Source organism: Neltuma alba, unplaced genomic scaffold, assembly GCF_004799145.2.
Source record: "Neltuma alba isolate B1F8T4 unplaced genomic scaffold, ASM479914v2 tig00010377_pilon, whole genome shotgun sequence".
Classification (NCBI taxonomy): Eukaryota; Viridiplantae; Streptophyta; class Magnoliopsida; order Fabales; family Fabaceae; genus Neltuma; species Neltuma alba.
In genome coordinates, this window is record NW_021635281.1 from 301651 (window position 1) to 373739 (window position 72089).

General features: G+C 31.4%; 4 protein-coding genes and 3 pseudogenes across 5 annotated transcripts; 1 reads left to right on the top strand and 6 right to left on the bottom strand.

The window, feature by feature from the left end:
• LOC114756226 (WAT1-related protein At1g25270-like) overlaps positions 1 to 1676 on the bottom strand; it is a 4098-nt pseudogene extending 2422 nt beyond the window's left edge.
• A 7035-nt stretch (positions 1677 to 8711) lies between these two features.
• On the top strand, positions 8712 to 10761 carry LOC114756227 (3,9-dihydroxypterocarpan 6A-monooxygenase-like; annotated as a pseudogene).
• A 1662-nt stretch (positions 10762 to 12423) lies between these two features.
• Positions 12424 to 16106, bottom strand: LOC114756216 (WAT1-related protein At1g25270-like). Its single transcript, XM_028945151.1, has 7 exons — positions 15910 to 16106; positions 15524 to 15586; positions 15236 to 15352; positions 14182 to 14443; positions 13921 to 14079; positions 13353 to 13504; positions 12424 to 12948 (listed from the first exon to the last, which is right to left on the bottom strand). The coding sequence occupies exons 1-7, from the start codon at positions 16101 to 16103 to the stop codon at positions 12756 to 12758; spliced, it is 1140 nt and encodes a 379-aa protein (XP_028800984.1). The 5' UTR covers positions 16104 to 16106; the 3' UTR covers positions 12424 to 12755.
• An 8916-nt stretch (positions 16107 to 25022) lies between these two features.
• On the bottom strand, positions 25023 to 28610 carry LOC114756228 (WAT1-related protein At1g25270-like). The gene is made up of 7 exons (XM_028945164.1): positions 28417 to 28610; positions 27730 to 27792; positions 27475 to 27591; positions 26960 to 27200; positions 26686 to 26844; positions 25922 to 26073; positions 25023 to 25239 (listed from the first exon to the last, which is right to left on the bottom strand). Exons 1-7 carry the CDS (start codon positions 28608 to 28610, stop codon positions 25023 to 25025), a joined length of 1143 nt encoding a protein of 380 aa, XP_028800997.1.
• A 2466-nt stretch (positions 28611 to 31076) lies between these two features.
• Positions 31077 to 46245, bottom strand: LOC114756238 (WAT1-related protein At1g25270-like). 2 transcript variants are annotated; one of them, XM_028945171.1, is made up of 8 exons: positions 46236 to 46245; positions 34782 to 34975; positions 33988 to 34050; positions 33726 to 33842; positions 33015 to 33255; positions 32756 to 32914; positions 31577 to 31728; positions 31077 to 31426 (listed from the first exon to the last, which is right to left on the bottom strand). In XM_028945171.1, the coding sequence occupies exons 2-8, from the start codon at positions 34973 to 34975 to the stop codon at positions 31201 to 31203; spliced, it is 1152 nt and encodes a 383-aa protein (XP_028801004.1). In that variant the 5' UTR covers positions 46236 to 46245; the 3' UTR covers positions 31077 to 31200. The 2 variants fall into 2 exon arrangements, with proteins under 2 accessions (XP_028801004.1, XP_028801005.1); XM_028945172.1 differs by lacking the exon at positions 46236 to 46245 and having other exon boundaries at positions 32783 to 32914; positions 34782 to 35142.
• On the bottom strand, positions 40211 to 45926 carry LOC114756236 (WAT1-related protein At1g68170-like). The gene is made up of 7 exons (XM_028945169.1): positions 45601 to 45926; positions 44662 to 44724; positions 42923 to 43039; positions 41899 to 42163; positions 41591 to 41749; positions 41317 to 41468; positions 40211 to 40837 (listed from the first exon to the last, which is right to left on the bottom strand). The coding sequence occupies exons 1-7, from the start codon at positions 45807 to 45809 to the stop codon at positions 40588 to 40590; spliced, it is 1215 nt and encodes a 404-aa protein (XP_028801002.1). The 5' UTR covers positions 45810 to 45926; the 3' UTR covers positions 40211 to 40587.
• Positions 46246 to 54449: 8204 nt separating the features above from the next.
• On the bottom strand, positions 54450 to 58443 carry LOC114756229 (WAT1-related protein At1g68170-like; annotated as a pseudogene).
• Positions 58444 to 72089: the final 13646 nt, after the last annotated feature.

The window sequence follows — 72089 nt, forward strand, 5'->3', positions numbered from 1 at the left end:
ATAATGAAATACTATATGATCCGTAAACTCAGCAATACTCCAATTTAACTAAATAATATCATATATGCTACATAGTTGCATAAAAAAGAGATTTTTTTTAAAATTATTTGATATTTTGTATCATTGAGTGATATGTAATTATTTGCACAATAAAAATAGATTTTAGTGGACTAATTAAAATGAGATCGATGTTAAGCATTTTCAAATGAAGATAAATACAATGTATACAGTCGTTTATTTGATTAATTGATGAATGAAAATGAAATATTATTGAAAATAAAGTATACCCGAATAGGACAGCCATGATGAAAGTGAAGGGTGAATTAAGGTTATAAATAGCAGAAACTAATGTTGCTGATGTCAAAGCCACAGCCTCGAAGTAAAGGTTTTGCAATAAACTTCCCCTGAAACATAATTATAAATACATATATTTATAAAATTACTTTTGCACAATATTATGAAAATTGGATATAATTAGTTCGAGTGATGAACTAGCAAACCAAACCCTAATTCAGTTCAGGGGCAATATATAAACACAGCAAATTAAAAAAATTGATATAATCGGTAACGAAAACTAATAAGAAAAGATCTAGGATTAATGAAAAAATAATTGATCAAATAGTGTTTTTATATATAAAAATAAGAAATATATGTTAATTCAATCAAAATCCATTTATGATTGAAAATGACCCAACAATTTGATTTTAAAAATATCAAATTTGTATATTGTAATCATTTATGTCATCAATTGCTATAAGTTATCCCTATTATTCCAGCGAACCAAAAGCCATTTCTAATTAATATATATATTTATATATATCTTTATTTGCTGGATGTATATAAGCGAAAGGGTAAGAAGTATATACCCAAACAGGCCACAAAGGGATGCCATGTAAATCAGCCTCCAAGTCAGCTTTGGTCTCTTTTTTCTGTATGAAAGAGAAAAATAAAACCACTATGGCTGGCTGGCTATTTCATAAAGTTCCTACTGCAAGTAAAATATATTATTTATAAGTCACGAATAATGCCACTCTTCCATTACTTTTTCATATAATTTACCAGTAAGGACGCAGCCTAGACTTAAACACAACGGGGCCCAGATACAATATTAATTTTGTATAAATTTTAAAAGAGGTTCATGAAGATGTATAACGCCTATATAATACAAAAAGGGGAAAAATTAAAGCTTGAGGGATGATGCACCTGCCAGCCCCCAGCCAATGCGGGTATGTTATTAACAGTTAGATAACTAATTTATAAAAATTTAAAAAAATTAATAAATATGTATTAGTTTTCCTAAAATACTCATTTTAATCAGTTTATTAGAAACCACCTATCCTTTAGTACATATGTGCAATTAATAGGATTGTTTGTGAGAAGACTTATAAGTTTATGAGACAGTAATTAAGGTCTTATATATAATAAGATGAAAGCAAATTCCTCAGCTAGTTCTTAGATTTAGGACAGAAGAAGCAAGGAAACCTTTCAAGGAGGAGAGCAAGCGGAAGAGTGAAGGCGGAAGCGAAGAGAAGGCGGTAGGCGGTGGCGATCCTCATGCTCATGCCGTCGTTAATGGCGAGCTTGAACACCACATTCACTCCTGCATATGCTGTCTGCACCATCACCATTAACACCACTGGTTTTAACCCTCTCAACATATTCCTTAAACTCCCCATCTTCACTCACTTTTGATTTTCAAGGAATTATTGAAGATGATGATATATTTATATTTTATATATATGTATAATATACATATATCTCTAGAGAGAGAGAGAGAGAGACGGTGAAGCGCAGCAAAAGTGGAAACTTGATGCATATTGAGTATATAGAGAGAATCGTAGGAATTAATTGAAGTGATTGTTGTGTTGTCCACTTGTTTGGACCAAGAGCCAAATGTGTCTTTTGCCTGTAATTTGGAGTGATTAGTGAAAAAAAGATTAAAAAATGAGATAGCTTCTGCTTGTATAGAATCCATGTGGGCAGAAAAATGGACTTAATTATTCATTATTATCTCTGTTTCTCTCATAAATCATTGAACGAATTATTTTCTTTTCTGGGGATAATGGAAAATAGAATCTATTTTCCAATTTGGTTCATGATTTTTTTTATTTAATCTCATCCGACCCAATAATTTTTTCTTTAAAGTCATAAAGAGGTCGTTATCATTCTTAAATAATAGTTAGACCACATGTTATGTAGAATTATATGTCATAAGGATTAATTGAGTATGATTACATAGAGATATCGCAGTATATATATGTAAATTTGGTCCGTGATTACTGTAGAACTACAGTAATTTTTATTACATATTTTCCAAATTTCGTTTAAGAAAATTTTTTTAGTTGCCTTGAGCATTCAGTCAGTCATGGATGGTCAGGTGACAAAAAAGAGTTTTTTTAATTTATAAAAAATAAATTTTTTAATTTTTCAAATTATATTTTACTAATATTTAGCTTTTAATTTTAAATTTATGATATTATATTAATATGTTATAAAATAAAATTTTAATTATTTAAATAATTTATAATATACAAGGTACATTGGTAATAAATTTTGAAGCAACAATTTTTTATATTTATGTTTAATATGTAGGGGGTAACACATTTTAAAATAGTTTGCGTGAAAATAAAACAGTTTGTTATTTATATTTTTATTATGCCCGTCGTAACAAATTATAAAGTAAAATAATTTATTTATACATTTTGAAAAAAAATAGAATATAAAACAAGGCAAATATTTTATAGTCTTTATTTTCAATGGTAAAAAAATTTATAGACTAAAATAGATTATTGTCGTCTGTCTAAAGTACAACTTGGGTCACAAATTTTAAAACAAAAAATTATTGTTTATTTTATCTTATAATCACTAAAAACTTCACCATGGGTCACCCGTGCATAAAAATACATAGTTACTAATATTTCTATTATTATAGTTATTTATTTATAACTTCTTATGTAATTCAATTTCACATCTTCTAGATACTATTATATTATAAATAAAATACTACTATATTCGATTCTAAATGTAAGACATTGTTTAGTATAAATTATACTATAAATGAGATTTTATATTTAGGATCGGAAGTAGTATATATATGTTTTATTTTTTTTTCACCTATTTGCTTTATCTTTTTTTGAATTTATTAAATCAATAATGATAAAATTAAAAAAGGGCTCATTAATTACTTTACAAGTGACTTATATTTAGCAACAAACTTTTTCAACCATTGACTTGTATATAGAAAGAGATCAGAGTGGTACAACTACTAGAATTGTAGAAGATTTTCAGAGAAACTATATTGAAGGTACTTATACTTTCTTTCAATTTTTAATTTGACATCTACGTGTTTTTCTTCTTAATTAAATCATTTAATTTACTACAAAAAAATAGACTTTAGGTGACGACTTTTGGCGGCGATAAAAAAAGTCACCACTGAAAATCCACTTTCAGTGGTGACAATAAGAAGTCGCTGCTAAAAGTAAGACTCTCAGCGGCGACATTTTTGTCGTCGATGAAAGTCCACTTTCTACTTCAACTTTTTTTGTTGCCGCTGAAAGTTTACTTTTTTTTTTTAATTGCTGAAAGGTGTACTTTCAGTGGTGACTTTTTAGGGTCGCCACTGAAAGTATAATATGATAATATATATTTTTTATTTTACAATAATAATAAATAAATTCAATCCAACTTAGCGGCAAGACGATTGGATATGAAAGGAGGTGGTAACAAGTTAGAACCCTGAAGAAGACACATTTAATGTGAAAATATTTGGGCGGTGACGTGGCATGAGAGTGGTGATGTGGCAATGACGTGGAGTGAAACAACCTTCCTAAATAAACAGATAAACCTATTTTTTTTTATAGTAACTTTAAGAAATAACTTTTTATAACCAAACCATGCTAAATACAAACTCAAATTATATCACAATCATCTACACTAACTAATTATATAATATTGTTATCCGTGATAGAAAAGAACAGCACCCAATCATACATCCTATCACTGATAAAAGAACTTTTCTTAACTCATTTAAATACAAACTATATAAGAAAGGATCAATTTTAGCTAATATGGTTATAAAACAACATATAATATAGCTCATAAATCAAAATATTAAAAATTAAATCTTAACTCATACTTTATAATAAATTCATAAATAGATCACATGCGAATATGCGATCCTAGGCCTCTGGCCACCTATTAGCACACATACCACAATAGTACACTCAAAGGACATAAGAAATAATAATGCATGAATCAATTAAAACCAATTTGTCCTAAGGTGGCAATATACAGGATACAATATAGCTCATAAACCGAGGAGACGCTACAAGTTGCTAATGTAGCTTTACTCCTCCTGAGCCTTCCTTGACGTCCCTCCTTTAAAGCTCTCACCTGAGAAAAATGTTAAACAATAGGGATGAGACAACGTCTCAGTAACTAAATCCCTACCTATCACACACACTAGCATGGGCTAGCGAGGTGTTAGGTGGGATACACAGAGTTAATAATAATTGATAAACATTTATTTAACATTTAAACTCACAATAATCATATAAGACAAATATTTTCACCACTCTCATGCAATTGATACATTTCAAAAGAGATAACATACTTGTCATTTATTTAAAAGATATAAATATCAATGAATATCCATGTCATATGCAATTCCTGAACCCAAATCATCTTATATCCTCTTTATTTCCGCCGACTGGACCCATGGGCTAAGTTCTTTCCATTTGACTGGCAACTCTGACAAGCTCACCACACGAATGATGTGGACCGGCCAAAGACCACAAAGCACTCGATAGACTATGGGTCCCCCCTCGAAGAACTAGTGGGGTGTCGCAGTCCCTCGAAGAACTAGTGGGACAAAAATAGCAGCCAACCATAGAGCTCCGTATGGAGGCTAATACCACGTGGCAAGTATATGAATCTCAATAACTCCAATTACCTCCTTTCCCCACCCAAAATAGATGCACAGGGTTCAAAATAACACATTTATATGTATAATCAGCAGAATTTCATTATAGCACATCATAATCATGATCACCAATTTCTTGCAATACAAACTATGTCAATCCTTTTTAAAATAGCATCCCACAAGACAGTTCATATAAAACATAATATAATTTTATAGAATTAGTTATAAAGCCGCTCACCAACTTCATACTAGAGCATGCAACAGATAGAAATTTAGTTACCTGGTCTCTTAGCTAACAGTCAACTACAACCAGAGTCCAACCTCGAAAATGCCACAATAGAGTTTATATCTACAAACAAAATTAAAATATTATCTCTATATTATTAGAGTAGGCTACTCACAAAATTCTAGCCTCTAGCTCCTCCTCTAAAAGCTTTAATTTTACTCAAAACTCTAGCCTAAAAGACATTTCTCTAAGGTTTAGAATGAGAACATATATATATATATGTGATTTAGACTCGATTCCTGAATTTTCCCTTACTTAAATATCCTTTAATTATTAGATTATATTATTAGAATCATCAAATTCATAATGCAAATAGACAAACTATAAATTTATAACTTATATTCCATCTTCGAAGGATTTAGACAAATAGACTTAGTATGAACCAGGTTATTCTCACTACAGAAGTTAAACCCTTAATCTAACCGTTGAATTTAATCTGCTATCTATCATGATACTATCCTCCAAATTATAGCTCAATCTAACGGTGAATGAACTTTAAAATGCTAATTTACTATTCAGGATTCTATTTGCTAAATCCAAAAGATATAAGTTAAAAACATACCTAATAAATTGTAACTCGGCGATCAAAATGATGATCCAACCGTTGAAATTAACGATTTGGATGTCCCAAATGGGCTGACCAAATTTCAGTCCAATCCAACGGTTAATAAACTCAAAACTAGCACTTTTCTGAGACTACCTCAGATATGTGCGAAAATTATTTACTCACTTCAAGCTCCACTCACTATCTCCTATATATAGGCTCCTCAAACTCCTTCACTCTAAAGATTAGTCGATGTGAGACTTCTTAACATTGCTATTTTATCCACTTCCTATCATTTAGTCAATGTGGAACTTCTTAACATTGTTATGTTATTCATTTTCTCATACACATACACACACACACACACATAAAATCAGAATTATTTTAATTACATATATGTATATTTAACCTCTACCTATTCTATAAAAATTTGTTTAAATATGAGATATATGAAAATTAGGATGTTACATGGAGGCGGTCGACGATGACATGGAGGTGGCTAGTGGTGACAAGGCATCTCGTCGGTGATGATGTGTCGACCCGTAGTGATGAGGAGGAGGTAGCTGGTGATGACGTGGCGTCAGTAAAGCTAATTTTTCTTAAGCATCATCGCCACTGAAAACTTTCAGTAGCAACTTTTATACTTTCAGCAGTAACAAAAGTCAATTTTTCTGTAATGATTTCACTTTTTAGTAACATTAGCTCTTATAATTTTGTTTTATTATTAGCATTTTCTATTTTTATGCCAGGGTTAAAAGATTTTTTTTCTTTTGAAACAATAGTTTTCAACATAAAGAATCACCAAAATAATTATCGAGTTCGTAGCACCCGGACCATAATTTTATGACAAGACAGTGTTGACAATTCGAATGAAATTTTGTTATATTAAATGGGTAGCTAGGTGGCACATTCTGCCCTAAAGTATTAAACAACTACATTATATAAGAGAAACTCTATGACAATTAATTCAAGAGAGAATTACAAAGAGTTCCTAAAAAGAAAAAATCTAATTATTAAAAGCCTGAACCTATTATTATTCTCTGTTATGAAATTAATTATTGTTTACTCTTTATTTGTTAATAGACTTTAGGGTAACTAAATCTTTTTTTTGAGATCTCATTATAATTCTCCCTTAATTCAACCAATTAGAATTACAAACATTGCGTGAAAGGTGCAATAGTTAAAGCCTTATCATCCTTACATGAAACCATGAGCACATACTTAAAAAGGCTTCAAACAACACCATCGTCTTCCCAGTCATGCATGGCTTCGTTTCAGGGTTACATCCAACTTATGTTGCTAGGATTAGCGTCCATAGTTCTGGTTCCAACCCTATTCACCAGAAATCGGAGCAAGGCTCATCCTCTTCGTCCATTGGGCCCACTGTTGCTACCTCTCATCGCAAACTTCTGTTGGAAATTGTGCCCTAGGGGCCAATCATTTTGCTATGAACATTGTTGATTTATGAATTTATTAATTACGTTATCATATTATTTGCATGTTTACTGTGATGACTATCCTTGGATAACTCATGGTTTATCCTAAATGTCCCTAGTCGGTCATCTATGTGGGAGCAAAGATGAAATAAGACCAGTATGACTTTAAAGATATATAGAGATATAAATTAAAGTCATAGGCACATGTAAGAGTACAAGGTGTTGGACCGACCCGCTATGAGAGAGCTGCATGGGTTAAGTCATAAGCTTCTCTCATATACAAACCATGTCACTGTGCCCTTTGACCTGAGATCATCATGGATTCCTACATGAGAAACGCTTAGCTTTGACCTAGTCAAAAGTCATTTTTGACCGAGTGATCATAAAAACTATGTTCAGACTTAGTGGTTTTTCATGCGGAGGAATGTGAATGGTCAAGATGGAATTTGTCCCTCACATTTATAGAGAGACATTACTGGGCCCTTCGATGAGTGAGTCTGAGAAATGTATGGCCATACTATAATGGAAAGGTAGTTCCGTTTCTATACTCAGACTACTCAGGGATCGAGAAAGTAACGGTCATGAATAGGAAGATGACGTTCTCCATGCCTCATCCATGACCAAAATGTCGTGTGACAAAAGGGACGTGATATAGTTGTATGAAAGGTTGCATCGTTCAATGATCCTTATATGTTTTGGGTAGTCGTGATGTCTTGCTAGAGACCGCTTATGACTTGTGAGTCATTATAGTTAATGGCCCACTGCCAACTTCATATGGGCCTACAGGGTCGCACACAAAATAGCCCAACACGAGTTATGATGTCCAGATTCATTGAATCTAAGATATGTCTAGATTCAATGAATAATATAGGGTGGACGTGTATATATATATTCGTATATATATATTATATAAATATAAGAGATATTAATTGTTAGATTTAATTTATAAGGATAAATTAGATCTATGTAAATTAATTCCGTCATATCTTTATTTTTGAATTAAATAAATAGGTGAATTAAATCTGTGAGACGGATTTAATATAAACCGTATTTATTTAATTGTTCTCTTATCTAATTATGTAATATTTGATATTGTATTAATTTAGGATTAATTTTGAAATTAAATATCATTCATAATGCCTATAGCATCCTATATATTCGATATTAGGGAGCTAGGGTTTTGGTGAGTGAGAGTGAAAGCACTAAGCAGATAAGGGACGGCCAAAAGTGAGAAGAGAGGATGGATTTTTGAAAACCCTAGACGGACATAGATGCTAGCACGTCGTTCGAGATTGAGGGCTACTCGTGTGGATACCGGTAGAGGAAGCCGACCGGAGTTGTCGACTTCGAACGACAAAGGAGGCGAGCAGAGGCATCCTGAACGGCGGAATCACCGAGCCACCAGGAAATTGAACACCGAAGGTAATGCTTCTTACTACCTGACTTAAACGGGATCGGTAGATCCGGGCAAAAGATTGAAAATTTTAAAATTTTAAGTTGATTTCTGCTGCGCGTCGTCTTTCAATTCCCTTCAACTTCCACCTTCTTCTACCCTTACCACGCCGAGCTCTTCATCGTCTCTCCACTCTCTATGGACGAATGTTCCAACTTTTTCTCGGCTATGTCCCTTGTATTGTTGCTTCAACTCCTGAAATCAGCAAAGAATTCCTTAAAGTCCACGAATCTTGCTTCTTCCAAAGGTCCCCAAAAGCCGACGTTCGCTACCTATTGTATGGATCCAAAGGCTTTGCTTTTGCACCTTATGGACCCTACTGGAAGTTCATGAAGAGGCTATGCATTTCTCAACTTCTAGGTGGTCGAACCCTAGATGTCCTCATGCCGGTGAGGCGATCGGAGACAATGAGGTTTCTAAGAGTTATGCTTAAGAAAGGGTTGGTTGGTGAAAATGTTGATGTTGGTCACGAGCTCTTGACATTAAGCAATGGTATTATATCACGAATGATTATGGGTCGATCTTCTTCTGGGAATGATGATGAAGCTCGAGAGACTAGAAAGTTGGTGATAGACATGGTGGAGCTTATAGGGAAGTTCAATGTATCTGATTTTATTTGGTTTCTTAAGTACTTCAATTTTCAGGATTCGAAGAAAAACAGGCTGAGAAGGCTTCGAGAGAGGTTCGACGTTTTGATGGAGGAGGTGATAAAGGAGCATGAAGACGAAACGAGGAAAGTGAAGAAGATGGCTGGGGAAGAAAGAAAAATAAGGGATTAGCTTGATATTTTACCCGACATACATGATGATGAGACTTCTGAAATAAAAATTTCCCTAGATAACATCAAAGCTTTCATCTTGCTAATAAGTTAAACTTTAGTTACTTTCATGTTTACTATCTTTGTGTTTTACTCCCTCCGATCCTTGATTGATACACACACACTCACACTCTTTTAGTCCTATTTAAGGGATGTTTGGATGGAAACCAAATCATAATTTTAAAAGTACCTTTACGATATAAAAAATAAATATGTGGAGGAGTTTGTCTTGTTTTGCAAAAAAGTATTTTTAGAAAGCATTTTTGATATAATCCCAAACACCTCCTTAAAGGACTGTGAGCGAAGGCATTTTTTGATCCTATTGAGAGAATATTTTTGTATGGATATATAATTTTACTATTAATTTATTATTGTGTTGACTTTGTTTACATAGCATATAATATATATTAAATAGGGATAAAGTTAAAAAGCCATTGAATTTTAAATAAGAGTTAATAAAATTTATTTTTTTTGTCTGTATAAAACATGTTAGAAGTGACTTCTAAATAGGATCAAATGAGTATATATTAAAGAGCTAATTGAGTAATTTAGGTAGGTTAAAAAGTCAAATGAATTAGTTAGTTATAATAAATGTGATTTGATCTCTTTATAGAAGTTCTTGCACATAATTGGCAGCGTATGTATTTCAAAAGCAATACTATGCATATATGTTGTTAAATATTGCAGGACCTATTTTTGGCTGGAAGTGACGCATCAGCCTTAACCACAGAGTGGGCAATGGCAGGATTAATCAACCATCCCCATGTGATGAAGAAAGCAAGAAAAGAGATTGATTCAGTTGCAGGAGAGGCGTGGATAGTAGAGGAATCTGACCTAGTCAACCTAACATACCTACAAGCCATCTTTAGAGAAACACTAAGGCTTCACCCAACAGTGCCATTATTAGGGAGAAAATCATCTGAAAGCTGCAACGTTTGCGTTTTTGAGATTCCATCAAATACAATGTTGCTTGTAAACTTATGGTCAATTGGGAGGGTCCCACAGTTGTGGGAGGACCCACTTGAGTTCAGGCCAGAGAGGTTTATGATGAATGATCATCATGATTATGGGAATTTTGAGTTAATTCCATTGGAAGTGAAAGAAGAAGTTGTCCTGGTGCCTCATTGGCACAATAGATTGTGAAAACTAACCTAGCTGCTATGATTCAATGCTTTGATTAAGAGGTGATTGGAGGCAATCAAATGGTCAATATGGACCGGAAACCATCTTTAACCCTTCCAAGGACTCATCCCATGATTTATATTCCTGTGCCCCTGCTAGACCCTTTTCCTTCTATTGTGTAGGTGTAGTAAGTTTTTGTTCAGTGATTTTGTAATGCCTAGTAACTCCCTATTCTTTTATATTCAAGGTGTGTGTAATTATGTAAAATATTCTGATATAAATTCTAGTTTGTTTCTTCTAAGAAATTTTCTATTAGCATATTTAAAACATATCAATTATGTAGTGAAAATTAAGTGTGTGGGTATTGTGTGGGAGGAAAAAATTGAAAATTATATGAGTTAGGCAAAATACTCCTCTGGTCCTTAATATAGGACCCAATTCTTGAGTTGATTTTGGTCCTAAATATAAGACCCATTTCTCATATTTATCAATTTTCTCTAAATTACCCATATGGATACTTCCTCAACCATAATCAAGTAGAAGAGGGAGATGGGGTATTAAGAAAGATGATTATGGTGTTTTAGAAAAAATGTGTCATTTTTCTTATAATTAACTAACTTACCTAACTTCCTTAATCTAATCAAATTAGTTAAATGGGTCTTATATTAAGGACCAGAGGAGTATGTGGTGAACGGCATTGCTCATGATTACAGGTAAGTGTAATTTTGTAGGCTATGATAATATATCAAGTTTCTCTAGAATTAAATCCTTTTGCTTAATTCATAGAAATTAAAAAAAGGAGTTAAATTGATACATGTGGGCAAAAATGAACCCACTTTTATCTACCAAAATCTTAAGTTTACGGAATGAATTTCCAAATCCATTTAATTTATGATTAGCCACCCGGGGGCCCTCCCTCTTCCACTTCTATTTCCCGAGTTACAGAAGAGAACATATGTCTTAAGAGCAAGAAAAAGGTACGCGTGGAGCAATAAAATTTACTTTAATTTCTCGAGAGAAAAAAAGATTCGTCCGCCTTCAAAAGGCCTATGGCAATTCCTTGGGGCCAAACATAATGGGCCTAAAGTTTCAAACAAGGGGGACCAATTGGGTTAAATCTAATTGTTTTGGGCTTCTTCTGTATGTATCTAAGCCCACTCAAGCATACATGTTTAGAGAGAGTTTAAAGAAATTTGAAGCTGCCCTTGCTGCACTACTATTTCTTATGTAATTACCACTTTTTTTTTAGTTATTGACTGTATTTGTTTTTATTTATCCAATGATTATTTTTGTTTAACTGTTGATTACTTTATTTTTGTTATTGACTAATTTTGGTTCAAAAATTCAAAAGTTGTATTAAGTGTTGTTGGAGTTTAAGGAACTATTTTTATTTAGATATTTATTGTTCTTGTGCAATTAATAGCTATATAAAAGTAGTCATCAGAACTTTAAAAATAAAAATAGTCAATAGTAAAGCTAAAGTAGTCAATAGTTATACAAAAGTAGTTACTGAGAGTATAAGGACAATCTTGTCATTTAAAATTCCAAGATAATATTAGGAATTTGATTTTGGGGTTTTGAAATTCATCCAAAATAATTTGTCTTTTAATATTTTTGAGGATATTTTATTGTTTTTTTCCTACAACTTATTCTCTACTCTAAATCATATATAGAGTAGAAGATATCAATTTTTGTCAACTGCCTTGTATATTACATAAATTGGGCAATGATGCTGCATGTATACGTAAAGGGTATAAATCTCTACTTACATAAAGTTCATGAAAGTAAATATAGCAATTGAATTTATTAGTGAACCCTTAACACAACATAATCTTATGATTTGGGCTTAAAATACATAATTATAATTACTACTAATTAAAGTGAGGAGATATACACAGAAAATAGATGGCTTCCTTGTTCATGGAACACAGCACAAGTAGTGTAAAGCTCTCTCGTTCTCTCTATCTCTCTCTGGCTCTATCATATTACATTTCATATAAATCATCAAGTGGACGAAGGATCTCCAAATCGGAACACTTTGACGACGTCGTTCAAGTCTCTGAGACCACGACATTGCCTAGCTTCATCATGCACGCTCATCAGTTTTTGGCGGATCATCAAGTGCAGAAGAACAATGATGATGAACTTTACATATATAGCAGAAACTACACATATATTATTGCTCTGGCGAAATCTTGTGATGGTTAGGATCTGATACGTTGGTGACTACAACTTGAATGGGCTCATCAAGATGATGTTGTTGGCTCATTTCTGATGATGGCACCAACTGAGTCATCGTTCTCATTTCTTTGCCCTTTCCCCACAGCACAACGTACAACCCACACACTATCAACAATGCTCCAACCACACTGCACGTACAACGTTAACCAACAAACCCCCAATTAAATCCAATGTTTGATATATATATATATATATATATATATATTTATAGAGTATACTACCTTTTGTCCTTAGTATATATAAGAGTTGGTTTGACATCCAATTTGGTTCTAAATATAAAATCCTCTTATATTTATCTATTTTTTTCAAAGTAGTTCTTATAATAATTACACATATTAAAGGTTTTATCAAATGATAGTTCTAACTAATACACATATTTAGTAAGGGTACTTTGGGAAATATAACACATATTTATTACGAATAATTAACTCAATAAAATTTTTTAATCTATTTAAATTGGTTAACTAGCTTTTGTATTAAGAATTGGAGGTAGTAGTTTAGTTATAAGATTCAGCATCAACATTGTACATACCTTCCCAAGTAGAGCTTCTCATTCAAGGTCAAAGAAGCAGCAATGGCCACTATTACAAGCATTAAAGGGGTGAATGCAGAAGCAAACATTGGACCCCTCATCCTCACACACCACGCGATCACTATCACCACCATCCCAGATGCAGCAATCCCCTGCAAAATTCAACAAAATTCTTTTAATCATTTACTCAATCGGTCTTAAACATACGAGTTCAATAACTAATTTGTAGGCATTAAAAAAATTCGTTTATTTGGAGAGAAAACAGTATGTCGTTTTCTTTTTCCTAAGATATCTCTTTTAATCATTTATATTAAACTGCCTAATTGATGGAATAATCAATCTTTTAACATGGAAGACAGAAGGGACGAATGCCTTACATTATTTGATATCGGACGTTACATATGGATGGTCATTAGTGTCAAGTTTAAGGGGGACAAATTTCTCAACATGTTTTGTTTTATCATCTGTATTGTTCAAATTCTTAACTTTATTGAAGGAGGATTATGTAACTTCCACTAATATTAGTGATTTTATGCTATTATAAATAAAATAATTGATAGTAACATACCGCAAAAGAAACAGCCAGGAGCCTAACATTCCAACCCAACTTCCATTGATTAAAATCTCTTTCCATACAGAGGGCAAACACAGTGGCTTGTATTGATCCCATTGTAGACATCAAAGATGTGCTTGAGAGATAGCACGGATATTCCCCACTCATCTTAGCCTGTTCCATATATCAAAACGACAATTCAGATATCTCTGAATCACAAATTAAACGACATGATGAAGAAGATGAACAATTAAATAAATAAATAAATAAAGTGACCTGAATAATTAGCCAAAAGGCATAGGAGAAGCAGCTTGCAAGGGCACAGAGAACACCAAGCAATTCTGAGTGAGCATGTTGTGGGGTCAATACGACGCCGTTTTGGTCATGATGATGGGGATGCAAAAGGTTAACGTGGAAGGACCAAATGTGAATTTCGAAGCCTTTGAAGAAAGTAAGAAGCATTGCCCCACCAATGCCTATTATAGTTCCTAACACCTTCGCTTTTCCTCCTGGTGCTCCCAAACTTAATCTTTCAAACCTTTATACATTTAACACCAAAAAAAAAAAAAAAAAAGCAAATAGGTTGATTAAAATAAGTATATCTATTATGCATAGTTAATTATTACACTAATATAAAGTCCTATTTGGTAAAGTTTAATTTCCACTAAGTTGTATAATAATTAACAAACAAATTTCAATACAGCTAGTAATATATGCTAGTCCAACTTGTCAGACCAACCCAATATAACATAAAAACAGATTTAGTTTTGGTAAAGTGACTTTTTTTTTTTAGGCTAAAAAAGAGAGATAAAGCGTCCCACGGAGAAGAGACTCATCTCTCTCTACAAACACATATAATACACACAATATATATATTTATATATCTCACTAGGCCATAGAGAGAATTTCGATATTCATTTTGGAATGTACGATCAATGGGTGGCTTCAGCACTGCTTTATATAAAGCAAATTTATATCATTGATGAGCATGTCGACAGTTAAATATTTATAAAAACAAGATAAAGATTAATTTATTCAGCGAAGAAAAAAGGAAAGGAAAAGAGTGATTTGACTTTGGTCATGCAGATATGCTATTGTCAATATTATCTATCCCTTTAAGCCTCTTTAGCCACGTGGATAATTTTGATATAAATATAATATTGGATCACGATACGTAACTTTAATTTCCACTAAGATGTGACTTCAGCACAGCTTTGTTGAACATGTTAGTTAAATAAAAGTATAAAAAATATTTTTTGCTCAGAGGATAAAAAAGTTAGTTAATTTACTAAAAAGATAAAAAATGGAGACAAATATTATATATACATACCCACAAGAGATAGCCAAGATGAAAGTGATGGCCGGAATAAGGTTGTAAATAGCAGAAACAAACGTTGCCGATGTTAAAGCCAGAGCCTCAAAGTAGAGGTTTTGAAATAAACTTCCCCTGAAATATAATTAAAAAATAAACATAAACCATATGAATACATATACCAGTTATTTAACATAAGTGATTTGGTCATAAAAGACAAAGCATATATACTTGTTGTTTTGGTGGCGGTTAACCCTAGAATATCCAAACAAAAACAAGGACGTGCAAAAGGGAAGAAATATGTACCCAAATAAGCCACAAAGAAATGCCATGAAAAGTACTCTCCAAGTAAGCTTTGGTCTCTTGTTCCTGTCAAAACACAAACAACAAAAAGAACCATTTTTGGCCAAGTTAATATAATGAACACCGAATTAAGTAACCCTCCTACTCCTAAACGCAGGAACTACATAAATAACTAATTTACAAATAATTAACAAAATTAGTTAAGTTAACTATTATTTATTATATATAAAAAATCTGTTTGTTTTCCTCAGAGAACTTTTTTTATTCTTTGCAATGAAAACTATCCTTGTATGAAAACCCTTTTTTAATATGTTAAAACCAAATCAAATTTCTAATTAGCTCGTACGTTTAAGACCAGAGAGGAAGTAATGAAGGAGGAGGAATCAGACCTTTCAAAGACAAGAGCGAGAGGAACAGTAAAAGCAGATGCAAAGAGAAGACGATAGGCGGTAGCAATCCTCATGCTCATTCCATCATTAATGGCGAGCTTATATAACACATTCACTGCTGCAAAAGCAATCTGAACCATCACCATTAATATCACTGGCTTTAACCCATTCAACATCTTGCGTAAATCCTCCATCTCTTCACAATGCTCTCTTTCTTCTTTCTCAACTATAAGTTTCTGAGTTTTAGAGAGAGAGAGAGTGAGTTAGAGAGAGAGGGGTTTGTGAGGTTGTTGAGTGGATGGTGAAGAACCACGGAAGTGGTGAGTATTTATAGAGTTTCTTATTAGGTGTTCAAAGGAGGAAGAGTTTGAATGATGATATGGATTAATCGTTTTGATGCAATGAATGAATAGGAATTAATTAAAGTGATAGTGATTGGGCCCACGAAAGAATGTGCTATTTAGTTAATAATTAATATTTTATTGTTTCTTCCGTAGAAAACGGAATATCTTGTTGTCAACTAGTATTTACCGCATAAATGAAGTTTGAAATAGTATATTTACTGTCCCCATGTTTGGTAAAAACATAACGGATCGGATATAGATCATTTTTGCTCCCAAAAAAAATGGCAGTATTACGTTGATGTGTTGCTAATATAACCTGTAACATATAACATGGATAAATGCTTGAAATGTTTAAGTCAATTCTAGGACTTGTGTACAACAGTGGGCGAAGTTTTGATAAAATTTATCTAAACATCTTTTAGATTAATAATATTTACATATATAACTTCTCTGAAGGGGCCAACATGTAATTTAAAATATATATTAAATAAAAAATAAATTATGCAATTTATCATCATGCTTGGCATGACATAGAGAGGAATGAATTTTAATTTGTTTTAAAAAAATTGGACAGATGAAAATATTAGAACAATATGACAGAAAGATGTGTTCATGGCCATATAATCCTTAAACTACAAAATAATAAACTAATTATTCATAAAAATAATGATGTGATATGATTAAAAATTATTATTTTTTGTAACTAATCACCATATATAAAATTTATAAAATAAAAGATAATGAACATTTCTAGCAAAAAGAGGACAATCTTGGGTCATTTTCAATTTATTCCAGTTATGGCTGAACTCATTCCACTACTACCTAGCACTAGCAATCGAACTTGGAATCTCTAGACAAGAATAAAACATTAATGACTTACGGCAACAAATGGTGGAAATTTATCCCTAAAACCTAAAAGTAAAAGACATGTGCAAGGAATTTTAAATTTTCCTAAAATTAGAGGTTTTTTAATTTCAATATAAACATAAACATTCTTTAGTTTTCAAACATTAATCTTTTTTTTAAAAAAAATCCTACACAAACATACTCTTTAATATAATGACTAATTATACATACATTCATTGAATTTTCATAACGCTATACATACAAGCCTCTTTTCTATATTTAAAGTATACATGAAAGTCTTATTTAGAAAATAAGAGATGTACCTGTACTTTCAGATGTATGTATGTGTACTTTTACAAAAGCTCTCGGATAAAATCTGCAAAATTTATTACAACTTGTTTTTTTTTTAAAAGGAGATTTGTTTAAGTTCTAGAAATAATGATTGATGTTCATGTAATTCAATAAAACTCAAAGAAAAATCATATATTTTACCCTCTATTTCTTCTGGTTCTTTTTAACGCTATTCCTTCTAGTTCTGAACTAAGACTCTGTAAATTTGAAAAGGAAGACGATATATTCATGTGACTAATTATTCTAATTAATAAGCCGGGGCTTTATAACCCAATTGACACTAAGCACGTTTTTAAGCGCGAGCCTGTGAGCTCAAACATTTAGTAAAAGGTGGTATGTAATGGGTGCGTATACTATAGGTTTGTTTGAAATTGTTTATAATCAGATTTTTTTAATAGGAATTTATTGAATATGAGGTAAGTATGTGAAGTCATTACGTAAAAATGCTTATAAGTAATTTACAATTGCCAATCCGTATGAGCACTACTATTTTACTACAGGAAAGAAAAAAGTCACTCTACCTAATAATAATGCTCTGTTTTATGGACCAGACAAAGGAAAGACAAAAGAAGAATAATTGGAGCAAAAGGGGGGCTTCCCGTGTTCCACAAATAATCTTAGGTTGTAAAGCCAACGATCGAGAGTCACACTTTTGAGAAGAAGTTTGGTCAATGAGGACGTCTTTCCAAATGCCAACTTGCCAATAAGACCTCATGCTTTTTATTATGGTGCTTCAACTTTATTCAGATGGATACATTTATCCAATTAACAGAACCTGGTGGTGGCTGTGTACATGTGTGCGCGCGCTATTATATTTAATTTTTGAGCATGTTAGTTCAGATTCAATTCATCATTCAACACTTTCTATGAGTAATTTTAATAAAGATATTAAATGTCAAATAATTATAGTACACCCATGTGGAAATTATGAAACAGTAGTGTTTGCTTTAGCCTTTTCTGATTTCTCTTTGTCTGGTTTGTGTTTGTTAATTTGGTCATCCATCTTCTGCTGTGCGTGCGTGCCTTGTTTTATAGCTGCATCAAATGTATCAGCATCAGAAAATGTTTGCGTTAGATTCTGAAAAATTTAACAAAGTAAAAATTACTTTTTGGGGGAAAAAACAAAGTAAAGATTACTTACTTTTTTTGTTGATTTTTTAACAAACATAAAATTTTTTCCTAATTTATTTAATTTCTTTCTTCAAGGAGAATAATAGAAATTAATTTTTCTTGAGCATTGAGGGTAAGGGTAATTAAGGGTAAATCTATCTCTCCCAATTAGGTTTTCCATATAAAGGATTAAGAATTGAACACATAACCATTTGGCTAAATAATGAGAGACTGTACCACTCACGCTAATAATTGATCTGAGTTGGTAAGTTTTGCCTAATTCATGAATTAACTATTAACCTTCACTTATAATGCTTAAAAACCGTTACCTCAATTCTTGAAACCCTTCCTAGACAATAGGTAAAAACAGCATAGACTAAGAGAAACTCATGCCTATAATTATATGCAATAGTTCTTTTTTTTTTTTGTGTGGTTATATGGAGTTGTGGATATGGTTTTTATTAATGTTATAAGATGAAAATACTATAATACACCTACACATAAAATTCTTATATCGTGACAGCAAAAAGAAAAAAAAATTCTTACATTATATTTTTCTGATTCTATTTATAAGTTACTTCTAATATATTTTAACTGATTAGCTGAGTTAGCTTAAATGGTAAGGATGAAATATATATATATGGCTAGACATTAAAAGGTTCAAATTCTCCTGACGTAATAAATTAAAAACGAAAAAAAAAGAACTCAACCCAAATTTATTCTGACGTGCGAAAACTATCTTTTGACAAAAAAACTGATCTTTGTGGGCCGCATAGATAAGTACCTTTCCTTCTCTGCGAAAGCAGCCTCACAATTGTTCATATTTAAGCTGAGGAGCTCAATAATTTGGCTTTGTCTTGGCCGATAGGTGCATACACGTTTGGTGACCTTGACTTCTTTTTTGAGCGCCAAAAGATACCTCAAATAATACTATAGTACGCGTTTCCTCAAAAGCAGTTTTACCAATAGTTAATATTTCTCGTATCTTTGATATAAGATCTAATTAACTAATTTGAGTAGATAAAAATATTAATTAAATTAGTTAATATAATTTTTTAAAACATTCTAAATATTTTTCTTAATTCTCTCCATTATTCTCTTTTTTTATTACTGTTGAGAGAATATCAATATGTTCATTGAAATTTACGCTAGATTTTTTTTTAATAATTGTAGTGAGTGTCAATCATACCGCTATTATTAATATAAAATTTAAAATTTTTTTACTATTAACAGGTTATTAAATATTAATAGTATATGACTCATTTTTAAAATTAAATGTTGTGACGCATGAGAAGCCTCCCAGCTAACTGGTTATCTATAATGTAAGTTTATTCGCCAAAAATAATTTCAGCAATAATATTTATGTTACACACATCAACAATTTAGTTTTAGAATAAAAAGTTAATATCGTTGCGAAACTGGTGTATGATCCTTTTCAATTCATGAATGAACATTTCCTCCAATTTTAAATGAAGATATATAAAACAGTGTCAAATATTATGCATGCATGTGGAAGTTTGGTAGACAGTCATTTTGCCTTTTTTATATTTGGCTTTGTGATCTTGTTTACATATGTTTGGTTATGTTTTGTAATGTTTTAATTTGATTTGTTTAATCAATATATAGCTGCACCATGCATATCAAACTCTTCTTTTACTTTTGTAATAAAGTGGTGGAAAAAATCTGACAAAAAAAAAAGTGGTGGAAGAAAGAGGCATTCGTAATTCTGTGGGTGGGCGGAGTATCGTTAGCATGGTGACGATATCAATATATTAAAAATGTTTTTAAATTAATAAGCTGATCCATGAATTCTGAAGGCTTATAATGATTGTGAGATATAATATATAAATATATATATATATATATATATATAAAAGAGAAAGAAAGCTTATAATGATTAAAAAGTCTTGTCAAATATATACATTTATTAGGGTGGAAAGAGTATACCTTTGTTCTTTAACTTTTAATAATATTTTATTTTCATCTCTTAATTTTATAAAATATTCTTTTAGTTTTTTAACCCCGGTACCGTTACTAAAAATCCTGATACTGAAATTTTAAATGTTGAAAAAATATTTTTAAATTTTAATGAATTACATTTAATTTTTAAAATAAAAATGATTGTAAGAAAAAAAATCATTATTCCAAAATAATAATGTTAAAATTAATAAACATTAAAATTATCCTTTGAAATTAAAGGATCAAATTAAAACTATATAAACTTAGAGGATTAAAGTTGTACTTTTGCCTAAAAAATTTCTAGTATGTTATTCATTAAGTTGATTTTTGCATGGAGAATTCATATTTTCTCATGTTTGGATATTAAATATGAGTAAATTTGACTTGATTCATGGGGCAAAAAAAATTCATATGTGATGAAATTGAGGCTTAATAAGAAGTGAGATATATGTGTGTGTGTGTGGACTTACCTGTAAACTTACTGTAAAATTTTAGCTTGGTTAACATTCAATAAACTTACATCCTTATCCTTATGGGAAACGGGACCGATATGTCTGTGTGAATTCTCTTTTTCCCCAGTTATTCAGCTTTCATTTCAGGGCTTTTTTTTTGGACCGATATTTCAGGACTTAATTTTGGCTTTGTCTTGTTTTATTGGCGCAAATGTTTGGTGAGCCATTTTCTAATGTGATCTTTTATAGCTGCCTACATATTTGTGTGCGCCTTTACGTCTTTTCTGTACGTGATTTGATTCGTCAAATAGTGCTGATTCGTTCGGGCAAAAGTCGAATCACACAATAATATGCTATATACGACTTTTAGTGTTTGATATAAAAATTAATCAGCTAATTTGAATATATTAAAAAAATTAATTAAATCAGTTATTTATAATAAATATGTATTTGTTTTTCTAAATATCTTTACTAATCATATATATGTATTAACTAAAACTACCATGTAATGAAACATTTATTAACATGTACAATTACTATTAGAAATGCATTGAAAATAAATAAATAAATATAAAGGACAAAGTGGATTGGGATCTTATATTTAGACTCAAAATGAATATTAAACTAATTCTTATATTAAGAGGTAATATTAAATTTAAGAACTTTATCCTTGCGAAAAGATATTAATAACTTACTTTCCCGGAAATTTCTTGATATCTTCTTGTTTTGGCCAACTCTTGATATCTTATCTTATAAAACAACCATTGATTGTTACTTAACCTTTATGTCTGGATGAATAGCACATGCTATGACTATAGGGAAAGCTTGAATACAAAGTGGGCCCTGTTTTGATTAGCGTTTTAATGTAAGTGAAGATAAAACTACTATCTACTATTATATATTTACCTCATATTCTGTAAATCACATTTGAAAACCTACTTATAAGTCATTCCAAACAGGCCCGTGGTCAGCTCTTTATCATGAAGTTATTTTTTTTTGTTCTGTTTTAAAATAAATATATATAACGTCCGGTAGCATATATTGGCTTATATTTAAACATTGTCGAGTACTAATTTAACGAGCTAGGTAGCTCTCCTAGAAGTTACTTTATATTCATATAGACTCAAATTTGAGAATTTATATATAAGCAGTCATAACTACTTCTAAATTGAGTCTTATTAATATGTTTGAACACTCTTAAACAAATCAGTGTTTTTAAAAGCATGGTGTTTTTGTGTTGTTTTTTAACCAAAATTTTGTTACTAACTAATTTCATATATGTAATTGTTGTCAAATTAAAAATTAAATTTTATTTTCTACCATGCCATCATGCAAACTCTTAAAGAACTAGATTTATTTTCTATGCATCACACTAGGCGAAAGATATGCATCGTGTTCTTCTCGACTTCTAAGTCATCTATATTATATATATATATATATATATATATTTTATGTGATAAAATATTGACTTTATATTAAATAATTGATGGATCAACATATGCGTATCTCCTACTTTAGTTTGGAAAACGATGCTTCCAAATCTGCATATATAATCAAGGGTTATATTGAAGCCACACCATTATTATTATCTGATTCTACATATATATGTCATATGCTCATAGACAGAGAAGATATATCTTTTCCATTTTGTTTTATATATATATATATGCATATATATAATATTTATTCATATGTAGGAATCTTCTAAATAATTTGACGTTGTCTTGTTTTATGGGTGCATAGATATTTGGTTTGGTAACCTTTTATTTGTTACGCCCTCTTTTTATAGGCTTATATATATATATATATATATATATAGATGTATATGCATATATGTGTGTGTCCCATTACTTAGAAGAAAGTGGAGGCAAAGGAGGCAGTCCCCCCTTCTCATTTTGTCCATGGAAGGAAGAAGGCTAAAGTGTACGTGTTGTCCCCCACTTCACTCCGACAAAAATATATGGAAATAATATTTTTAAAATTAATATATATAGTTTTATTCATTTATTTATTTATTTCATTGATGAATAATATATTGAAGAAATTGTTTCTTAATTATTATTTACTTAGAACATGTTCCTTTTTTGCCCAAATATTGCTTGTTAATTATTTCATTGAAATGAATTCTTCTTTACAGTTTAAATGTACCTGTGTACATGAGGATTTCTCCAATTCTTAATTTATTGACAGTATGTTAAATTACAAGAAGATGGTTATGTTCAAATAATGTGATCCAAAATTCAGAGGGATTGATGGAGATAAGCTAGCCTTAATAAAAAATAAAGTGATATTAAATATTTATACCATAGATATGTTAGTCTTTTTTTTTTTTTTTTAACTGAGTTCTATCTATACTATAGATATATCTTCAATTTTTTTGGTATGATGCATTAAAGGGAGAACATAAGTAACTTAAAAGTTCTTTTTTTTTCCCCCAAAAAAATTGTACGCATTTCTTTAGCAATAAAGTTTCGTGGAGACCAATGAAATATACGGAGAAATTAATATTATCAAAGAATAAAAAAAGTTACATGGACCTAAATCATCTCTCTTCATGGTTGATAAGGTTTATAAAGTTTAACTTAAGTTTAAAAACAGAATAAATTAATTATTCGTATGCAATATTAATCAATAAGATTAACTTAAGTTTTTAAAGTTTATAACTTATATATATTATTTTTGGTAAAAATATATACTTTTATAGAAGTTATATTATATATGAACATATTTATTTGTTCTTTTTTGTAAAATTCGAAGTAGAACTTTTAAAGTGGTTATCTTTCCAATGGACTCAGGCCCAAAATATATTCTAGTAGACACATTTTACCACTATTTGTATGTATTGGATTGGATATAATCATACTGTTAATTACTTATCAATAATAATGACTTATGTTAACCGACATGTGTTTCCCGCGTTCTGCCCTCCCTGAACCCCCCCAGGCTTGGATTTGGGCCACCACGGTTGCTTAGCCTGGGCTGGACCACATTATTCTAAGGCCTCAATTTAATAATGACCAAATTATTTTTTGTTTAATGGCCTAATTAATCTTTTGAATATCATAATTCACTGGTTAATTTTGGTTACATGGTGCATAATTTAGTTTTCTTTAATTTGACATATCCTATAATTATTTTACATTTATTCTATAAATAATAAATATTTCCATAAAATTATCATTTTCCATATGATATTCATATACTCACCTTTTAATTTAATGAATTCCTCAAAAATTATATAATGATCACTATATATATATAACAGTCTCTTGTAATGTGATAACATATAATGATCACTTATAATGTGATAACATGTAAATGAAGCTTACACATGAGGAACGTAGCGTGCTTAATTTGTTATCTCTTATGACCAACTTATTTATTTGCTATTATTGAACTAATGTTATATAGATTTAACAAAAACACGTTTTACATAGACTTTGATCTAAGTTATGGATTATTCATAACTTAAGAATGTATAATGAGATTTGTTTTAAACTTTGTATTATGATTAGATATCACTGACCAAAAAAAGTACTCCTCTGGTCCTAAATATAAGACCCTTATATACACTAGTATAAGGGTCTTATATTTAGGATCAGAAGAGTATTATAATTAGATATCTCGTACATTCTCCGGTGCTATAAATTTTTTATATTTATATCAATTAATATCATTTTATAAACTAAGCTAGATTGTAAGCCTTGTGCGCCTCATACATATCTATGATGTGTTTTACTGAATAAATCATTAACCAAGATTAGTATGCTAAACATTACTCCATCTGTCCCTTATTCTTATATATTCTCTCTCACAACTACCCACTTCTAATGAGAGCATATTTGAAAAAAATACATATTTATCACGTAATATGGTTATTTGAATTTTATAATAAGAGATGGAAGGAGTATCTATGTCATGAACTTTTTTTGATAAATGATAAGTCCTAAAACCAACGTAGAAGAATGATTGATAACATTAAATAAAGTGAAATTACAAATCATTATTGAAGCTAAATTATATATTTATTCTTAATGCAAATTTGCTACAATCATGAGGAGAGTGTGTTTTGGTCATCTTTGGGCTTATTCTGGGAATCATCTTCAGTTTTGGATAATGAAGAAACTTGATGAACAGAAATCTCAACGGCTCCAGATTGTTGAGCGATATGATCGGACGGTAGTAATTGATTCATCTTCTTCGCCTCTTTGCTCTTTCCCCACAACACCAGGTATAACCCTGCCACTATCAGCACTGTTCCAATCACACTGCATGCACACACAAATTCCCCAAGTCAAATAATTATAATTTATATAAAACATATATAAATATAGATTTAATATAATTTTTAGCTCTTAGAGTTGGTTTTCATTTTAGTTTTGATACCCCCAATTTTAAATTTGTGGCTTTAGTCCTTGAAATTTAGTCTGTCTTAAAATATTAGTTTTTGAAAATGTAATGGTATTAAAATCTGTTGAAGTATTATAAATGATATTCAAGTGGTAATGTAAACTCATCAAATAGCACTTAGCTGAATTTTCTGTGAATAACAAATTATATATAGAGAGGGATGAGTTCACAAAAGACAGCATAGTGAATAGCTCTTCAAACGAACAATGAGGAAAAAGGGAGCTAAATAGCTACGATTTAAGGACATGTTCTTTATTTTTTTTTCCCTCTATCTTATTTACACATGGTCAAGCTATATGTCCTTTAACATTGTTTATGATACTAGACAGATTTTAACACTGTTATATCTCCAAGGACTTATATCCTAAGATGGACTAAATTTTGGAGATTAAAATCATGAGTTTCAAATTTAAGAGATCAAAACCAAAATATGCCTGGACCAAGAATTACATTAATGTTTATATACAAATAATTATCTATTTTTTAAATATCATTTTTTTAAGGGGGGGGGGAGAATCTACAGACACACACATCTATCACCTGCCCAAGTAGAGGCTTTCATCCAGCATGAGAGAGCCAGCGATGGCGACAATCACAAGCATGAGAGGATTGAACACTGAGACATAGAGTGGGCCTCTCATCCTCACACACCATGCTATCACTATCACCATTATTCCTGATGCCACTACTCCCTGCACAGTGCATACACACACACACACACACACAAGTCAGACTCAGTGCAATACATATAAGACCCGTCTTCATATTGGATTGACTAATTGGAGAATCAACTGAAAGTAGATATAGTGTTAAGGCAAGTTCTATCTCAAATTGGCTTAAGCTACTTTGAGAAAAAGACAAAATAATATGTACCTAATTCAATAAAAATTTAAGGGTAAATAAATGCGTACTTTTAACCTTGATATTATTCCTCGGATGCAATTTTATGATCACGGTTAAAATTGCATTGAAAAAAAAAACGTAATTTATATATAATTCGTTGAAAATCTAACAATCTTAGTCATATACTACCTCCGGTCCTTATTATAAGACCCCGTTTGACTTTTTGTTTGGTCCTAATTATAAGACCCCAATCCATTTTGTCTCTCATATTTATGCATTTTTTTCCAAGATAATCCTTCTAATAATGATAGTTCTAGCCAATATACTTAATTAGCAAGGATATTTTAGGAATGACAACACTTATTTATTACAAATAACTAACTTAACTTGCTTCTTTAATCTCCTCAAATAAGTCAACTGGGCCTTATAATTAGGACCGGAGGTAGTATGTATATATTTACCGAATAAACGGCGGTTAGGAGTCTAACATTCCAATGCAACCTCCATTGGCTCCAATCTCTATCAATACAAAGAGCAAACACAGTGGACTGTATTGCTCCCATTGTGGACATCAAAGCTGTGCTTGAATGATGCTTTGGGTATTCCTTACTCATCTTTGCCTACAATTTCATGCATTCGTCAACCAAACTTACACAATAAGTTACAATCCTAAACTGATGAACCAATTGATCGATCAAACTGATCAGTTCGGTCTGAGTTTCAAAACATTGGTACCTGAATGATGAGCCAAAGTGCGTAGGAGAAGCAGCTTGCAATGCCACAGAAAACACCAAGCAATTTGCTTCCATGTTTTGAGGTTGAAGTGTTATTGTGACGCAAAAGGTGAATGTGAAATGTCCAAATGTTGATTTCTATGCCTTTCATGAAAGTTAGCATCATTGCCCCTCCAACTCCTATTATTGTTCCTAACACTTTCGCCTTCCCTTCTGCCTTCCCCAGATTAAATTTTTCATATCTGTCACCATGATCCAAAAAAAAAACACAAATTTAGTTAAATTATGATGATCAGAACTATAATTTCTCATTAGTAGAACAATTGGAAATTTTCTAAGAAAGGAGAAATAATATTTTACGCATGACTTAACAATGTCAAAAAAATGTAAGCACAAAAGATATTACCCGAAATAAGGCAATGTAATCAAAAGTTGAAGAATATATGACCAAATAATACACTTTTTAAATATTAATTATTCATCTGTCGAAAGTGAGAGTGAAAAGTGAAAACCTACCCACAGCAGACTGCCAAGATAAAAGTGACAGCAGGAATGAGATTAAAGACAGCAGAAGCAAAAGTTGCGGATATTAAAGCCAACCCTTCAGAATAAAGGTTTTGAAACAAACTTCCCCTGCAACAGAATATTAACCCATTATAACATGATCCATGTAAATCAATATTTAATTTGAGCTACACACACACACACACACCCACACCCACACACACGTATATGTGATACTTAATGATTTATATATAATCAAACTCCTACCCGAATAAACCACAAAAAAATGACATGAACAACACCCTCCAAGTCAGCTTTGGCGTCTTTTTCCTGCAAATATAAATAAAAATAAAAAAAGAAGAAAAACATTTTTAGCCAAAATTGATTAATCTTGATCATATAGATGCAGTAACTAGCTTAGTCAAGATTAAGAGTCTTGAGGTTTCAAATTTTCAACACTTGTGTCATTAGCAGTTAAGGACATAAAGGTGACTTATTTGGTCATAAAAACACTTGCCCTCATGTTAAATCATTTAAACTGAAAAGTATATTAATCTTGATAGTAAAATATAAACTAACGACTAATTATAATGGTATCCATCTATATGATTATGAAGCATCGGCGCAACATGTATGCATGTTAATTAAATACAGTCAAATTTAAGGGGGATATATATGATAATGTATATATAAAGATTATTCTCTGTAATTACAATATTTCAAGAAAAATAAAAACAATGAATAAATTTTGGAGCGTATCATATATTTGCCTTATGATATGGAAATTCTAGCAAGCTGCAAGTAAAATATACGACTCATTTCTAAGAATTTGAATAGTACAAATATAATACATGAATGCATGTAAGATTGAGAAAATATAGAAGCAAGAAATGGAATAATTAAGATGTAGAATGAAGGATATATATATATATATATATATATTAATGTACGTACCTTTCAAGAAGAAGAGCAAGAGGAATAGTAAAAGCAGAGGCAAAAATGAGACGATAAGCATTGAGAACGCTAACGCTCATTCCACGGTCAATAGCAACCTTGTACATCACATTCAATGAAGCCAAAGCAATCTGTACACTTATCATCATCAAAGCTGGTTTCAATCCATCCACTGCTTCCCATATATTCCTCATCTCTCCCACAATATGACTTAACTGATGTAATAATAAGCTGCTATGAGTTTCAGCAAAATATGTGCGTGTGTGTGTGTGAAGCAACAATCCGTACGAGAAAGGAAGCAAAAGGGTACTTGAAGTTTGAGTCTTTGAGTTACTAATGGAGGAATCTATTTATATGGAAGCCAAAAGGTGGTAATGGTCATCAATGACGAAGCAGGAATAAAGAGGAATATAATTTAATAGGCTTTCAGAGATAGCCACGATGTTGGAAGTAAAACACTTTGTCGACAGTTGGTGAATGAATCTAGACAACCTTTGATATTGTTGTTCACAGTTTCACTTCAATTCATAGACCACCATCTATCTTCAACAAGTTTGATTTATTTATGTCTCATGATGCCTCCGCCATTTTTTCTCTACAAACGTAGCTTCGTAGATATTGCCATATGCCCACTGTAAGCGCAGCTTCAAAATTACAGAATCTAAATATGAACTTAATTTTTGTTATTTGATTAGAGATTTTTTTTAGTATGATGCACGAAATAGATAATATAAATAACTTAAAAAGCTTTTTTTTTTTTTTTTATAAAACAAGACGTACCCATTTCTTTATAAACAAAGTTGCATATATGAGACCAATGAAATATACGGAGAAATTAATATTATGAAAGAATATAAAAAAGTCACATGGAACTAAAGCATGTCTCTTCATGATTTTTTTTCCTGGGTTATGATATGTTCATATTAATGATTCATGTGCACTATGAGTCACTAAGCTTAATTTAATTTTCTAAATTATATATATTATTTTTTTGAGTGAAATTATATAAATTATTTTTGATAAAAAATTTTATTATTTTTGTAGAATTCGAGGTATCATGACTTTTTAAAGTTGTCTACATATAGCATTTTTTGTAACGCATAAGTATGTTTCTATTAGAAGCAATCGTATTTTGGACACCTTTTTAGAGGAAATTTGTTGCTTTTTATATGGACTCAGGCCCAAATTATATTCGAGTAGACACATTTCTCTCTCTGTTTTTGTTTTCCCCGTATAACCATCATCCTGTTCATTCTTCATGAATAACAACAACTCACCGTTGAACGACATACGTTTCACGCGTTCTGCCCACACTGAGCCCCGGACTTGGATTTGGGCCACCAAGTTTGCTTCGACTGGGCTGGACAACATTATTCTAAGGCCTCAATTTCATAATGACCATTTTTTCTTGTTTAATGGCCTAATTAATCATTTGAATATCATAATTCAATGGTTGATTTTGGTTACACGTTATATAATTTACTTTTCTTTAATTTGACATATCCTATAATTATTTTATACTGATTCCATTAATAATAAATATTTTCATAAAATTATCTCTTTCCATATGATATAGTCACTTTTTAATTTAATGAATTCGTCAAAAATAAAATAATGATCAATGTATAACATTCTGTCAATCCATTCTTCTAATGTGATAATAGGTATGTAAATGAAGCTTACACATGATGAAATTAACGCGGTTAATTTGTTATATTTTACGTCTAACTTATTTATTTGCTATTATTAAAACTAATGTTATATAAATTTAATGAAAGCACATTTTACATAGACTTCGATGTAAGTTATATATTATTCTTTTTCTTTATAATTAAAATGCAATTTATTAAAAGATAAAAAGATACAGATAAAAAGATTGACCCATTACGAAAAGATTATTTAAACAAAGTCCAAACAATCAGTAGACAGAAACAAACTCAATATAAAGTACTAAACAATAACAAAATAGGAAAAAGGTAAAAGCATGGTTGCCCGTACGTATTGAAGCTCAACTGCCAGCCCAATGTAGTTATATATTATTCATAAATTACGAATAATGAGAGTTGTTTTGAATTTTGTGTTATATGTATATCAATTAATATCATTTTATAAACTAAGCTAGATTTTAAGCCTTGTGTGCCTGATGCAAAGTTTGGGAGAAGTTGTGTTGTCTATAACTTTCAAATTAAATAATATAGCCTCCTAATATTATATATATTGATGGTGTGTTTTAATCATCAAATCATTAACCAAGATTAGTACACTAAATGGTAATCCTCCCTCCTTTATTATAAGATTCAATTTTTTGAATCAGTTGAATGACCTCTTTTTATAATACTTTTTTTGAGTTTGTCTGAATAATAAATACATTTTTACTCATTTCACTTTTAATTAATATATTATCTTTTATTATCTTTTTCTCATATACTAATATATATATATATATATATATTCTCTATCTCATCTTTTTTCTCAGTCACAATTAGTACGCCCACTTATAATAAATAAGGATATATTTGAAGAAAAAGTATTTTTTTTATGTGTTTATTACTTTTGACTAATTAATTTTATCATATTTCTTCAATAACGTGATGTGGTTATTTGGATTTTATAATAAGAAATAGAAGGAGTATCTAGGTTGCAAATGCATATCGATAAGTTCTAAAACCAGCATATATAGAAAAATGATTGATAACATTTTTGTAAATAAATTCAAACTTACTTTACAAATCATTATTGAAGCTTCATTATATATATTTATTATCAATTATCAATCTGCGACAATCATAAGGAGGGTGTGTTCTGGTCATCGTTGGGCTTATTCTGGGAATCTTCAACTGGTTGTTCAGCTTTGGATAATGAAGAAACTTGATGAACAACAATCTCAACGGCTGTAGATTGTTGAGAGATTTGATCGGAGGGTACTAACTGATTCATCTTCTTGGCCTCTTTGCCCTTTCCCCATAACACTAGGTATAACCCTACCACTATCAGCACTGCTCCAATTACACTACACGCGCACACAAATTACATCCCCAGAGTCAAAAAATAATAATTTATACATATGAAATATATATAAATATACATACATACATACCTCCATATATATATATATATATATATATATATTTTATAAGAAGATGAAGTGAATATAGATTACCTGCCCAAGTAGAGGTTTTCATCCAGCATGAGGGAGCCAGCGATGGCGACCAGCACAAGCATGAGAGGGTTGAACACTGAGGCATACAGTGGGCCCCTCATCCTCACACACCATGCTATCACTATCACCATTATTCCTGATGCCACTACTCCCTGCATATACAAGTCTATGAATATTGAGTCCAAAAAAAAAAAAAAGTCTATGAATAGTGTACTTATTTATAAGAGACCTAGTGTAATACATGAGACCCTATGGCATCGTTTGGTTTAAATCACTGAGAATGAGATGTATAGATTGAGACTACGATTGAAAAAATTCATTAAAAAAATACTCCTCCGGTCCTTAATATAGGATCCAATTGTTAAGTTCGTTTTGGTCCTAAATATAAGACCCATTTCTCATATTTATCAATTTTCTCTAAATTACCCCTATGGATACTCTCTCAATCATAATCAAGTAGAAGAGGGAGATGGGGTATTAAGAGAGATGATTATGGCATTTTAGGAAAAACGTGTCACATTTTTTAGAATTAACTAACTTACCTAACTTTCTTAATCTAATCAAATTAGTTAAATGGATTTTATATTAAGGATCGGAGGAGTATTTAGTATGAGGGATTATGATTGTTACTTGGAATTTGGCAAACTCATGTGGGTAGAACTGGGAAATACCGCCCTCAGGCTATTTTCTAATTCCACCTATATGAGTTTGCCTAAGTCTAAGTATCAAACATAATCCATCATACTAAATACTCTTTTAATAGGTTTTTCAATCTCAATTTCAATCATTACCTCTCATTATCAATGTTTCATACCAAATCAGAGTAATTGGAGAATAAGTTGACAGTATATATATAGTATTAAGGTGAGTCCTATCAAATTGGCCCAAGCCATCTTGAGAGAAAGACATACCTTAATTCACTAAAAATAATCTAATATTATGATATCAAAACCATTCAATCAGGGACATTAAAGAAATGAAGAAAAAAATGTAGTAGGAAAAATATTAGAATATATATATATATAATCCCATATTGATTGATTGAAAAATGAATTGAAGGAATATGGTCTTAAATTGAGTCCTATCAAATTAGCGGAAGTTATTTTGATAGAAAGACAAACATAATAATGTAATGATCTAGTTATATATATATATATATATATATATCTATATATTTACCGAATAAACAGCAGTTAGGAGCCTGACATTCCAATGCAACCTCCATTGGCTCCAATCTCTATCAATGCAAAGAGCAAACACAGTGGACTGAATTGCCCCTATTGTGGACATCAAGGCTGTGCTTGAATGATGCTTTGGGTATTCCTTACTCATCTTTGCCTGCAATTCATGCACTCATCAACCTAACTTACTTACACAATAAATTACAATCCTAAACCGATGGATCGACCGATCGGTCTGACTGGCAAAACATTCGCACCTGAATGATGAGCCAAAGTGCAAAACAGAAGCAGCTTGCGATGCCACAGAAAACACCAAGCAATTTGCTGCCATGTTGTGAGGTTGAAGTGTTGTTGTGACGCAAAAGGTGAATGTGAAATGTCCAAATGTTGATTTCTATGCCTTTCATGAAGGTTAGCATCATTGCCCCTCCTACCCCTATTATTGTTCCTAACACTTTTGCCTTCCCTTCTGCCTTCCCCAGATTTAATTTCTCATATCTGTCACCATTAAGGAAGGAAGAAAACACAAATTTCATATCAGTTTTAAGGCACTTAAACAGGATTTTTAAAACAATTTTTATAAAGCAAGAAATTGCTTTTGAATACCCTTTTGTCAATATTTTATTAAATTTCGTTTACATAACAAAGTCATTTCTACAAATATAAATTATTTAAGTAAATAAAAGAGACAAAAAGTACATATAATCTAAGGACTTGATTGTAAGTTTTTAAACTGCAAGAACCAGATTGACAATTTAGTTAAATTATAATGATCAGAATTTCTCATTTGTAGAAAAAGTGAAAATTTTCTAAGATTATAGAAAAGTGCTATATTTATAAGTCATAAACTATATGACTTGACTTAGATTATATTTTATTCTGTTGGCAAAAACATCTTAGATTCTATTCAATATATCGAAAAATATTTGGTCTAATTTTGTACAATATAAGTGAGAGTGAAAACCTACCCACAGCAGACTGCCAAGATAAAAGTGACAGCAGGAATGAGATTATAAACAGCAGAAGCAAACGTCGCAGATATTAAAGCCAAACCTTCGAAATAAAGGTTTTGAAACAAACTTCCCCTGCAATATCAATTATAACATGATCCATGTAAGATAATATTGTTAATCACTTCATCAAAAAAAAAAATGTTAATCAATATTTAATTTAAGCTCTATATATTTATATATTTGATACTTAATAATTTACACGTAATCAAACTCCTACCCGAATAAACCACAAAAGAATGCCATGAACAATACCCTCCAAGTCAGCTTTGGTGTCTTATTCCTGAAAATATAAATAAAAAGGAAAAAAATTAGGCAAAATTGATTAATCTTGTGCAAAGAGATACAGTAACTAGCTTAGTTAAAATTAAGAGTCCTAAGGTTTCAATGCTTGTGTTAATTATCAGCTGTTAAGAACGTAAAGATGGCTGGTTTGTCATAAAAACACCTGTCCTCATGTTAAATCATTTTTTTTAACAGAATGTTAAATCATTTAATTAAACTGAAAAAAAGTATTAATCTTGATTAAAAATAAACTAAAGAATAATAATAATGGTATCCACCTATTGGAGGCATCGGCATAGTATATAATATATACATGTTAAATTTAAGGATACGATAATTTGTCAAACTTCAAAATATTAACATGACACACATGCACACATTCTCAACAAGTTAGTGCATAAAAATAATTAAATATTATGAAAATTATTCTCCGCAATCCCAATATTTCAAGAAAAATAAAAACAATGAATAAACTGTAGAGTATATTATATATATGTACTACCTTTTATGATATAGAAATTCTAACAAGCTGCAGTAAAATATACGAGTTATTTAATTTCTAAGAATTTGAACAATACGTGAGACGTTCATGCATGCAAGATTGAGAAAACATAGAAGCAAGAAATGGAAGAATTAAGATATGAAAGATAAAGGAAGGAATATAAATAAGCAAGAAATGCAAGAACTAAGACATGAAGGACAAAGGAAGGAAAATAAATATTAAAGTACCTTTCAAGAAGAAGAGCAAGAGGAATAGTAAAAGCAGAGGCAAAAATGAGACGATAAGCAGTGAGAACCCTAACGCTCATTCCATGGTTAATAGCAACTTTGTACATCACATTCACAGAAGCAAAAGCAATCTGTACACTTAACATCAGCAAAGCTGGTTTCAACCCATCCACTGCTTTCCATAGATTCCTCATCTCTCACACAATAATATGACTTAACTGATATAATAATAAGCTTCTACAAGTTTCTGCAGAATATGACTCTGAGCCTCTGAGAACGATAATATGGAGCAAATATGTAAGAAATTAAGTTGGATAAAATAAGGAAGCAAAAGGGTACTTGAAGTTTGAGTCTTTTGAGTTATTAATGAAGGAATCTATATGAAAGATTTAGGGAAGGCAAAAGGGGGTACTTATAATAATGGGCAATGACGAAGCAGGAATGATGAAGAAGAATATGATTTAGGTTTTCGGAGAAAGTCACAATGTTCGAAGAAAAACACGTTTTTGTTGACATTTGGTGATGAATGAATCTCAGTTGGTCAATTTGAGACAACCTTTGATGTTGTGGTTCATAGTTTCACTTCATAGACCATCATCTATCTTCAACAAGTTTGATTTATTTAGTTCTCATATATGCTTCTGCCATTCTTCTGCTCTGTACAAACCTAGCTTCGTAGAAATTGCCATATGCCTACTATTCGTATAGCTTCAAAATTTTATAATCTAAATATAAATTTCACACTCACATGTATATAGTCCATTAATTTAAATATCAATTTTTTCATTAAAAAAATATAATATAAACTGTAGCAGGTTATTATTGATTCACTTGAAGCTATTGTTTCGTGTCGTAAATTATTTGGAAAAAAAATTAGTTATTTAGACAATATGGGATGAAAACTGAGGTAATTTTGTACTATCAACCACCACACTATCAATCCATCATGGAATTAAAAGTGCTGATCTTTAATTTATTAATAAGTTAAAAGGGCATTAATTTTGTTTTCACTTTTAAAGCCAATTAAAATTTTAAAAGGATTAGTAAATTTTTGTTCAATGAATTAGCGTGATTGCGCTAATTGTGTCTGCCACAAAGCTGGCTTTCAAATCCAGGAAGAGGAAAATTGCAGTTTTGCACGCTTAATGAGACTAACGAACAAAAAGAGGTAATGTGTTTTTGTAATATTTCCGCTACAATACGACCAAAAAGGCCTTAAGACATATGGTCAAAAGGTCAAAACCGATGTGTTGTATGTATTCAGCACCCTGTTTCAAATAAATACATATATTAATTTCCAAACACTTGTATTTAATTTTAATTTTAGGAATAGGGTGGGGGTAGTGGATTCTTTAATTATTCATTCTCAATCCATTTTTTTTATATTTTGATTCAGGTTTATATCACGCTTTTGTAATTTGTCTTTTTTATTTGATATTATTGAATCAAATTTGAGTATCAAACTCAATTGAGATTTCTTTGTCATTTTTACTCGTAAACAAATCTGTCTTTTTTGTGTGTGGTCATTTTCTTGTTTTGTCACAAAACTGATGATAAAATATATTAATATTTATATCTGGAGAAAATTTTTTCTCTTGATTCAATCTGTAAATATATATTATGAATACTGTAACAAAAATCTCACAAACAACCATTAGATTGAAAATGTACCTTTTATTTTAATTATGTTTATTTGAATATTATTACCAATAATTATCATTATATTTTACAAAGGGATGTAGAAGTTACACAGGAGATAGAGCACTGTAGTCGTAAGCTGAGCTTAAATTGTAATAAATCCTATAATTACCTTCGTCAGTTTGATTAACGTAATCAGTTTTTCTAATTTACTTTTTAATTCAATTCGTCACCTGAATTTTAATAACGTTATATTAGTTGTGAAAATGATATATAAAGGACAGGGTTATGTTTAATCGCTTAAATATATAGTACCCTCTAGGTAAATATAATTAATTAATTGATAATTCAAATGTGATTTTAATTAAAAGAAAAGAGTTAATTTTTTGGTGGGGTACACATAGGACCACTATGTGATATACGAGTTCGAATTGGGTTTAACAACCTCCTAGCAACTCCTTTTTTCCTTTTTTTTTTTTTAATTTCTTTTGCTAAAGAAAACTTCTTCAATTTCAAGCTTTCTAGATGGGAATAAAATATATTAAAAAATGGATTAATTAATTCTCATAATGCTCTTCTTTACATATTATAAATTTTTACACACTTCTATACGTATAAGTGCTCTTTACCTTTTTGAGTTTTTCCTCACTTTTTCTCTCCATTTAGTGCAAGTTGGGCATGTGGAGTGTAACCCTCTAACCTAATGGACTTTTTCTTTTCTTTTGCATTTCAAATTAAGTGCGAGTGTTTGTAACTTCTTACTATTTTCATCATTGGTACTTTGAAACTGAAGTCAGTTTTTGATGTTTTATATTTTTAAATTTACTTACAATTTGGTAGTGTTTGATATGTGTTTTTTTAATTATGAAAAGGGGAGCACTTGTCACCAAAACGAAAAAAGGGAACACTTCGTTTCATATGCTAGAAAGAGTTTTTTTTATTTTTTTATTTTAAGAATGTGCGACTTGGATGAGAGTAAGTTTCAAAAGCATATATATATTTATCATGGGTATAATTTTTTTCATATAATTTTTTATTCGATATGTGTTTTTATATTATGAAAAGTTCAAAAATGTCCTTTCCAAATAACAAAAAGGAAAAATTAATTTGTAAGCTCTTATAACTTTACCTAATTTTTAATTTGATCATTATAACTTTATCTGATTCCTAAATAGGTCCTTGTAGTTATTTTTTATTAGTAATTTGAAGCTATAAAAAATTAATTAAAAATTGAGTTAAAAATTACAAGAACCTAACAAATCTTATGAAACGGAACCACAAAAGTAGAGTAGAGAAAGATGAAGACAAGAAAATAAGAGAACTATTGTATTTCTTTACTTGCTCCACAACACAAATGATATGTCCTATTTTTATAGGTATAGTCTTACCCATAGATTACACTTGTTCTTAAATGACAAATAGTGGATGATCAATCTTATAAATGTGAGTAGATGTGAGTTATAAGATTAAATGGATAGTAGAGGAGTAATACATAGTGGAAGTTATTTAGTGAAGTTGAAGAGAAAGAGGCAAATGGACATCCATATAATATTCATAACAATAAAAAAAATATTACAAGAACTTGATTAAAAATAAGGTGAAACTGTATTAATCTACAAATTAATTTTTTTCATAAAAAAAAATAAAGCATGCATATATGTTCATCTTCAATATTGCTATGTACAATCGCACCACCAAAATCAACCACCAAACCACCACAACAACCATATGGATCGGCAACCAATGAATCAAAAAATCATAACCCAACAAAAGTAGAAAATAAAACATAGAATCAATCTATCCACATTCCACAGAGAGGGAAGATATGTGTGTGTGTGTGTGTATTGAACACCAATTGTTGGACCAGCAAAACATTAGATCAAAGTAATGTGAACAAAGCAACAAGAACAAAGATGAAATAACCATTTTGAAAAAGCATACATGGAAATCAAAGGTGTGAAGCAAGTGGATTGGTTATGTCATAAATAATTCTTTTATTTTTTTGCCAACAATTCTTTTATTATTTTAGCCCCTAATTAATTATGTTTCATATTATTATTTGCAACAAAACAAAAATTATTCTATTTTTTATTTAAAATATTTTCACAGACTTTCTTAATTAATTGATTTCAAATCCTATTTTTCTGATCAAATGGTGCACACGGCCAGACCATTTGAATTTCTTCCACTTTATTTAGTTAACCACTAATTCTCTTTTCTTTGGCTTGTATGAGACATCTTAGGACAAAAATAGAAAGCCCAAGACTAGACGAATAAAGTTCCTTTTGCTGCTGTTTCAACGAATCTGGACGCTTCACATTTACTTTTAAAATTTTTCACAAAATTTTTCACGTTTCATTTTTCGATTTTAAAAGATGCAATACATTGTAATTGAATGTAGAAATAATATCAAATAGAACTAAAAATATGGACAATCTAAATTTAATCTAGATGGTTTGGCTTTTATAATGGAGAAATAGCAACATTGTGTTGTTTCTCAAATTAATTTTACATTTTAGGAGACAAAAACTTTTGTACATTTACCTTACACAAAGTAAAATCAATTCTTTACATCTAATTCAAACGGACTACCTAATATTATTAAGTCAAATTCTTGCTTTAGTCTTTAAGTCTTTGTTTAATTTTTCCCCCCCCCATTTTCTTGTCCTTGATCTTCATCATTGTTTCTCTTAGGATAGTAATTACTGTGATTTGACTTTTGTTATATCCATCTATTTTCCTGGCACTTATTTTCTTATGAATGACTATAATTTATTTACGTGGTTGAGCTAATAATATGACGGTTTTATTTAAACTAAGTGAGCTTATATATATATTGTGTGGACTTTGAAAAATAATTTGTACTTTTAAAGTTAGGGGTTTATAAATTCAAAAAAGTAGACAAACTATTATTGGTAGATGTTCCAATTTATCTAAAAAATAACTTACCAATAATAACAACAAAACCTTATCTCACTAGTTGAGGTCGACTACATGGATTGCATAATCCTATTGCACTATATATTGTTACCAAGATGAATTTATTATTTTTTATTATTCAAGAAACTAATAATTTATATTTTATATGTCATTTTCTAAATTAATATATTTTTATTGGTTTTGTATAGTGCCTAAAACACAATTATGGGGCATATATGTGCATAGATTGTGGATATGTATTACCTGATGAGATTCTTAAAGGACATTATCGTTCATATTTCCACAAAGTTGTTTCTTTTATATTATGTCTTTTTCATTTCCCTTTGCTTTTTATTTGGAAATATTTTCCTCGGATTAAATAGACAAAGCTACTTTTTTAAAAGTAGGCAATTTATGTGATGAAAGATGGCAGCCTCATCTTTATAAAACTGTTATTGGTACTTGGACACTTCACTTTAATTCTTTTAAGTTTGGAAAATTAATGTTATTTTTTTTTAGTGAAAGATAGACAAATTACGTACTTATTCTCTTTAACTAATTCTCACAAAATACATATATTTTTATCTCAAATAAAAAGATGCCATACAACTAAACTGATTCTGTATCTCTCTCCTGCAATAAGATCTTAATTAATCAGAGAAATCTTATCTGACTTCTTCGAAATTTAATTTGAACAGTCTACACTCCATTATATTTATTAAATTGTAATTTATTTTTTAATTTTAGAGGAAATTATGATAACATTTTATCTATCACTTAAAAAATAATTTACATTAAGAAAATTTTGAAAACATCTGGATCAAATTTAGACAACATACACAAAAAAGTGTGTAAATGTGAGAAACCAGATCCCCCAATCCGACAACAAGGGCACAATTTGATAATATATGATCCAACAGAAAATTAAAAATAAAAGAACTTATTGCCATTCCTTCTATATGTTACAATTGGAAATATGCTTTCCGGACTGAACATTAAAACAAATTAAAATATATAAAACAAAATAAACTACTAAACAAAGAAAATAAAAATATATAAAGCATCTACGGCTATCTCTTGCTTTTCCTCTAAGCCACCAAAAATGCTGATAACAAGTGTGGGAGCTATTAGAAAAGGATGGCATAACCTAAAACTTCTTGAAAAAAAAAAAAAGAACTGAATATATAATATTTTAACTACTTCTTCATATTGCTTCTTCTTCCTCCTCCTCCTCCTCCTCCTCCGATCTCTAGCTTTTATTATTCTGGTTATCCTGCAACTCTTGATCACATGCATTTTCTGATGAATAATCACCATCTCTAATAGCTTCATCATCACTATTATTGTTATGTGGAGCACATTTATCTTCTGTTGGAGATGTCACTATGATTTCATGAAGGCTTTGTGATGGAACAAGTTGGTTCATCTTCTTCATCTCTTTGCCCTTTCCCCATAGAACCACATATAACCCACAGATTATCAATACCCCTCCAATTACACTGCAAATTTGTGGCACTAAGTGATCAATAATAAAGTAACTCAAATATATTAAAATATAATGCGCATGCATGCTTTTGGTCAAACGTACATGATGGCATGTATGGGCACACAAATATACATGCATAAGAGTATTCAGATGTCCATGATTAACAAATATGTGTGTTATATAAACTTTAAGCTACCAAAAATTGTGCTCAGTGGTAGTAAGGCAGGCAAAAACACAAATTTAGTTGTTTAACTTTATATAAAGTTTTATTTTTTAATCTTAATTTTATAAAATGTCTCTTCAGTCTAATTGGCCATGACAATTTTAAACATTGACAAAACATTCTTAGGTGCCAAATATTTAGTTTAATTTTCAAATAATTATGATTGTTACAAAAAAAAGATAATCATTTCAAACTAACGGTATTAGGGTTAAAAAACCGAAATCATATTTTCTTGAAAATAATGAAGCAAACTAAAATCCTATATATACCTTCCAAGATGCAGCTTCTCATCTAACATAAAACACCCAGCCAGGGCCACAAACACAAGCAAAAGAGGGTTGAAAGCAGACACATAAAGAGGGCCTCTCATATGTACACACCAAGCCATCACCACCACCATAGCTCCAGAAACCACTATTCCCTGTAATATTCATAATTTAGAATAATTTCATGTAATTAGTTAATGACAAAAATTGATTTATGCACAAAATCAAAAATCTCATATTTTTCACAAGTTTGGACAATAATTAATATATAACGTACCGAATAGGCCGCAGTGAGAAGCCTAACATTCCAACCTAACTTCCACTGAGACCAATCCCTCTCAAGGCAGAGAGCAAAACCAACAGATATGATTGAACCTATCAGACTCATCAAAGCTGTGCTTGAGTAATGACATGGATAACTCTCACTCATCTTAGTCTGTATTATTAACGCAAATAACCCAAAATTAAAAAAAAAAAACAAGAAGAAGAAATTATTTAATTTAATTAGCAGTAAAACGACAAACGACAAGTAAAAGATAACGACACTTGGTGAAGTATTTAAGGGAAATATGTGTATATATATACCTGAATGATGAGCCACGTAGCATAACTGAAGTTGCTTCCCAGAGCACAGAGGGCACCTAAGAGGGTGTTACTACCACTTGATGATGTGGAAGATTGCGGTGATGCCACGTGTCCGTTGCGATGATGCATGAGGGTGACGTGGAAGGAGCCTGTGTCTATTTGTGCACCTTTGAAGAATGTTAGAATCATAGCCCCACTTATTCCTGTTATTGTTCCAATGATCTTGGCCTTTCCTGCTGCCGTCCTTAAATTTAGAATTTCCAACCTGTTCAAAATTTAAGATGTCATGAGTTGTATTGTTCGTAATTTGTAAAAGATATGCCTTCGTTCTAAATGTGTCTCAATTAATTTTTATATCTCAAATCTGTAATACTTTTCGTAATTTGTTTCCATCTTGAATAAAAAAAAAAACACATAGAAAAATGTTTTTCATGAATGTTGCAACTTCCAGTGTAAATGATTGAGTGGATATTTCAGGAAAAAAAAAATACACATTTTTATAGATAATAAATTTAATTAGATTCCTTATCAGTATCTATGAGGGTTAAGACTAATTTTTGTCATGAAAATATTCGAGAAAGAGCTGTACTGTGAATATCAGAAAGTTTTTTTTTCCCCAAAACAAATGAGCATTTTTGTCCTTTTCGTTAAAAATGTGAATGGCCAAAATTTACTCTTTAACAGTTAATGCGAAAAATATGAGATTTTTGAGTAAAGGGTAGTGATGTATGCTTCGAGAATGTGAATCTCTACCACTGGTGGAAATTAGTCATGTATGTAAGCTACTTTTTTCCGGTAAAGCTTTCCGTCAAAATAGGGCAGTGATGTATATGCTTCAAGAAAAAAAGGAAACTTTTGCGGAGGCGAAATCCGAAATGAGTACCAACTTATATTATTTGTGAGAAAAAGATGAACAAAGAGAGGGGAAAGGATTGGAACTAACAAGAAGAATAAGAAAAGAAAGTGATTAAAGAAAGGAGAAAAAGGAAGAAAGAAAGTTAATTATGAGTGGAAGGAAACTCACCGGAAGGAGACGGCCAGGATAAAGGTGATGGCTGGAATAAGATTGGCCATCGCAGAAGCAAATGTTGCTGATGTTAAAGCCAATGCTTCCAAGTATAAGTTTTGTGCCACTGATCCTCTACGCAATGATAATAACATATTAGTTAGTTAGTTTATTTGTCATTAAAAAAATGATATCCATACACAACCATGTCAAGGATAAAAGGCAAATACTCCTTTGTCACTAGAACCTAGTTCGGAAGTTGATGTTGATCTTATATGTGAGACTTATGTCACATGTTTATCAATTTTTTTCAAATTAACCCGATTAATATTTTTCTATTAATAATCAAGTAGGGGAAGAAGAGAGAAAATTAAGAAGAATGTTTAGGATATTTTTAAAAAATATTTTATTAACAAATTTAACTAACATCTTCAATCTACTTAAATTAATTAATTAGGTTATACATTAAAGACGGGAGGAATAATTGTAAAGAAAATATGTTAGTTTTTTTTAAATATTTTAATGGATAAATATGGTAGTGATATTTTAAAGTTTTTTTGGAAAAATAATATATATTTGAGAAAACCTATCCTAAAAATATATTAATATTTGTGTAATTATAAGAAAAAGAAGATTAATATTTATGTAATTTGAAAAGTTTATAGGGTATTGTGTAATTTATGAATAGGAAGTTAATTGATGTAAATTAAATGAAAAGTCAGGGAAACTCAATGCAATTATATTATTTTTAAAAGGAGGTCTAAGTTTTAAAAATATATAGCACATAGGATTCCACAATTTCAATAAAATTCAAGATAATTCGTGGAAGTGATTGCAATTAATGCTTGTGTTTCTTGTCACTTATACGTAGAAATAGTCAAACAAGTTCCTATATAAGCATTTGATGGAAACAAGTCTCCTAAACACACAACCGATTGGACTCGAGTGGGAAGAAAAGTAAAATAGAATATCTCCACGTCACACATACATATAAATAGTGAAAACGAAAATGGCCCTAACAGGTATTTATAGATATAAGGGTCCAAAATACACAACCGCTTGGAATATAAATAACTTGAGTGGGGAAAAAATTAAAATTAAGAAAAATATATAATTTTTAATAAAAATATTATTTTAAATTGTGGGTGACAGAGAAGAAAAAAAAAGTATATAATTTGAGGTCTAGAAAAGACTGCATAATTCACGTAAAGTTACAAATGGGAGGCGGAGAAAGAGTCAAGCATGCTCACGATTCTATTTCTTCTAATTTTCATAATAACTTTGCATTTAATTCCCACTAAAACTGCCACTTCCCAAGAAAGAAAACATCATTATGGGACATCAGAGTTACCTATGACCCTGTATTCTTTCAAGTGTCTGCCACAAAATATATATATCTATATATATTAATATACTCGTAAAAGAATCAACAACGACAGCTGATCATCACTAGACACTAATCAATTAAAAGTCAATTCTCAGTCCAACTTTTTCCTCAGGTTTCTTATTCCTTTAATCCTATAATATAAAAATTAAAGTAGGGTTATTTTATATAAGGCCGCAAAATCCAATTCATGTTCTTTGTTCTTCTTTTCTTCCCCGCAAAAATTGACCTTTTACGTGTCTCATTGAAAAAGAATTCAGATATAATACTATGAAACTAATTATTCCAATATGAATTATGAACAGAAAAGCGCATAATGGTTAGTACTAACTATTAGTAATTATTAATGGGTTAATAATGATTTGATGCTTACCCAAATAAGCCACAAAGAAATGCCTGAAACAGTACCTTCCAAGTCATCTTTGGTCTCTTCTTCCTGCAAATAGTTTGCCATTATTCATTAAAATGAAAAAGAGGCTCCAACTATTATTCCTTTTTCTTTCTTCAGCATGTTCTATTAGATGCACCAACAAGCCAAGCCTTTTCTTCCTTTTTCCATAATTTCTTTCTTTAGTTATTATTCTGATGGTGGAATTTTGTGTGTGGGTCTGTGTGTTTTATTGCTATTGCTATTGCTTCGTGAAACCTCTTAAACAGTGATGAAAAGACTCGTAGATATATTCCCTCCTCAAAACTATTATTATAATATTATCTATATTGCTCAACTCCTTCAATTATTACCACTGCAAACAGAAACACAATAAGTATAATCATTTCCACTTGAATTTCAAGAAATTTATTATTATATGGCATGCATGTTTAGATAAATATCTACGTATGCGCATAAAACCGCTACTTTAGAATTAGCATATTTTAAGTGACTTTACGTATAAAAGGTTATAAAACATGAAAGAGATTTTTTCCCCACAATTGATTCTCTCATTTCCCAAACACGAAAATGAATGTGACCATATGGGAGGATGAATTGATCATGACATGAAAAGTCAAAGTGTGAGTCGAGATAGGAAGAAGTCTATCCTATCAAGAAGAATCCAGCTTTTTCAAAATAGTAGTATTTTGTTTTGGCTAGTCTTTCAAAATATTATTGCTTGATATAGCATAATAACATCATGCGATTCATATAACTAATCCCACCTAATAGAATAAGACTTGTTTTTGTTTTCAAAATACTATTGCTTCATTGGAAATACATCGATCCGACACAAAAACTCCGACATAAAACGTTGGAACATGTATACGAACCAAAATATAAAATGAAAATATTGTCAGATAGGAATAACGAAAAACCGACCTTTCCAGAATGAGAGCAACAGGAGCAATGAAAGCAGTGGCGAAGATAAAGCGATAAGCAACGACGACTCTGAGGTTCATGCCGTCGTTGACGGCGAGCTTGTACAGAACATTGACGCCGGCGAATGCTATCTGAACCACCACCATTAACATCGCCGGCTTCAAACCGTGCACCACATTCCATACATCGGCCACCTTTGTCATCGTCATGATCTATCGATCGTCACAACCACCACAATAAGCGGCGGCGCCACCAGCTTCGGACGGAGGAATATTAGTTAACTAGGGTTGAGAATAGAGATAGAGAGAGAGAGAGAAGGAAGAAGATGAAACTGCTGTAGGGTTTAATGGTGAGATAGGGGAGAAGGTGAGGAGGGTATTTATGGAGGAAATGAATTGGTGTAGAAGGTTTCAATTTCCAAAGGAAGAAGGAGGGAAGTGGCGGTGTTTCCCACGTGACGTCATCGTTGAGGTACATGAATGTGGAAAACGCTCTCAACCTGCTTTCTCGACACGTGCTGATTGGGCTTCCCTCCACTATCTTTCTCACTTACACGCCTTAACTACTCCTCCTTACACACGCACGGGTACACGTGAGGAAAATTAATGTTTTAGTCTTTTTAATTTCTATTACACTTATAACTCACTTTTTCAATTATAATTTCGCAAGACTTGGTTTCCGAACCTTTATTTCGTTTACAACTCATTCCTTTTCAAGCGATGATGATGGATGGTGACTTGGCTGCCACATCAGCCTTAATAGAATGAATGATTTATGAGTTGAATTGATAAGGATCATTTTCTTTAAAAAAAAAATAAAATAAAATGATAAAGTCTTAAGCGAGCCAAAAGTTTAAGAACTACAAGATTTTTTTTTATATTTATACATAAAACTCAAGGAATATTTGTACGTAAAAATAGTAATAATTAAAAAGAAGTTATATAGAGTAATTGTTGTTTTGGCCAAATATATAGAGTAATTGTTATATATATAATATGTAAAATTTTTCAAATATATTTTTGTTAAAAGCTAGTACTGCTTAAAATATGATGAATTAATTAATTAATTATAGAGTTTAATTGTTCAAAAGGACGTTAGCAGAACAAAATTGTTCAAGAGGACAAAATAAGAAAAGAATTAATGCTCTAGATTTTGTCAAACTGAATTCATATTTTGGAGTAAGTGTGGCTGAAAGAAAATGAGTTTACTTTATGAGGGCCGAAAGAACACACACACACACACACGCTATTTGGTTATATTTATATGTTTTTCTGATGATAGATGTAAGACTTAGTTGAGTGAATTATTTTTATCCCAATAAATAAGATTTAAACCTTTTTTTGTCTCATTTATCTGAAGGCATGGGAGTTAAGAGTATTTTATTTTTTAAAATGTATGAAAAGTTTTACTTTATTTCTAAAATCTCAACACAAATTTTACCTAAACAGAATAAATTATACATATTTTCCTACTTTATGAAGAGATTTTTTTTGTTTAGTCTTAAAATAGAGAAACTAATGTCAATGTAATTTCCATTAAAATTGATATAAAGTTTGTGTGATTCCTTGTTTTATGATAATGTCGTATAAGGCTATATATATAAATGTGGGTGTGTGTATTGTGAAATCGTACAAATATACGCCGCCCGGTTTAATTATGATAATGTTGTATAAGGCTATATAAATATATATATATATTGTGGAATCGTACAAATATACGTCACCCGGTATAAATAATTAAATTTATTTGGAGGGACAAATTTCACTTTATGTTGCCCAAGATTAATTTTCTGTTTGGAATTGAAAACTAATTCTTTTAGAAAATCTCTCCGCAGCGAACTGGCTTACCGCCTCCACCGTATGTTGCTTGAGGACACAAGTCAAAAGCGTGCCAAAACATGCACACACACACATATAACCTTTTTAATTAGTCCCTTAAAAGTGTGGATTTTTGCTTGCAAGCTTCTTTTCAGGTTATAGATCCTCATCAGCATGTACTTGTCTGGTACTCAATATAAGAAATATTTAACTAATTTGAGTAGATTAAGAAAGTTAGATAAGTTAATTAATTATAAGAAATATGACATGTTTTTTTTCTTCTAAAACACCATAATCATCTTTCTTAATATCCTTCCTCCCTCATTTGCTTGATTATAGTTGATGGAGTATCCATGGGGATAATTTAGAAAAAACTAATAAATATGATAAATAAGTTTTATATTTAAGACAAAAAAAACTTAACAATTAAGTCTTATATTAAGAACCGGAGGAGTATATTAATTAGCACTCTACACACACATTTTGAAGAAGAGAAGAAAGAAGCAAATGCCATTTTGGATATTATGTAGTATTCAATTTTATTTGGTTCAAGTCCAAGAAAACACACACCATCTTCTCAAAAGAGCCTTCAAGGCTTATTAGTGGAGTCTAGGGTCATCCATTATATAATATGGCCATCACTTTTGAATCTATACACACACACTCTTCCAATCCTTAATATAAGAGCTATTTAACTAATTTGATTAGATTAAAAAAGTTAGGTAAGTTAATTGATTATAAAAAATATGATATATTTTTTTTCCGAAAACACCGTAATTATCTTTTTTAATATCATCCCTCTCTCTCCCCTACTTGATTATGGTTAAAGGAGTATCAATGAGAGTAGTTTAGAAAAAATTGATAAATATAAGAATTAGATATTATATTTAGGACTAAGATCAATTCAATAATGAGATTATATATTAAATACTAGAGGAGTGTGTGTGTGTAGGTATCTTCCATTTGAAGCTTCTTCCTAGCTACTTTTGTTTTTCTAAGCTTATTGAACATAGTTGCATCCCTACTTGATTAATAATGGAAAATTAATTATTTGTCATGTCATATAAATTAGTATTTCAAGGGGGAAAATTTCATAGACAACAAAGAATAGTTTAATGAAAGGATCTAGAGAAATGTTGGTATTTTGGACGTAGAATATAAACTTGGGAAAATTAGAGAGCTATTAATTTTATTATTTGATTTAGATTATATGTCATTTTAGAGTATATGCATGACATCATACTACAAGGAGTATGAAATACTACTAGATAAATCACGTTATATTTATTAGAATTAAATAATTTATTTAATTTTTTAATTTACTTAAATTAGTTAAGTAATTTTTATATTGAGGACCGGAAGATTATTATATTTCTTTCAAGATGGACTAAATATTGGCAATATGTATGGACTAAATAAAAAATAGAATATAAATAGATAGACCAATTTAACATATAATTTTTTAATGAAAAAGTAATATATTACTATTAAATAAAAATTGCAAAAATGAAAATTACATTCTAAAGAAGAGATCAAATCACATTCATTTTCCTTCTCATTCAACCAAATGGATTGTGGTATATCCGATTTACAGCAAGTTGAGAAGACAAAGTGGAGGATTTGGTAGACACACAACACACAACACAAAGCATGCTTCAAAGTTTGATTTTATTGTGTGAAAATCATATTTTTTAACATAGCTTGATTAATGACATGTTCGTCATGAAAAAAGAGAGGAGACATCGTGATTACGGTCATCTTATTAATTTGACTAATTTCCATATATGTCTCGTATTAGTAGTTGATGAGACATTTGAAAATTATCTATTTGAGTTTTGCTCCTTGTTATGAGCAATAACCTAGTCGATAGGTAATTTATATAAATGGGCAGCGTTGAACATATGGGGTTTTTCTTTCGAATTTTAACAACTTCTTTCTTTAAATTTTACATTTATCATTCTTAAAAACCAAAAAGAAAAAACAAGAATTCACACAACCCTTAAAAAAAGTTTGTGGAAATCGCGTATTTTTTTCCTATTTTAAAAGAAAATTTCGCATATTTTATAAACATAAAAAGGTCTATGTAATTTCAACAAAAGTAAATCAAGATTTATTAATTTACTGTGATTTCTTATCGAGTATATGTTTATTAATTTTAGAAATATTTTTATTTCTAAACCAAAATTAAAAATCTATATAATTTTATTGAAATTGAAAGGACATTATGTATTTTTTTTCAAAGATAAAATAAAAATCTATAAGATTTTACAAATATGGAAAATTTTATTGAACTATGTACCATCACCCCATCTTTGTCATCTTCATAATTTCTTTTAGTTGTATGAAATATCTTTTGATAACCTGGTGACACTTTATGACATAAATTAGGGTTAATTTCATTCTTGACCAAAACCAAAACTTATAAAAAATATCTAGACTACTTGTTAAACTCAGACGAAAAAAATTATGCAAAGATGGGTATCAAAGTCAATAATTTGAAAATATAGGGACCAAAACTAAACATCAATTCAACTATAAAGGCTAATGGACCAAAACTAAACATCGATTTAACTATAAAGGCTAATAATAATATTAACCCGAATTGAAATTTATTCGTGACGGATATCTAGAATCTCTTTCGATGTTAAAAGTTTCATAATAAAAATACGGTATAACAAATGACTCTATTCATTACATCTTAGAGTTTGGTGCATGTGTTTTAAAGTGAAAATTAGGCATAGAAAAATAAAATCCCACTAAGATTTAACCAAAACACGTGAAAAGGTGAAGTGAAACATTAGGGAAAATACAAATGGTGAACTTATTGAACTTTGGCATGCTGTGATTCATGTTAAAAATATGATTTTTCATTTCAGATTAATTGACATATGATTACGGCTAAATTTTTTTAATTGGATGTACTTTTTGTGGTTTAATACCAACTCGTCCTTGACTAATCAAACAACCAATGACTGTAACTATCTTTTTCGATAATTATATACATATACGTGTACTAATGGAGGTTGGCGCAAGTTGTAAAAGAACCAACTTAAATGATCATATATATTAATTAATCTAATAAATATTAAATATTAAATGAACTTGTGATGTTGTACTTTTTCTCTATAATTTTAGAATGCTTCTAAAAAGTAACACTTAGTGCCCTACAATTTAATAAGTGGAATATGTTGCGGAGTGCATGTGGAAAGTGGATCCAAAAGATGAATAGAAGATATTTGTTACAGCATTGAAATTAAAAAGTACGGCTGCTAACCTCAAAATATTTTTGACTCACTGACACTATTTTATAGAAACTTAATAAAAATGTGATCTTATAGAAAGTTTGTGAGTTATGACCCAAAAAAAAATCAAGATAGTTATTTAAATGAGAGTGAATTATTATTTTATGTCACTTAGATTATCAATTTAGTTTAAAGTATGGAGAATATATTATTACGGTCCAGTTAACTATAAATTAATTTGATTACTAACATGTTTAAAAAAATCATATGTAAGTCGTAGCTTTCCAGGTTTCACGTACAGTTCCGCGGATGCGTCCAATACGGATCTGCATTCCGTGCTCATCATCTTGATGAGCACGGAGTGCTCAGCACTCAAAACGTGGACGTTTTGAGTGCTGAGCATGAGAGACCTTTTTTTTTTTATTACAAAAAAATATATGTATTAGAATTATTTTTAGTTAAAGTTTATCTAATACTCTTAAATATTTTTTACACATATTCAATATTTTAAAATATTTTATCATATTCTGAAATATTTTCTCATATGTATTTAGTGTTCTAAAATATTTTTTGACAATGCATTTGAAAAAATATTTAAGAATCTAATATTTTAAAGTATTTTGTGATTTATTTGGTACCTAAAATATTTTTTCATATATGTTCATTATTTTAAAATACTTTGTGACTGGGCTTACCTAAAAACATATTTTAGGATCTAGTATTCTAAAGTCTTTTATGATTTATCTAGTATCCTGAAATATTTTTTAGTATTCTAAAATATTTTATGATACAATATCAAGAAATAGAAAATTTTTTAAAACATTAAATGCATGTGAAAAAATGTTTTAAGGTACTAAATAAATCATAAAATACTTTAAGATATTGAAAACATCTAAAAAAATATTTTTGAGTACTAGATAAATGTTAACCAAAAATAATTTTAATACATACTTCTTCTGATTCTTAATATAAGAGTTAGTTTAACTAATTCAAGTATACTACAAAAATTAGCTAAATTATTCAATTGTAATAAATAAGTGTTGTTTTCTCTAAAATGCCTCTCACTAATTATATGTATTAACTAAAATCAACAATTGATTAAATCTTTAACACGTACAATTATTATAAGGACTATATTGAAAAAAATAAATATATATAAGAGATAAAGTAGATTAGAATATTATATTTAAGACTAAATTAAATATCAAGATAATTTTTATATTAATAATTTGAGATGGTATAAATTTTTTTGTAACAAAAAATAAAGTAAAAAAAAATGCTCAGCACTCAAAACGCACAGCGTTTTGAGCGCTGAGCACTCCGTGCTCATCAGCCTGATGAGCACGGAATGCGAACCCGTCCAATACACACACGCACACCTAAAATACTCCCTCTTGTCATATTTATAAGTTTCAAATTTGATAAACTTTAATTTGAGGTTTGTCTAAATATTTAATATATTTTTTAAATTTTGTTCTTAATTATTTATTCTCTCTCATTTGTGTTATACCCTCTTGTCACATTTTCCCATACATTTTTTCATCATTTTTATCATTTATGATATGGACATATTTGGAAATAAAACTATATTTATAATATATTTATTACTTTTAACTAATTTTAACTACCTATTCATTATCTATGAATTAGTTTTTTGAAACTTTTAACAATGATGGTAGGGAGTTTCTGTTTATGGTTCAATTAAGTGAGTTAAAATACTTTTTTATTCCTATTTACAAGTCACTTTCAACATGTTTCATACAAACCAAGAAAGGTCTTAAACTTAATCAACTCTAATTTAAAATTTACTAATTTTTCAACTTTATCTTTATTTAATATATATTATACTTCATATAAATAAAGTCAACATGATAATAAATGAAGGGTAAAATTATACATCCATATAAATTTTTTTTCTCAGTACCCTATAAATAGGACAAAAAATGTCTATTCTCTCTGCCCTATAAATAAGATCAAAAGAGCAGGATTCACCATGGTTTTGTTAACATAAATTTACATACCTGGATGTTGTTGTGGCTTTTACGAGGTTCATACATCTAATTTTCCTTGGAGCTCAAGTTTAGGATTTTCCAGGATGTCTAATAAATGTTAAAGATAATTATTGCAAATACTACTGACTACGTAAAAGACGAAAGCACTTACTCATTTTTTATGAAGCTTTTGACCGACTTGGAGCCTAAGTTACATGTTTTTCTTAATTCTGATTGATTGGGAAGCATCGAACGAGGGTAAATCAACAATCATACCACTCTTGTCTAAATATAAGTTACTTGTAAGGAAAAGTTTTGGTGCTCATTTAGAGTAGTTTATAAATAGCTTTTTAATTATAATTTACAACATATGGATAGGTTTGTGAGAAAAATTATCTCGACTCACGAGATAAGTATTGCAGTCACTTGTAATATATTTAATACTTGTTTTATAATTTTATCTTTATTTAATTTTCATTAAAATGAGTGACAAAAGGAAGAAATATGAGTATGATTTGTAAATATAGAGGAAAAAGAACTTCAATAAGGGTCAAATTTAAAAATTTTCTCAATTCAATGTATCCCTTACCTTCTTGGTGTGCAAGAAGGTGTTGCAAGCGATTGATGTTAAAGACCAAAATGGTACTCCACAAGCTCTCTTTTCTCGCATTTTTTTTCCGCCAAATCTTGCATTTCCTTCAAACAATTTAATATTTTAAGTGATTTTGCATCGTACAAAATAATTTTGTGAGAGGAATTTTATCTTATAAATATAAAAATTTTATCAAATGATTATGGGGATTTGCCAAAACAGCACAATCTTATTTTGATATTAACTTCTATTGAGGCTAAAGTCCAATTTTGCTTGAGAGCTTTTATTTCGAGGTATGCTGGGCACCCCATAGTCAAGAGTGATGCAATATTACCTCTCATATAAAAACGGACCAATGTGGCCCCTCCACGCAACATCTGTTGTTTTCACTAGATTGGAAAAATTACCCAAAAGTCCTTAGATGTCGGCACATATCCACCTTGCCCTTCTTTACAAATTGCATATAACTAGATTTTTTTAATTAATTTAGATTTTTTAATTAATTACTTTGTTTGTGTTTGAACTTGCTTTAGGCATGCATAATGGATTAGATCAACGCTTTTTGGCACATTATACAAGAACTGGAGATATGCATTGGTCTTCTATTTTCTACATACAAATATTCAAATGCCCACATGAGAAATTATAAAGAATCCCCTTTAAAATCAACCAACAATTTCGATCCATCAAATTCAATATGATTGTGTTCATTATTTGACAACATCTATCTATGATACTCTAAAAATGGTCCAAGATACAATTTTTTAGCTTCTAGAATATAATTATCTGCTCAAAATTCCTCTTGATAAATTATTTGAAGACTTTAGTATATCTCTGTTCTAACGAAGATAAGAATGGGCTCTATGTATGAACTTACTATTTACAAACTATTTACCAAGTTGATTCCATGATTACAAGTTTATTCCATACTAGCCTACACCAACAAGGGTTTTATATATGTGTGTGTGTGTGTGCCTTCTCATTAAGTATACTATATAATGATTACGAATAGGCACATATAATGAGGCATGCTTTTTTTGAATTTATATCTCAAACACACCATTATTTTCTACTTTTCCTCCAAAACAAGCAAGCACAACTGATAATGATAACTGTGGGGGGCTCTGAAAAAGGATCGTATAGGCTATAAACAACACAATATCCTCTCTTCACTTGGATTTCTTGAAGAATGATCAAATTCAACCTCTCAAATAATGTTGTTATGAGGACTGCTGCTTTTAGCTTCTGCAGAAGATCTCACTTCTTCCATTTCAGGAAGGCTACTCTGTGATGGAACAAGCTGATTCATCTTCTTTATCTCTTTGCCTTTTCCCCATAGAACCATGTATAATCCGCACACTATCAACAACCCTCCTATTATACTGCAAATTGCAATACATATATATCAAGTCATTAAATTCATATAAACTAATTAATTCGTCGGATATATAACCCAAATCTATTTAAATATCCAAAAATTATATATGTGTGCATGTAGGTTTGTATGAACATTATGAAACATACCTTCCAAGATACAGTTTCTCATCTAACATGAAAAAACAAGCTAATGCCACAAAGACAAGCATAAGAGGGTTGAAAGCAGAGACATAAAGAGGGCCTCTCATGTCCACACACCAAGCCATCACCACCACCATTGCTCCAGAAACCACTATTCCCTATAATATTCATAATTTAATATTCGTCATACACACACACACAGAGACACACATAGATAAACCACATTTTTGTATATACCACTCTGATACTTATTATAAATTACTTGTAACTTATTCTCTCCCATTAAGAAATATATTGAATTGATAAAATTTCCCAAATTTACCATTATTGAAAATTTTTCCCAATTTGCATTTACAATCATTTTCACCCCTCTCCCTCCTCTCTTGCTCTCTTTCATATGAGAATTAAGTAAGGGTAAACTTAAAAAACTTACATACACTACAGGTAACTCATATTTAGGACAAAATTTTCTCTCAACAAGTGACTTCCCGACTAGTATAAGTCATCAATAATGTGAATCATTCATTGAATTTCATTGGATAATTGACTAAAAACATACCGAATAAGCTGCGGTCATAAGCCTAACATTCCAACCCAACTTCCAGTGAGTCCAATCTCTCTCAAAGCAAAGAGCAAATATAATTGACATGATTGCCCCATTCAAACTCATCAAGGTTGTGCTTGAGTAATGACATGGGTAGCTCTCGTTCATCTTAGTCTGTTTTGCAAAAAATAAAAATAAAATTAAAATTAAAAAAATCAAATTTGTGGTACCCTGCAATGGTTAAAGGAAGAAGTAAAATAATATTTCCTCTTATCTTAAATGCAAGAGCTAGTACAAAGATTTATTTTGGTCTTCAATTTGAGACCTCAATTCACTTTGTCTTCTAAATGTATAATTTTTTTTTTAAGCTCTCCCTATTAATTGCACATATTAACAGGTTTTCCATTAAGGAAGTAGCATGTAATGTAAATAATTAAAAGGGATATAGTAGGAAAACCAACACACATATTCTTTTTACAAATAACAAAGTTTTTTAAATTTTAAAAATTCTAGCTCTTAAATTTAGGATCAGGAAAAATTATACATACTCATTTTAGAGGAAAGACCTGAATGATGAGCCACAAAGCATAACTGAAGCTGCTTCCTAAAGAACAAAGTGCACCCAAGAGTGTCTTGCCACCAGAGGAGGATTGTGGTGGTGCCACGTGTCTATTATGAGGATGCAAGAGGGTGACATGGAAGGAGCCTGCATCTATTTTCCTGCTACTGTTCTTAAATTCAGTCTTTCCAAACTGCTCACAAATTGAAATGCATATATATATATATATGTATATATATATGTATACATAGTTTAAAGATAAGAAAAGGTATGAAAGTACTATTTAAAGTTTTTTTTTTTAAAAAAAGAAAATGCAATGAAACTCACCGGAAGAAGACAGCCATGAGAAAGGTGACGGCCGGAGTAAGATTGGCCATCGCCGAAGCAAATGTTGCAGAAGTTAAAGCCAATGCTTCCAAGTATAAGTTTTGTGACATTGCTCCTCTACGTGATAATTATATGTATAACATAGTATTTGTTAGTTTATTATATTTATCTGTCACTATAACGATAATGTCTGACAAATATATCAAGCAAACAAAATAAAGTATAAAACGCAACTCTTGAATGAAAAGAAATTAGATTGTAGACTTTTCATATAATGAATGCGCTTTGTTATGATTCTAATGATCAATATAATCATAGTTATAATTATAATTATAATCAATAATTAATTTTTTCTCCATTTTTAAAATTAATACAGACTTCTCCAAAATTTATTAAAATTGCAAATATTATAGCCGTTTCATTTATCATCAAAATATGCATAGAAGTTGGCCCAAAAAAATAGGACGTACAGCATAAAACTTTCACGTTGGCAAAAAAAAAAAAACAAAATAAAAACAGAAACCTCCCATAAAATTTGAAATGACAATTGTGCGATTTACAAAATTTACAACAAAATTTGAGATTTTTTAAAGTACGAAGAAAGGGTATATAACGTGCCGTTCATTTATAGGCAAATTTTTGTTGGTTTTAAACATGAAAAGGTGATTTGTATAACCATCAATGTGCATAAAAGCTAAATCTTTTTCTTACTCCAATGTGCGATTAAAATTTATACGCAGTGTTTTAAAAGTAGGAGATGCCCATATAATTTCAATAAAATTTACCATTTAATTCATTCTAAAATTACTCATATAAAAAATAAGGATGAAGTAGCATCCAACATCTTGATATTACTTTTCAAATACATCGAAGGCACTAATCTTACTTATAGTTCATCCAATATTTTAATGTTATTTTTTTAGTACTTTTAGCACACTAATCTTATTTATAATGCATCTAGCACTCTAAATCATAAAGAAAATTAGTGTGCTCAATGTAACTGAAAAATAACTTCAGGGGGTGCTTTGGCTATATCATAAATAAGGTTAAGATGCTGGATACATCTGAAAAATATTATCAAGGTGCTATTCTATCTAAAATTAAATGTAAATTTATTACGTTAATTATATTTGCCACGTTGCAGAATTCATTGACGCATGTATATAAATATATACATAGATATAATCTGAATACTTTTAAAAAGAATATCATGCAAGTATTACTTGTCACTTATGCATATAGAAATAGCAAATCATGGCATCCTATAAGTATTTATAGAAATATTCTCCGAAATACACAACCGATTGGACATGAGTGTAAAAACTAAAAATAAGACAAAACAAAATATGTATGTTTCTTTGTAATAATATTATCCAAATGGTTGGTGACAGAGAAGCAATAGAATATGATTCTTTTTTTCCAAAATTAAAGATAAAGACTAGTAGACTCATTATTTCGGAAAAAGTTATAAACAGAAGGTCTGGATAAAGAGTGACGCATGCTATTCATGTATGGTTTGCATTACTTATTAACTTTGAACTCAATTTCTTCCCAAATCGCCTCTTCAAGAAAGAGTGACAGCTCATATATCATTTCTTTTTAAATGAACATTTTTGTCATCACAATATACATACAATTATTAATTATTTTTTGGCGATATACATACCCAAGCAGCCCACATAAAGATGCCTGAAACAGTATGCTCCAAGTCATCTTCGGTCTCTTGTTCCTGCAAATCAATTCACCAACATGGTCATTAAAGAAGACCTTCTCTTTTTCTTAAGCGTGTTCTAATGGGGTTTTCGAGAATTTTCTTGGACATTGACCAAATAGAAGATTTGCATTACCACTTCAAAAGCGTTACAATTAAACCAAGATCAGTGTTCAAGGGCAAAGAAAAAAAAATGAAAAAAAAGAGACTTTAACCAAATCGGGAACACAGAGAAAAATACAACAACAACAAATGTAGCAACATAATACGAAGAATCATCTTATCATATGTCATTGCTTCAGAATATTGTCTGATAGGAATGCAATTGAATGGATCGACCTTTCCAGGATGAGAGCGAGAGGAGCAACGAAACCAGTGGCGAACACAAATCGATAAGCAATTACGACTCTCAGGTTCATTCCATCGTCGATGGCCAGCTTGTACAAAACATTGACGCCGGCGAATGCCATCTGAGCCACCACCATCAACATCGCCGGCTTCATCCCATGCACCACATTCCATACATCCGCCGCTTTCGTCATCGCTCTCTTTCAGAACCACCGCGATCTGCAGCCTCCGGCACCCCCGGCCGATGTACCTGAATCAGTTCAGGTTAACAACAGAGAGAGCTAGAGAGAGTGAGAGGGAAGGAAGTAAGGACTGGGTGTGACGGTAGGAGGGAGAAGAAGAGGGTATTTATCATAATTTCTAAGGGAAGAAGAAGAGGAGGAGGAGGAAGAGCCACTGCTTGACGCCATCGATTGCGTTTGAAACTGTGGAAAGGGCTCACAACGGCAGCTTCCATTTGACACGTGCTCTTCCACTCATCTTCCACTCCATTAATCTCTGATCACTCACATGACGACCCGTTTTTCCTCTATTAACCTCCACCGGATGTCACTTGTGCACACGAATCAAAGAGTGTGCTAATGCATGCATCCAAAATACGTACAAATCTTGACCATTTTTCCTGTGTTTTGTTCTGTGAGATCCTTTTGGAAGCATTATTTAAATTAGGAGGACAATTGTTTTGAGGTTATCCCACCTCATCACACCCCCTATAAACACACCGGCATCTAACACATATACATAGAATTAATTGTTTTAAAAAAAATTGCATTTATATCAATATATGCTGAAAATATTGGAGGTATATAAAAGTAAAATTGCGCATGCTTCCATGAATTGTATGGTTAAAACAATATATATAAAGGATGAGAAGAATTGTGTATTGTTTATGATATGTAAAAATAATATGGCTCTGTTAACCCTTACATATTAGGGCTGAGCAAATAATCCGCAACCCAACAAGTCCGCCCGCATCACGGAATTTTTTAGCCCATTTGAGCCCGCTCATTAAGAGGCCGAAACAGGGCAGGCTTAAACGAGCAGGTTGACAAACTAAACAGGCAGGCTTCAACATAGGTATTGGGCTACCTGTCCATGCCCGTTTAATGAGTATTTTCAATAAAAAAAAAAAAAAAACTCCTTTCCTACCTAGTGGCCTATTACCCAGACAACCCAGTTTTTCTCTAGTTCCCATCCCTTCTCGCCCGATGTTCGTGACTGTGAGTGAGTGTGACTGTGTGACTAAGTGCCCTAGTCTAGCTTTCTCTTCTCTTCGCTTTTGTTCTGCCTCACCTATGCTGTTGTGGCTCTTGTGTCATGATGTGCCAACCCGAGGTCGTCTGCCTTCGCCCTCCATTCGTAGCCTTTGGCTTCATCTTCCACAGTTCCAATCTTCCTCTTCCTCAGTTCCTTCTTCCTTCCACTTCTTCAAGGCTTTGTTTTCGTCTTTCGTGTTGACATGTTGGACATAGAAACGGTGGGTTGAAGTGCGAGCTCAACAGGCGACGGTGGCTTGAAGCTCCAACTTGATAGTGACGCCAACTTGAACACTTGAAGCTCAGAAATTGGTGCCATTAGTGAGTTATTGCTCACTTTCTATTTCTTCCCCTTCCCCTTTTGTTTGATTACTTTGTTATGTTGATTGCTATTGGCTGAATGGTGAATGGCTAAATGCTGATGACTTCCCTAATTTTTATAATGTGCTTGTATTTTTTTTTTTGCTTGTCTAACAAATTTCTGTAATTCTACTTGTCCAACCAACTTCTCTGCTTCTATTTTCCTAGTTTAGTTTACTAGTTTACTATTTTTCTTTATTCCTTATGATTGTTGTCTGAATTTTGCATTGGTCCAGTTGTTTTGTAATGAGTTGTTTGAACTCTGTCTACAAGTTGTTTTGCAATTTCTATTGGCTGAGATTCTGGATTTCATGTTTTGAGTAGCTTAAGCTAAGTTGATTGCATGTTTAATTCTGAATTTCTGGTTCTTAATGTGATCCTGTATATTTATTCATTTTGATTCTTGATTAATGATTGTAGTTAGTTAAGTGTGGTTTGTTATTTATTTGGTTATAAAATAGCTGTTTATTGTATTTTCTTTGTGATTTTTGTTTATAGTCTTTTCTTTGTGATTTGTTATTGATTTAGACTATGGAGGAAAATGAGCAGCACAAAAACTCCAGTGGATGATGTGCAAATGAATGAGGGGGTACTAGTATTGTTAATACTACTGCCACATTACAAAATCAGCAACAAAATGCAACAGTGGCAACAAATAATATAGGAGAAGAAGTACAAACCAGAAAAAGCAGGAGGCAAACATCTGAAGCATGGAACCATTTTACTAGGTTGCCGCTAGCTGAAACAAAAGGTAAACATCGTGCACGATGCAACTATTGTGGGATGGATTATGCATGCCACCCAACTAATTGTGGGACAAAACAATTATTACGACATTATGAGAAGTGTCCCAAAAATCCAAATAAAGCAAGCAAGTCACAATCGCTATTCTCAATCTCTGGTAATAAATAGACTTATCAATTGTACAATGAAGAGCAATGCAAAACGGTTATTGCAAAATTTATCATAAGGGATGAGATGCCTTTTCAAATTGTTGAAGGGGAGGGTTTTAAAGAGATGTTACAACAACTTGAACCAAGATTTAAAATTCCCTCATGATGGACAGTTGCTAGGGATTGTTACCAAGTGTATCTTGAAGAGGCCAAAAATTTGAAAAAATATTTCAAGTGACATAAAGTCCATGTGTCCCTCACTACATGTTGTTGGACTTCAATCCAAAATGCTAACTTCGTGTGTTTGATTGCTCATTAGATTGATGCTGATTGGAATTTACAAAAATGGATTCTAAACTTTCGTGTCATTGAAAACCACAAGGGGGATACAACTGGTGCCCCGACTTGAGACATGTTTATTGAACTGGAGCATTGATAAAGTTTTCACAATAATTGTTGATAATGCCTCTTCTAATGATACAACAATTGCCTATTTGAAAAAGCATTTAAGGGGTTGGAATGGTCTCATACTTCATGGTGATTTCATACATATGCAGTGTGCTGCACATATTCTAAATCTGATTGTTTTTGAAGGATTAAAAGAAGTGAATAAGTCAATTGAGCTCATCCGGCATACAGTTAAGTTTGTTAGATCCTCTCCATCAAGGTTGAACAAATTCAAGGAGCTTGTTGTTAAAAAGAGTTGATTCTAAGAGTCTACTATGCTTAGATTGTCCTACTAAGTAATTTATAAAATTGTTTAAATTTTTTTGTTTCTTTACACATTATGAGATGTGATATTGTTATATTAATAAAACTTCGTTTATGTTATTAGGTGAAATTCAACATATCTTATGTTGGAAAGTGCTGTAAAGTTTGTCAAAGTCTTTAATATAATGGAGGAAGAAGACGCAGATTATGAGTACTTTAAAAAGAAAGTTAGACTTGATTCAAGTCAAGATGATGCCTTCTTTGATGGTGAGGCTATTGATATAGTTCAACCTCCTACTTTATATGATTGGGGTGTTGCAAAGGAGTTTTTTGTGCTCTTGAGGTTGTTCTACTCAATGACCTTGAAATTCTTTGGATCCAACTATGTGACAACAAACATTTGCTTCCAACATATAGTGGCAATCCAATCAAGCCTCCATAAAAGTGCAAGTAGCTCATATTCATTATTGACTGACATGGCTATTAGGATGCAATCAAAATACAACAAGTAACGAGGGGATATGGAAAAAATTGAATCCATCACTGATTGTAGCAATGATCCTCGACCCTAGATTCAAATTGACATATGTTAATGTTACTCTTGATAGAGCTTTTGCCAATGATCCTATAAAGCATGAGGTCAGATTGAAGTTTGTTATGAGTGTCTTGTATCGCCTTTATGATCAGTATGCAGTTAGTGTTACACCTTCTGATGAGGCATCTAATTCTCAATCTCAGCCAACAGTGGATGCCAGTACAAGTGGTGATAAGAAAAGGGACCTAGTTCCTAAGGTTGAAAAGTAAAATAATGCCTTTAATTTGTCTCTTTGGGGTTACTCTAAAAATTAACCAAATTAATGCAATATAGTGCACAGTTCGAAAATAAAATTAAATCCTAGTAAATAAATGCAAGTAACCTAGACTATAAAAAGAATTTTTGATTTGATAATTGCTAATTAAACACCTTGAATTAAATTGAAATTAAAATACTTTTTTTATTATTTTTATATAAAAATGGTTCAAATGAATGAAGATTAAAGAAATGGAAATGAAACATGCGAGTAAACAATGATAATAATCAATCCTCCAATTTAACAACACAGGCAATCCTCACTCCAATAAATACGGAAGTTAAAATAATGAATTAAGAATTATAATTAAGCTTTTAATCCAACAACCAAGCCATCTTGAATTGCCACAAAATATTTTCCAAAATACCAACTTACTAATTGCAACCAGAATAGTAACATGAGACTAAGGATGCTAAAAACCAATGCTTAATTAGAACTCTTAAATCCAGAACAACAGAATTAAAGATAGCAAGAGACAATATGATCCAAGATTCCAGGCTACCTCAGAAAATCACAATATATTAACTCCAAAGTCAATACAAATGTCATAACCACAACATTATAATTGAAATTAAAGCTATAAATAGCCCAATATCAAATGCTAAACAGTAATCTAGCCACAATAATCTCCAAATATAATCAGATTAAACAATACAAATTTTTTAATAACCAGAATAACTATCCTAAGACCTAGGAATTGTTAAACAACTATTGGACAGGAAATTAAAGTAACTAAAACTCCCTTTTGATGATCTGAGCTCTTGCCATTGCTGTTGAATTGGAGAATTATGAAGCTCTAGCCACGATCAGCCATGAGAAACGCCGCCTCCAGCAGTCTACTATGAACAACCATTGAAAAATATTGAGCAGACGATGGAACAGTGGAATCCGGACAAAACCGTGACGGAGATGATGAATGTTGATGGTGGTGGAATGAACGATGATGGAGGCAGTTTGGGTACATGGGAAATGAGGAATTGATAGAGGATGAGATGTACAGGTTTGATTTCGTTGTCTCAATCCCTTTGGTTCCTGCCGTTCTATTACGCTAAGAAGAAAAAACGATGAAGATGACGGTGATGGTGGAAACAATAGCCTAGATTGCTAAGAGAGGACGACTTCAGTGAAAATGAGAATGGACATCTGTGGTTGTTTTCTGCCGTCAAACTCTGGTCCTTCTCCTGTCGCCCCTGGTCCTCTGCTCTTTCATGTCGTCGCCTCCTCTTGCCCGTGTTGCTTGCGCCTGTGGTCTCCATTCTCCTCAATATGATGATGAATAGTTTAGGTTTTAGGGAGGCAGGTTTTGCTCCCTCTTTTTATTATTGTATTTTTTTTCTTTTTAATTTATTTTGTTTATATATTTTTTCCTTCTCTCTCTTTTTTTAATATTTTTAATTTTTAAATCTACCAAAAACCTGCAAGCAAAATTCAAGAATAAGGTAGCATTAATTGTCCTTAAAAATCAATTAATCACGATTATGACAAATTTACTCCTATGATGCACTAATTCAAATTAAAGCACTCTAATATGAATTAAACTCAAATAATGCAATTAAGGACCAATAATAATGACAAAACCCACAAAAAATATATAAAAATGCATGTAAAAACATAGGCTTGTCAACTCCCCCACACTTAGCCTTTTGCACTCCTGGACAAAACATCAGTAAAGGAGAATCCAATGGAGAGACTCAATGCAAGGAAACATAAAATCGACTAAGTATGGATGTGCAATTAACTCAAGCAACCTTTATTTCTAGTCAATCAACAATCATAGAATACTTTAGTACAAAGAAATTAACACAAGAAACATAGCAGAATAAAGGAAGAGAAACATAATAGAGCTCACATAGAGTACAAGTGTTTCACTCATCTCTCAAATGGGAAAAATTTTACTCAATCCACCTAGATTAGCACCTACCATAAGCTTGTAGAGATTCTGATGTCTCCACCACTAACATACCTAAGACTCGTGATCAAGGGGACTTGAAAGGTTATAATGTTGAAAAACAAGGCCAAATGAATGAAATGAACTAACAAGTGAAATACATTAGTAGTATAGTATCAACTCAAAGTAAACTAAAGTACAATCACGAAAGAACACCAATGTGCAGATTTTAAACTTTTTGAAATAGAAATCCTTGCTCTTCAAACCACCATAGAATGCCTTATTTCAAATTTTATTCTTTTGTTGCACCTATTTTCTTTTTCTATAACTTTCTTTCTTTGGCTTTTTTCTATACATTTTCTTCTCTTTATTGCTTTTTTCCATTTCTTCTTTCCTTCTTTTTTTTCTTTGTATTGGCATCCAAACCCAAGAAGGCAAAGATATAGACATTAATGATGTACTTTTCAAAATAAAAAAAAAATCAAATGTAACTCATGCAAAACACTTGCTAAAAAGTAATGAATGGAATGAAAGTGAAGGCTTAAAGGGTGAACAAAGGTTAAATGAAATAGCTTGTGTTTAGGTAAAGGGTTTAGCAATGAATGCCCCTATCATACTCACAAATCTAGGTATTAATGCAGCTTTGAAAAAGAATCTAAACAAGTTCTAGAGATTAACCAAAACTAGGTGAAAATCACACAAGATGAGAAAGAATATATGGCTTAAAAATCCTTCCATCAAGGCTGTCTCCAAGATGTTTCCTCCTTAAGGATCAAGCTATGAAACAAGGTTAATAATACTGCACCAAAGGCATTCTACTGTGCTAACTAACTAAGAACAGAGATCACTCAAATAAAATGCAATCAAACTCAACTACGCAACATTCACAAGCATTGTGTAAAAGGATTTTAAAAGAGATGCCCAACGATTGCAAAAGTCAAAAGTCAGCAATAGAGAAAACAACAACTTGCTCGTACAACAGTGTAGAACACTGAGGCAAGTGAAAACAGGAGGACACAGAAACCAGCAGTGAAATTTCCAAGCAAGAATCACTCTCAAATCATGCGATGCAATTCAAAACAAATCCTAACAAAACATAACACTCACCCCCACACTTAATTCTTACATTGTCCTTAATGCAAGCTTAGACTAAAGATATGAACAATTGGAAGCCCAAAATGTGCAAGGACAAGGTAGGGAAAGTATTGCATACAACTAACAACAAACAATAAAGCAAAACACAAGCTACTTTTTACTACTAGCTATGTCCCTTCCCCACACTTATCTCACAAAACAAGCAAGTAATTCATAGGATAAGAGTTAAGGAAGGAAAGGGACAACCTTTAGAATGAAATCTTTTCAAACTCTTGTAGGAGAAGTTCTCATCCCGGATAAGAAACATATATCTCTTTAGTGTGCTCACTTCTCCATTGACATTTCTTGGTGGTGAGGGTTCCTGCAAGAGAAACATTGAACTAGCAACAGTATCTAGTCCAAAAAGAAAAACTTAGAGAGATCTAGAGTAGCATAAGTATATGTGAGTAGCAAAATCTTCCAAGTAAATATCACATCCAAGAAAGTCAATAGGATTCCTTTCTATAGGAATCAAATAATCAAGAATATTTTCAAAAATGTCTTGTATATGCAAAGTGGAAGATGAAGAATCTAGCTAACAGTTGTTGGAGTACATCACATCACTTTTACTACACAAGAGGTGGGTGGAAAAAGAGTGGAAGGAGAAGAAGATTCATGGAGAATATGATTATGCAATGCAATATTATTATTTACATAGCTACTTAAATCAGGAGGCAAGTCACAAGAAAGAATTAGATGAAAAGATTCATTTTTATTTACAATTTTGTCTTTCAAAATTTTTGAATCTTGCCCTACCAACACATTAGAAGCATGCAACTCAATGGGATTTTTAGAAAGATAATTTCCAAGGCTATGGTTAAATTCACATTTCTCCATAGGATCAACATCCAAGCAATTCACATGAATATCATGTTTTATATTGTCAGCACTTTTGGTATTAGAAAGCAATACACATACTTTACCAAAGTTCTGCTTTTACGACCCAACAAGTATATCATACTTGCTATCAATGAAATCCATGCATATAGTGTGGGCATTACAAGAACAAGATAGAGGTTTGTTCAAGTCGGAATCAATTGCACCATCCAATCTAGCACTAGAAAGAGAAGCATGTTCTTCACACAAAAAAGCAATGATAGTGCAAGTAACATCATCAACTAAACAACTACTATTAGAAGTGTTTAAGTGAGAGTTTTCATTTTTAAACATTTAAGGGGATTCAACAATGATTTCCTCATCCACCTTATCATCACTCACATCATCAATAATTTCAACAAGAATAGTAGTTATAGCACAATGGTCAATCTCCTCAAGAAGAGGATCAATATTACCTGATATAGGGTACAAGTCCTTATGAGTTTGTAGATGCTCTTGCTTCATCTCGGCTTCTTGTATGAGTACATCTTGGCACTTTGGTTCATCCTTCCCATTCCCAGATTCAATTTGAGTTATATCACTCAAGATCTTCTCCAATGCACTCTTACATTCTCCTAAATCTTCTTTTGATTCCTTTGAGATTCTAGGTATCCGTGCTTCTTCAAGTAATCCATGGTAGTATGAATTTAAGCAGTCATAAGCTTCTCTTAAAAATAGTATCTGGGCCTTCTTAGGAATAGTAAGAAATGGATCAGGTTCATTGAATTGATGTTCATGAGATTGGGGAAAAGAATGGTACATGGATTGGGATGAGGGTTGGTTGTAGTATTCATATGGAAAAGAAGGTTGTTTAAAGGAGGAATTATGTGATGAGAATAGTTTAAGGTATGAAGTGGGACATGGATGAAATGATGGTGATGGTTCACAAAATAGTTGGTGAGACGAGGAAGGGCATTGATGGTAGGGTTCATGTAATGGAATGTTTGGCTCATGATACAGATGATGTGATGGAAAGTGTTCAAAGTGTGGATTGTATAGCAGAGGTGATAAGTCATAACGTTGTCCTAATGGTAGATGTTGGTTTGGGTATGAATGGAATGATATGGTAACGAGAATGTGGAGGATCATTCATCCAGTCATAGCCATGGTTATAGTGAGGATAAGGGGTATCATGTCCTTAATAAGTCCCACTATGTTTTCTATGATCAAAATGTGTCCGAAGAAGATCCAATTCTTGTTATATAGTGTTAAATCCGTGAGAGAAATCATCAACTATCATAGTGTTGTTGCTCTACTTTTGTTCACATTCACTAGCTCTTGATTGTAAATGCTCCTCTTTGGAATTGAATGGAAATCTCTTAATATCACAAAGACCTTTCAAAGGCTCATCAAGGCAAGTAAGATAAAGAGCAATATCATTATTAATATGTTCCCTAGCTAAATGTCCAACAGGATATTTCATTTTCACAGAGCAACTTAATGCACAAATTGCAGCAATTGAATAATTAATGCACTAAGCAAGTCAGCTTCAAATACAATGTTCAAACCTGGATAGATTATAAAAAAAATGAGCAAAACTCTTTTGGCATTTAGCACCGAACCCAATGACCTAAACTGTCCTTTGCTTTCAAATAATGCAAATTTTTAATCAAAGCAATTGCAAGCAAACCCAGGCAATTGCAACTAAAAACCGAAACTAAAGTCTAGAAAATCAAGATATTTGGTTGTATTTTTGAAAAAAATTTTTTCTACGCAAATAAGAAAATGCTATGGAAAAAAAGAAAAAAAAACAAAGGCAAACTACTTAAAAAAATGCAAAAACTAACAAAAATGAAGACTAAAAAGGCTCAATAAATGAACCCCAATCAAGGTTACTTGACAATCAATTACTAGGGAACCAATTTCTTGGCTCTCGGGCAATGGCTTCACTTGAATTAATGTCCTTAATTTGTTGCTTTGGGGTTGCTCTAAAAATTAATCAAATTAATGCAATATAGTGTACAATTCGGGTTATATTCACTTTGAGAAGCCGAAAATGAAATTAAATCCTAGTAAATAAATGTAAGTAACCTAAACTATAAAAAAGGATTTTTTTATTTGATAATTGCTAATTAAACACCTTGAATTAAATTGAAATTAAAATACTTTTTTATATTATTTTTATATAAAAATGATTAAAATGAATGAAGATTAAAGAAATGAAAATGAAACACGCAAGTAAACAATGATAATAATCAATCCTCCAATTCAACAACGCAGGCAATCCTCACTCCAATAAATACGGAAGTTAAAATAATGAATTAAAAATTATAATTAAGCTTTTAATCCAACAACCGAGTCACCTTGAATTGCCACAAAATATTTTCCAAAATACCAACTTACTAATTGCAACCAGAATAGTAACATGAGACTAAGGATGCTAAAAACCAATGCTTAATTAGAACTCTTAAATCCATAACAACAGAATTAAAGATAGCAAGAGACAATATGATCCAAGATTCCAAGCAACCTCAGAAAATCATAATATATTAACTCCAAAGTCAATACAAATGTCATAACCACAACATTATAATTGAAATTAAAACTATAAACAGCCCAATGTCAAATGTTAAACAATAATCCAGTCACAATAATCTCCAAATATAATGAGATTAAACAATACAATTTTTTTAACAACCAGAATAACTATCCTAAGACCTAGGAATTGTTAAACAACTATTGGACAGGAAATTAAAGTAACTAAAACTCCCTTTTGATGATTCGAGCTCCTGCCATTGCTGTTGAACTGGGGAATTATGAAGCTTTAGCCACGGTTAGCCATGAGAAATGTTGCCTCCAGCAGTCTACTATGAACAATCATTGAAAAATATTAAGCAAACAATGGAACAGTGGAATTTGAACAAAACAGTGACAGGGATGATGAATGTTGATGGAGGTGGAATGAACGATGATGGAGGCGGTTTGGGAAGATAGGAAATGAGGAATTGATGGAGGATGAGATGTACAGGTTTGATTTTGCTGTCTCAATCCCTCTAGTTCCTACCATTCTATTATGCCAAGAAGAAGAAAACGATGAAGATGACGGGTGATGGTGGAAACAATGGCTTGGATTGCTAAGAGAGGATGACTTCAGTGAAAATGAGAATGGATGTCTATGGTTGTTTTCCGCCATCAAACTCCAGTCCTTCTCTTGTCGCCCCTGGTCCTTTATTCTTTCACACCATTGCCTCCTCTCCCCTGTGTTGCTCATGCTTGTGGTTTCCATTCTCCTCAATATGATGATGAATAGTGTAGGTTTTTGGGAGGGAGCAAAACGCTTTTTATTATTATATTTTTCTTTTTTATTTATTTTGTTTATATATTTTTTCCCTTCTCTTTTTTAATATTTTTAAGTCTATCGAAAACCTACAAGCAAAATTCAAGGATAAGGTAGCATTAATTGTCCTTAAAAATCAATTAATCACAATTATGACAAATTTACCCCTATTATGCACTAATTCAAATTAAACTCAAATAATGCAATTAAGGACAATAATAATAACAAAAACCCACAAAAAATATATAAAAATGCATGTAAAAACATAGGTTTGTCAAAGAGGCGTGTTTGTCGACCATTGATCCTACCTATCAGGAGTTCTCAGTCACCGTAAGCATAGTGTCTAAGAAACCTGAGCAAGTTTCTGAGATCAATGAATATCTTCAAGCTGGGTTGGTTGGTTTAGATGATCCCAATTTTAACCTTCTAGCATGGTGGAGAGGAAATGCTAGCAAATATAAAGTTCTCCATCTCATTGCACGTGACTTGTTGGTTGTACCAGTATCTACAATCTTCTCAGAGTCTGCTTTCAGTACTAGAGGTTGAGTATTAGATACTTTTTGAAGTTCTTTATCTTTGCGGATGGTTGAGGCACTCATATGTGCTCAAATTTGGCTATGCACAAGTCACCCCAGCTTGAATGAATTTGATGTTGATAATTTTGATGAGATTGCTAGTGTTGTTGCTAGTAATTGACTAATTTCTTTATTATTTTGAGTTTGCATTGCTTCATTTTTTTTTATATTAATGAATATAACTTATCTTTATTTATTTTGCACTGCAAGACTTAGCAGCTCCAAGTTCAACCATTTCAAGTGAATCTGAAGATGATTATGATACTCAAGATCTAGTTGAATGATTATATTGTTCCATCTTTTATCAAATTTCAATGATATAGTTGTATTGCGAATTTTGAGACTTCGTGTGTAACTTGGAAGGCGGAACTTCTAATATCAAACTTTGTGTTGGTTGCTTGACTTAATTTGGATATTTTTGTGCAGTTATTTTATAATTATGGAATGTCATTTGGCAGGTAAAATTGTACAAATTTTGAAGTAGCTTTAGATGAATGCCTTTCATGTAAAGGGGGGAAAAAATAAACAGGCTGCCCACAACCCAGTTAGCCCAAACGGGCTCAGCCCAACCTGTTTAATTTGGGTTTAAATTGGCTACAACCTGGTAACAGGCTAGTCCGAACCCATTTAACAATAAACAAGTGAGCTACGGGTTACCCCTCAGGCTAGCTCTTCCCACCCGTTACTTAGTCCTATTATATATTCATACTAATTTAACACATTTTCCTATAGCTTTAGGTTGCCATGGCCAATTGCACTAGAGAGCTATCGACACCCCACCATGGCAACAACGGCGACCATGGCTAGGCGCACCGTGATGACTCTGATAAGCATGATGGCGGATGGTGGCGACACTAGTGAGCATAACGATGGATAGCGTCTCCTTAGCCGAAGCTCTCAGATTTCTCAAAGCTCCCAACGATGTTCTTGTTGGCATTAGATCTGGAATAGAGAGAGCAGTGATAGCCATGGTGAAGGAGGAGCAGTGAGGATCTTATCTCCTCTTTTCCTTCATGGCTCCTCACTCACCACCAAATCTCATCTTCTTCCTTCCTCCACGACTCCTCACTTACCATTAGATTTCATCTTCCCCTTTGATCTCTTCTTCTCCATTATGCTTTCTTGTTCATTTATGACTGAAGCTTGTAAATCTTACAATAAAGCTTGGAATATGCAAAATTGAAGCTTGTGAATGTCCCATTGAAGTTGAAATCACAAGTTCAACGCCTTCGATTGTGCTTTGCATCTGGTGGTGGAAAAGATCTTTTTGGCAGGGAGTCTTTTTGTTGAAGGGCATTTTGGTATTTTCATTTTATTAATACATTTTTCAATTAAAATTTATATCCCAATTCTACTTTCACTTCTATTTCCATGAAAACCTTGTCCATGCTACCAAACGGGGCATTAATTTGTGTGCTAGGTTTTGGTGATATGAAGAGTACATAGAAAACAAAGGATTTATTGAAGCTTTGAAGTGAGGGGAGAGACAGAGAGAGAAGGAGAAGGAAGGAAGTGGAAAGAGGGTCTTTATGGAGGGCTTGGGCAAAAAAAGCGAAGGACGTATCTATGGCGGAAACGAAATTACAACTTTCAAAGGAAGAAGAAGGGAAGTGTTGTCATTTCCCATGTGATGCCATCATCCGCTACGTAGGGACCATGGAAAAAGGCTCAACTGCTTATATACGTGCTCTTTGGATCTTCTTCCACTTCATTAATCTTACTGAAATTATACTCACGTTATATGTATACTTTATTTAATTTTGCTTTTTTATGTAGTAACGCCAAATCTAAAAATACTTATGAGCTATTTTTAGGAGAAAAAAGTTGTCTCTGGATGCTCCATTCAATTCTTATTATAGGTTTCAAATAACTAATTCACGGATAACAAACTGTTAGTTAAAATTGGTTAAAAACAGTAGGCTAGAAATATTATTTTGTTTTCAAATATGCCCTCATAGTAAATGAGAAAAAAGATAAAAGAGAATGTGTGGAAAAATATAATAAGAGTGAGTGTGACAA

What these genes read in the sequence shown, in the direction of transcription:
- LOC114756216 (XM_028945151.1), bottom strand. Translation starts at nt 16,103, where the DNA reads ATGGAGGATTTACGCAAGATGTTGAATGGGTTAAAGCCAGTGATATTA. An exon ending in TTTCTTTGTGGCTTATTTGG is followed by an intron (nt 15,353 to 15,523) that starts GTACATATTTCT and finishes ATTATATTTCAG; the next exon opens with GGGAAGTTTATTTCAAAACC. An exon ending in TCCTGGCTGTTTCTTTTGCG is followed by an intron (nt 13,505 to 13,920) that starts GTATGTTACTAT and finishes TGAATTTTGCAG; the next exon opens with GGGATTGCTGCATCTGGGAT.
- LOC114756228 (XM_028945164.1), bottom strand. Translation starts at nt 28,610, where the DNA reads ATGAGGAATATATGGGAAGCAGTGGATGGATTGAAACCAGCTTTGATG. An exon ending in CTTGCTCTTCTTCTTGAAAG is followed by an intron (nt 27,793 to 28,416) that starts GTACGTACATTA and finishes TTATATTTGCAG; the next exon opens with GAAAAAGACGCCAAAGCTGA. An exon ending in TTTTTTTGTGGTTTATTCGG is followed by an intron (nt 27,592 to 27,729) that starts GTAGGAGTTTGA and finishes ATTCTGTTGCAG; the next exon opens with GGGAAGTTTGTTTCAAAACC.
- LOC114756238 (XM_028945171.1), bottom strand. Translation starts at nt 34,975, where the DNA reads ATGAGGAATCTATGGAAAGCAGTGGATGGGTTGAAACCAGCTTTGCTG. An exon ending in CTTGCTCTTCTTCTTGAAAG is followed by an intron (nt 34,051 to 34,781) that starts GTACTTTAATAT and finishes TTATATTTTCAG; the next exon opens with GAATAAGACACCAAAGCTGA. An exon ending in ATCTTGGCAGTCTGCTGTGG is followed by an intron (nt 33,256 to 33,725) that starts GTAGGTTTTCAC and finishes TAATGGTGACAG; the next exon opens with ATATGAGAAATTAAATCTGG.
- LOC114756236 (XM_028945169.1), bottom strand. Translation starts at nt 45,809, where the DNA reads ATGACGATGACAAAGGTGGCCGATGTATGGAATGTGGTGCACGGTTTG. An exon ending in CTACGTGGCTCATCATTCAG is followed by an intron (nt 41,750 to 41,898) that starts GTATATATATAC and finishes TTAATAATACAG; the next exon opens with ACTAAGATGAGTGAGAGTTA. An exon ending in TTCTCACTGCGGCCTATTCG is followed by an intron (nt 41,469 to 41,590) that starts GTACGTTATATA and finishes TGAATATTACAG; the next exon opens with GGAATAGTGGTTTCTGGAGC.